The following is a 70,643-nucleotide window of genomic DNA, read 5'->3' as shown; positions in this document are numbered from 1 at the left end:
AAAAAGAACAAGAAAAATAAGAAGAAAAATATGAATAAAATGAATAAGGTGAAATAAAAGAAAGAGAATAAAAAGAAGAGGAAGAAGAGGAAGAAGGGAAGAGGAAAAAATTCTACTAGTAGTAAATAATAAGTCTAGGAAGAAGAAGAAGAACTAGAAAATATAAAGAAGAAAATGAAATAATAGTATAATGAATAAATAAAATAGTTATAATGATAATAATATTAATAGTAATATCAAATTAATATACACATCCACACATCATCTAGAATCATGGAATGCTTTGGCTTAGGAAAGGCCTTAAAGACCACCTGGTTCTTTGCCTGATAAGCTTCTGCTCTCCTGCTCTCTCTCTGAGACCTTTTTCCTATTTCTTTCTACCTCTACACCTCACATTGCTTTACACATGATACAAAGAGATGCAACAGATCCAGAGTCTGTTGCAGGAGACTGTCAAACTTGGCCCCTGCCATGGGAGGTACTTGGGCATTCCCGCCTGGCCCAAATGTGTATTAGTCCACTGAACTGCAGGTTTTTGGGGCACCCTCAGCACCAAGAAGACCCGATGGACAGCATCAAGGGGACTCTACTGGCATGCACAGAGCAGTGAGGGTTTCTACTTAATCTGTCTCTGTTACTCTTTTTCTCTTTCTCTCTCTCTCTGTCTTTCTCTCTCATTTAGTGTTCATTAAAACCCATCCTACTGGCTTGGGAGTGTGATGTGGTTTGCACCTTAATTTGGGCAGAGGCATTTTGGATCATTTTAATAAGCAGATGATAACAAGGGGCTAGAAGCCCACAAGCCCAGGGGCTGCTCCATGACACCTGCAGCGGCTTTGACCGTTGAAGGGCTGCGGGTGTGGCCCTTGGCAACACAGGCGTGATGTGTCAGGGCCCTTGGCGATGTGGAACCTTGCGGTGCCCAGAGAGCCTTGTGACACGGCGGAGCCACGCCCTGCAGGGGTGTACAGGGGCTGTAGAACCTTGCAGTGGCCAGTCCCGTGAGAGCCACCGTGTCGCAAGGCAGCAACTCTCGGGATCTCGCGCTACAGAAAGTCCGAGACACAGCAAGATAAGGTGAGCCCCAACTCCGAGGCACCCAGCCCCTTGCCCAGCTGGCTGAAAAGCAGGCCCTCAGTGGGCACTGGTTGGGAGCAGGGGGTAGCTCAGTCCTGCCGCTCTTGGAGACTGAGAAGGAGGAGGGGCCCTTGACCAACATGGACAAAGAGAGGCAACACGAGGTGGAGCAACAGCTTTCCCAGTGCGGAGCTCTTAGTGGCCAAGAGCTCTGCCTGTGGGAAGAAGTAACAGCTCAGGAGTTTTACCAATGGCAAGAAGCGGTGGTGCAGGAATTTTCCACACAGCAAGCTGTGAAACCCCAAGAGTTCCACCAGGGGGGAGATGGCACACAGCAAGAGCTATACCAGTGGGAAGAAAGTGTGCTAGTTCAGGAGATGCAGGAGAAGGAAGATGATGAGACATACCAAGAGTTGTCCTGCTGGGAAGGAGATGTGACAGGCCAGGAGCTGTCCCTGTGGGAAGCTGAAGGATACCAGAAAGACTCACCTTTGGAAGAAGACGTGCAAGGCCATCCACACGTGTTCCAAAGAGAAGAAGATGAGATAGACGCAGAGGTCTCCCAGGAGCAAGACAAGAATGGCCACACTGGTACTCAGCTGGAGCCCAGCTCTCCCAGCAGTGTGGGAACCCAGGAGATGGGAGAGGCAGCACATGACCTGCCCAGCGCTTCTCCTGCCCCAAGGAGTCGCTTGGACACTGAGACAACAGCTGCTGCTGCCTCAGCTGCTACTGCTGGGGAGGAGGAAGCCACCAAGCCTCTGCCTCCTGCAGTGGAAAAGGCACCAGCATCTCCTGGCATGGGAGAGAACATTCCAACAGCACAGACAGACAGGTCTGTCCGTGCAACATACAGCCCCATAGCAAGCAACCAAACTCAGCTGGACTCAGCCCAGCACCTGAGCTCTGAGACCATGAGCCAGGTGAGCCTGGACATGCAGGAATGGGCCCAGCAGACACCGGAGCAAAGGAACCTGGAGCAGAGCATGGCTGCAGAAGAAGATGCAGCAGCTCCAGGAGGAGAAAGGGAATTGGTCCCGATCTCGTCCCCTGCTTCCAGCCCAAGCTGCAGCCAGGCTCAGCTGGACTCAGCCCAGCACCTGAGCTCTGAGACCATGAGCCAGGTGAGCCTGGACATGCAGGAATGTGGCCAGCAGACACCGGAGCAGAGGGACCTGGAGCAAAGCATGGCTGCAGAAGAAGATGCAGCAGCTCCAGGAGGAGAAAGGGAATTGGTCCCGATCTCGTCCCCTGCTTCCAGCCCAAGCTGCAGCCAGGCTCAGCTGGACTCAGCCCAGCACCTGAGCTCTGAGACCATGAGCCAGGTTAGCCTGGACATGCAGGAATGGGCCAAGCAGACACCGGAGCAGAGGGACCTGGAGCAGAGCACGGCTGCAGAAGAAGATGCAGCAGCTCCAGGAGGAGAAAGGGAATTGGTCCCGATCTCGTCCCCTGCTTTCAGCCCAAGCTGCAGCCAGGCTCAGCTGGACTCAGCCCAGCACCTGAGCTCTGAGACCATGAGCCAGGTTAGCCTGGACATGCAGGAATGTGGCCAGCAGACACCGGAGCAGAGGGACCTGGAGCAAAGCATGGCTGCAGAAGAAGATGCAGCAGCTCCAGGAGGAGAAAGGGAATTGGTCCCGATCTCGTCCCCTGCTTCCAGCCCAAGCTGCAGCCAGGCTCAGCTGGACTCAGCCCAGCACCTGAGCTCGGAGACCATGAGCCAGGTGAGCCTGGACATGCAGGAATGTGGCCAGCAGACACCGGAGCAGAGGGACCTGGAGCAAAGCATGGCTGCAGAAGAAGATGCAGCAGCTCCAGGAGGAGAAAGGGAATTGGTCCCGATCTCGTCCCCTGCTTCCAGCCCAAGCTGCAGCCAGGCTCAGCTGGACTCAGCCCAGCACCTGAGCTCTGAGACCATGAGCCAGGTGAGCCTGGACATGCAGGAATGTGGCCAGCAGACACCGGAGCAGAGGGACCTGGAGCAAAGCATGGCTGCAGAAGAAGATGCAGCAGCTCCAGGAGGAGAAAGGGAATTGGTCCCGATCTCGTCCCCTGCTTCCAGCCCAAGCTGCAGCCAGGCTCAGCTGGACTCAGCCCAGCACCTGAGTTCTGAGACCATGAGCCAGGTGAGCCTGGACATGCAGGAATGTGGCCAGCAGACACCGGAGCAAAGGGACCTGGAGCAAAGCATGGCTGCAGAAGAAAATGCAGCAGCTCCAGGAGGAGAAAGGGAATTGGTCCTGATCTCGTCCCCTGCTTCCAGCCCAAGCTGCAGCCAGGCTCAGCTGGACTCAGCCCAGCACCTGAGCTCTGAGACCATGAGCCAGGTTAGCCTTGAGTTGCAGGAATGGGCCCAGCAGACACCGGAACAGAGTGACCTGGAGCAGAGCATGGATGCAGAAGAAGATGCAGCAGATCCAGGAGAAAGGGAATTGGTCTTAATCCCTGCTCCATACAGTCCAAGCTGCTCCTCCATCCCATTATCCAGCCTACTTTCTAACTGGGAAGAATACAGAGCGGAAGAGTTTACTCAAGAAGAATTCGCTAGTTGCCAAGAAGCGTCGGACTGGGAGGAGTCCATTGACCAACAATTTGCCAGAGAGGAAGACTTCAGCAGCCTGGAGGTGCCCGAAGGGAACGGTAATCTACCCTCCACACAGTCAAGCTTTGAAGATTACCGTGACAGAGAGCTCAAGCAGGGCAACTGGCACAGTCCGAGCGCACACAGCATCACGGTCAAGCCCCTCCTGCCCGAGGACGACAACGGGGATGGAGTGAGCCTCCTGGAGCTCCATGAACAAGCCAGCGAGCGAACACAAGGAGGCTTTGCAGGAGAAGAGCTCCCAGTGCCCAAGCCTCGGGAGGCCTGGGGTGAGTGCCAGCCAGGCCCCCATAGGAAACGACCCTCACGCGTGAGGCGGGCACTGCGGGCTCTGCGCAGACTGTGCTGCTGTCCCTGCCTCGCACCACAGCTCGAGGACTAGTGCCCGCTGCTGGCACCAGCACAGGCCCTGCAGATGGCAGCTGGCCTGCAGCCCACCCACCATCGTGAGGCTTTAAGACAGCAAAAACCATCCAAAGAAGGTGAAGAAATGGTAGTGGCAGTAAGAAGAACTAAGAAAAATAAGAAGGTTAAGAAGAGTATGACGAGGAACATGAGTAAGATGAGTAAGAAGAGGAAGAAATTGGTATAGTAGTATTTAATAAGTCTAGGAATAAGAAGAATAAGAAGGATAAGGAAGATAAGATAAATAAGAAGAATAAGAAGAGTTAGAAGATTAAGTAGAAGAAATTGTAGCAGTAGTAAATAAGAATAAGAAGTCAAGGAATAAGAAAGATAAGATACAAAGAAAAAAGAGAATAAGAAGAATAAGACTAATTAGAAGAGTAAGTAGAGTAAGAATAAGAAGAGTAAGAAAAATAAGAAGATTTAGAAGAGTAAGTAGAGTAAGAAGAATAAGAAGAGTAAGAAAAATAAGAAGATTTAGAAGAGTAAGTAGAGTAAGAAGAATAAGAAGAGTAAGAAGAATAAGAAGAATTAGAAGAGTAAGAAGAGTAAGAAAAAGAAACTGTAGTTGTAGTAGTAGTAGTAAATAGTAATAATAAGTCTAGGAATAAGAAGAAGATTAAATAATAGTCTAGTGAATAAATAAAATAATTATAATGATAATAATATTACTAGTATTATCAAGTTAATATACACATCCACACATCACCTAGAATCATGGGATGGTTTGGCTGGGGAAGGGCTTTAAAGCTCGTCTAGTTCTTTTCCTGATAACCTCCTGCTGTCTTGCTCTCTCTGTTTCTCTACATCACATTTCTTTGCAGCTGTCCTGTGGGAACTTAATCAGCTGGGATAGGTCATACCTTGGACTGGGTTCCTGACATGGAGGGAGTAAACCTGGGGCCTTGGAAGGCGGGGTGCTGGGGGGATGCTAATGGAGTCATCCCAAAATAGGCAGAACCTTAGACTTTTAAGGTCAAAACCCCTGTCCTGCGGTCACAATCAGACACCTGCCCCCAGGGAACCCTGTCTATTGTGAAGTTCACCGCATCCCCTGGTCTTTGGATGCAGCCCCTCAGACCACAATTACCCTGTGGTAATTCAAATATATCTTTGGGCACTCCATCGTACCCATCCCCATTATTCCTCCATGCTCAACCAGGCCATACCACACAAGAGGTCTCAGAACCCCACTGCCACACTGTCCCAAAGGGCAGAGGGCATCACTATCAGGTATCACAAGATGCATCAAGGGCTTTGACCACTCTGTCAGGATCTGCAAGGTGGGATTCTTGATGTGGTTCTTTTAGTCGGTCTTAGAGTACAAAAGATTATCAGCAAACCAGGGACTTCAACAGCAAAACACACAGTTTATTGAGTGCTCATCAGCACTAATATGCGATAGAGGGAAAAGAGGAGAAAGCAAAGCATAAGGAAAAGAGAGTAAGGGGATTATAGCTGCCAACGTCAAAGTCCACTCAGCCGTCCACCGATGCAGGGTCTTCTGTCCGTTGGGGAGATCTCAAATGCAAGGAAGTTTTGGGGTGTATTTTACAGTCTTTTACAAAGCGAGGGCCACAAGGCAAAAACCAGAGGAGATTGATGAGCATGGTGAAGAGGCCCATTGCTAAGGGGGGCAGGTGTGGGGTACAAGTCTGTACTCGCCAGCCAGAGCGAGGGCAGTGTACCGTGGTAGCACAGCAAGCACGGTACCTGCAAACAATCACTTGGCAAACATCCACCTCAACCAGGCCAGAGCCCCTGTACCGAGTCCTTTGTGATATTCAGGGTCTGTCTCTGTCCTTCAATTGGTTGAGAGACAGATGAGAGAATCTTGGGACCGTCTCTTACACACTCACTCAGGGCAAAAGTGTTTCTGGTCTTGAATCAGAACTTCCCCTGGTGGAAACTAAGGCCATTTCCTCTAACCCGGAAAGGACTGCATGCTGATCCTTTGGGATTTCGTCCATGAGGAATAGGAACAGGCAGGAGGTATTGCTCCCCAGGCACACTGCACGACTCTTTGACACACACAGCTCTTCCAAAACAAATGAAAGTTGGCTTTAAGACAGATGAAGATGAAGAAATGGCAGTAGGAAAGAAGAAGAAGAAATAAGAACAAAAATTGGAAAAAGAAGAAGAGGATAAAGAAGAAGAGGAAATAGTAGCAGCAGTAAGAAAGATGAAGAGTAAGAAGAGTAAGAGGAAGAAATTGTAGCAGTAAATAATAAGAAGAAGAAGTCTAGGAATAAGAAGGATATGAAAAATAAGAATAAAAAGAACAAGAAAAATAAGAAGAAAAATATGAATAAAATGAATAAGGTGAAATAAAAGAAAGAGAATAAAAAGAAGAGGAAGAAGAGGAAGAAGGGAAGAGGAAAAAATTCTACTAGTAGTAAATAATAAGTCTAGGAAGAAGAAGAAGAACTAGAAAATATAAAGAAGAAAATGAAATAATAGTATAATGAATAAATAAAATAGTTATAATGATAATAATATTAATAGTAATATCAAATTAATATACACATCCACACATCATCTAGAATCATGGAATGCTTTGGCTTAGGAAAGGCCTTAAAGACCACCTGGTTCTTTGCCTGATAAGCTTCTGCTCTCCTGCTCTCTCTCTGAGACCTTTTTCCTATTTCTTTCTACCTCTACACCTCACATTGCTTTACACATGATACAAAGAGATGCAACAGATCCAGAGTCTGTTGCAGGAGACTGTCAAACTTGGCCCCTGCCATGGGAGGTACTTGGGCATTCCCGCCTGGCCCAAATGTGTATTAGTCCACTGAACTGCAGGTTTTTGGGGCACCCTCAGCACCAAGAAGACCCGATGGACAGCATCAAGGGGACTCTACTGGCATGCACAGAGCAGTGAGGGTTTCTACTTAATCTGTCTCTGTTACTCTTTTTCTCTTTCTCTCTCTCTCTGTCTTTCTCTCTCATTTAGTGTTCATTAAAACCCATCCTACTGGCTTGGGAGTGTGATGTGGTTTGCACCTTAATTTGGGCAGAGGCATTTTGGATCATTTTAATAAGCAGATGATAACAAGGGGCTAGAAGCCCACAAGCCCAGGGGCTGCTCCATGACACCTGCAGCGGCTTTGACCGTTGAAGGGCTGCGGGTGTGGCCCTTGGCAACACAGGCGTGATGTGTCAGGGCCCTTGGCGATGTGGAACCTTGCGGTGCCCAGAGAGCCTTGTGACACGGCGGAGCCACGCCCTGCAGGGGTGTACAGGGGCTGTAGAACCTTGCAGTGGCCAGTCCCGTGAGAGCCACCGTGTCGCAAGGCAGCAACTCTCGGGATCTCGCGCTACAGAAAGTCCGAGACACAGCAAGATAAGGTGAGCCCCAACTCCGAGGCACCCAGCCCCTTGCCCAGCTGGCTGAAAAGCAGGCCCTCAGTGGGCACTGGTTGGGAGCAGGGGGTAGCTCAGTCCTGCCGCTCTTGGAGACTGAGAAGGAGGAGGGGCCCTTGACCAACATGGACAAAGAGAGGCAACACGAGGTGGAGCAACAGCTTTCCCAGTGCGGAGCTCTTAGTGGCCAAGAGCTCTGCCTGTGGGAAGAAGTAACAGCTCAGGAGTTTTACCAATGGCAAGAAGCGGTGGTGCAGGAATTTTCCACACAGCAAGCTGTGAAACCCCAAGAGTTCCACCAGGGGGGAGATGGCACACAGCAAGAGCTATACCAGTGGGAAGAAAGTGTGCCAGTTCAGGAGATGCAGGAGAAGGAAGATGATGAGACATACCAAGAGTTGTCCTGCTGGGAAGGAGATGTGACAGGCCAGGAGCTGTCCCTGTGGGAAGCTGAAGGATACCAGAAAGACTCACCTTTGGAAGAAGACGTGCAAGGCCATCCACACGTGTTCCAAAGAGAAGAAGATGAGATAGACGCAGAGGTCTCCCAGGAGCAAGACAAGAATGGCCACACTGGTACTCAGCTGGAGCCCAGCTCTCCCAGCAGTGTGGGAACCCAGGAGATGGGAGAGGCAGCACATGACCTGCCCAGCGCTTCTCCTGCCCCAAGGAGTCGCTTGGACACTGAGACAACAGCTGCTGCTGCCTCAGCTGCTACTGCTGGGGAGGAGGAAGCCACCAAGCCTCTGCCTCCTGCAGTGGAAAAGGCACCAGCATCTCCTGGCCTAGGCGAGAACATTCCAACAGCACAGACAGACAGGTCTGTCCGTGCAACATACAGCCCCATAGCAAGCAACCAAGCTCAGCTGGACTCAGCCCAGCACCTGAGCTCTGAGACCATGAGCCAGGTGAGCCTGGACATGCAGGAATGGGCCCAGCAGACACCGGAGCAAAGGGACCTGGAGCAGAGCATGGCTGCAGAAGAAGATGCAGCAGCTCCAGGAGGAGAAAGGGAATTGGTCCCGATCTCGTCCCCTGCTTCCAGCCCAAGCTGCAGCCAGGCTCAGCTGGACTCAGCCCAGCACCTGAGCTCTGAGACCATGAGCCAGGTTAGCCTGGACATGCAGGAATGTGGCCAGCAGACACCGGAGCAGAGGGACCTGGAGCAAAGCATGGCTGCAGAAGAAGATGCAGCAGCTCCAGGAGGAGAAAGGGAATTGGTCCCGATCTCGTCCCCTGCTTCCAGCCCAAGCTGCAGCCAGGCTCAGCTGGACTCAGCCCAGCACCTGAGCTCTGAGACCATGAGCCAGGTGAGCCTGGACATGCAGGAATGTGGCCAGCAGACACCGGAGCAGAGGGACCTGGAGCAAAGCATGGATGCAGAAGAAGATGCAGCAGCTCCAGGAGGAGAAAGGGAATTGGTCCCGATCTCGTCCCCTGCTTCCAGCCCAAGCTGCAGCCAGGCTCAGCTGGACTCAGCCCAGCACCTGAGCTCTGAGACCATGAGCCAGGTTAGCCTGGACATGCAGGAATGTGGCCAGCAGACACCGGAGCAAAGGGACCTGGAGCAGAGCATGGCTGCAGAAGAAGATGCAGCAGCTCCAGGAGGAGAAAGGGAATTGGTCCCGATCTCGTCCCCTGCTTCCAGCCCAAGCTGCAGCCAGGCTCAGCTGGACTCAGCCCAGCACCTGAGCTCTGAGACCATGAGCCAGGTGAGCCTGGACATGCAGGAATGTGGCCAGCAGACACCGGAGCAGAGGGACCTGGAGCAAAGCATGGATGCAGAAGAAGATGCAGCCGCTCCAGGAGGAGAAAGGGAATTGGTCCCGATCTCGTCCCCTGCTTCCAGCCCAAGCTGCAGCCAGGCTCAGCTGGACTCAGCCCAGCACCTGAGCTCTGAGACCATGAGCCAGGTGAGCCTGGACATGCAGGAATGTGGCCAGCAGACACCGGAGCAGAGGGACCTGGAGCAAAGCATGGATGCAGAAGAAGATGCAGCAGCTCCAGGAGGAGAAAGGGAATTGGTCCCGATCTCGTCCCCTGCTTCCAGCCCAAGCTGCAGCCAGGCTCAGCTGGACTCAGCCCAGCACCTGAGCTCTGAGACCATGAGCCAGGTTAGCCTGGACATGCAGGAATGTGGCCAGCAGACACCGGAGCAGAGGGACCTGGAGCAGAGCATGGCTGCAGAAGAAGATGCAGCAGCTCCAGGAGGAGAAAGGGAATTGGTCCCGATCTCGTCCCCTGCTTCCAGCCCAAGCTGCAGCCAGGCTCAGCTGGACTCAGCCCAGCACCTGAGCTCTGAGACCATGAGCCAGGTGAGCCTGGACATGCAGGAATGTGGCCAGCAGACACCGGAGCAGAGGGACCTGGAGCAAAGCATGGCTGCAGAAGAAGATGCAGCAGCTCCAGGAGGAGAAAGGGAATTGGTCCCGATCTCGTCCCCTGCTTCCAGCCCAAGCTGCAGCCAGGCTCAGCTGGACTCAGCCCAGCACCTGAGCTCTGAGACCATGAGCCAGGTGAGCCTGGACATGCAGGAATGTGGCCAGCAGACACCGGAGCAGAGGGACCTGGAGCAAAGCATGGATGCAGAAGAAGATGCAGCAGCTCCAGGAGGAGAAAGGGAATTGGTCCCGATCTCGTCCCCTGCTTCCAGCCCAAGCTGCAGCCAGGCTCAGCTGGACTCAGCCCAGCACCTGAGCTCTGAGACCATGAGCCAGGTGAGCCTGGACATGCAGGAATGTGGCCAGCAGACACCGGAGCAGAGGGACCTGGAGCAAAGCATGGCTGCAGAAGAAGATGCAGCAGCTCCAGGAGGAGAAAGGGAATTGGTCCCGATCTCGTCCCCTGCTTCCAGCCCAAGCTGCAGCCAGGCTCAGCTGGACTCAGCCCAGCACCTGAGCTCTGAGACCATGAGCCAGGTGAGCCTGGACATGCAGGAATGTGGCCAGCAGACACCGGAGCAAAGGGACCTGGAGCAAAGCATGGCTGCAGAAGAAGATGCAGCCGCTCCAGGAGGAGAAAGGGAATTGGTCCCGATCTCGTCCCCTGCTTCCAGCCCAAGCTGCAGCCAGGCTCAGCTGGACTCAGCCCAGCACCTGAGTTCTGAGACCATGAGCCAGGTGAGCCTGGACATGCAGGAATGTGGCCAGCAGACACCGGAGCAAAGGGACCTGGAGCAAAGCATGGCTGCAGAAGAAAATGCAGCAGCTCCAGGAGGAGAAAGGGAATTGGTCCTGATCTCGTCCCCTGCTTCCAGCCCAAGCTGCAGCCAGGCTCAGCTGGACTCAGCCCAGCACCTGAGCTCTGAGACCATGAGCCAGGTTAGCCTTGAGTTGCAGGAATGGGCCCAGCAGACACCGGAACAGAGTGACCTGGAGCAGAGCATGGATGCAGAAGAAGATGCAGCAGATCCAGGAGAAAGGGAATTGGTCTTAATCCCTGCTCCATACAGTCCAAGCTGCTCCTCCATCCCATTATCCAGCCTACTTTCTAACTGGGAAGAATACAGAGCAGAAGAGTTTACTCAAGAAGAATTCGCTAGTTGCCAAGAAGCGTCGGACTGGGAGGAGTCCATTGACCAACAATTTGCCAGAGAGGAAGACTTCAGCAGCCTGGAGGTGCCCGAAGGGAACGGTAATCTACCCTCCACACAGTCAAGCTTTGAAGATTACCGTGACAGAGAGCTCAAGCAGGGCAACTGGCACAGTACGAGCGCACACAGCATCACGGTCAAGCCCCTCCTGCCCGAGGACGACAACGGGGATGGAGTGAGCCTCCTGGAGCTCCATGAACAAGCCAGCGAGCGAACACAAGGAGGCTTTGCAGGAGAAGAGCTCCCAGTGCCCAAGCCTCGGGAGGCCTGGGGTGAGTGCCAGCCAGGCCCCCATAGGAAACGACCCTCACGCGTGAGGCGGGCACTGCGGGCTCTGCGCAGACTGTGCTGCTGTCCCTGCCTCGCACCACAGCTCGAGGACTAGTGCCCGCTGCTGGCACCAGCACAGGCCCTGCAGATGGCAGCTGGCCTGCAGCCCACCCACCATCGTGAGGCTTTAAGACAGCAAAAACCATCCAAAGAAGGTGAAGAAATGGTAGTGGCAGTAAGAAGAACTAAGAAAAATAAGAAGGTTAAGAAGAGTATGACGAGGAACATGAGTAAGATGAGTAAGAAGAGGAAGAAATTGGTATAGTAGTATTTAATAAGTCTAGGAATAAGAAGAATAAGAAGGATAAGGAAGATAAGATAAATAAGAAGAATAAGAAGAGTTAGAAGATTAAGTAGAAGAAATTGTAGCAGTAGTAAATAAGAATAAGAAGTCAAGGAATAAGAAAGATAAGATACAAAGAAAAAAGAGAATAAGAAGAATAAGACTAATTAGAAGAGTAAGTAGAGTAAGAATAAGAAGAGTAAGAAAAATAAGAAGATTTAGAAGAGTAAGTAGAGTAAGAAGAATAAGAAGAGTAAGAAAAATAAGAAGATTTAGAAGAGTAAGTAGAGTAAGAAGAATAAGAAGAGTAAGAAGAATAAGAAGAATTAGAAGAGTAAGAAGAGTAAGAAAAAGAAACTGTAGTTGTAGTAGTAGTAGTAAATAGTAATAATAAGTCTAGGAATAAGAAGAAGATTAAATAATAGTCTAGTGAATAAATAAAATAATTATAATGATAATAATATTACTAGTATTATCAAGTTAATATACACATCCACACATCACCTAGAATCATGGGATGGTTTGGCTGGGGAAGGGCTTTAAAGCTCGTCTAGTTCTTTTCCTGATAACCTCCTGCTGTCTTGCTCTCTCTGTTTCTCTATATCACATTTCTTTGCAGCTGTCCTGTGGGAACTTAATCAGCTGGGATAGGTCATACCTTGGACTGGGTTCCTGACATGGAGGGAGTAAACCTGGGGCCTTGGAAGGCGGGGTGCTGGGGGGATGCTAATGGAGTCATCCCAAAATAGGCAGAACCTTAGACTTTTAAGGTCAAAACCCCTGTCCTGCGGTCACAATCAGACACCTGCCCCCAGGGAACCCTGTCTATTGTGAAGTTCACCGCATCCCCTGGTCTTTGGATGCAGCCCCTCAGACCACAATTACCCTGTGGTAATTCAAATATATCTTTGGGCACTCCATCGTACCCATCCCCATTATTCCTCCATGCTCAACCAGGCCATACCACACAAGAGGTCTCAGAACCCCACTGCCACACTGTCCCAAAGGGCAGAGGGCATCACTATCAGGTATCACAAGATGCATCAAGGGCTTTGACCACTCTGTCAGGATCTGCAAGGTGGGATTCTTGATGTGGTTCTTTTAGTCGGTCTTAGAGTACAAAAGATTATCAGCAAACCAGGGACTTCAACAGCAAAACACACAGTTTATTGAGTGCTCATCAGCACTAATATGGATAGAGGGAAAAGAGGAGAAAGCAAAGCATAAGGAAAAGAGAGTAAGGGGATTATAGCTGCCAACGTCAAAGTCCACTCAGCCGTCCACCGATGCAGGGTCTTCTGTCCGTTGGGGAGATCTCAAATGCAAGGAAGTTTTGGGGTGTATTTTACAGTCTTTTACAAAGCGAGGGCCACAAGGCAAAAACCAGAGGAGATTGATGAGCATGGTGAAGAGGCCCATTGCTAAGGGGGGCAGGTGTGGGGTACAAGTCTGTACTCGCCAGCCAGAGCGAGGGCAGTGTACCGTGGTAGCACAGCAAGCACGGTACCTGCAAACAATCACTTGGCAAACATCCACCTCAACCAGGCCAGAGCCCCTGTACCGAGTCCTTTGTGATATTCAGGGTCTGTCTCTGTCCTTCAATTGGTTGAGAGACAGATGAGAGAATCTTGGGACCGTCTCTTACACACTCACTCAGGGCAAAAGTGTTTCTGGTCTTGAATCAGAACTTCCCCTGGTGGAAACTAAGGCCATTTCCTCTAACCCGGAAAGGACTGCATGCTGATCCTTTGGGATTTCGTCCATGAGGAATAGGAACAGGCAGGAGGTATTGCTCCCCAGGCACACTGCACGACTCTTTGACACACACAGCTCTTCCAAAACAAATGAAAGTTGGCTTTAAGACAGATGAAGATGAAGAAATGGCAGTAGGAAAGAAGAAGAAGAAATAAGAACAAAAATTGGAAAAAGAAGAAGAGGATAAAGAAGAAGAGGAAATAGTAGCAGCAGTAAGAAAGATGAAGAGTAAGAAGAGTAAGAGGAAGAAATTGTAGCAGTAAATAATAAGAAGAAGAAGTCTAGGAATAAGAAGGATATGAAAAATAAGAATAAAAAGAACAAGAAAAATAAGAAGAAAAATATGAATAAAATGAATAAGGTGAAATAAAAGAAAGAGAATAAAAAGAAGAGGAAGAAGAGGAAGAAGGGAAGAGGAAAAAATTCTACTAGTAGTAAATAATAAGTCTAGGAAGAAGAAGAAGAACTAGAAAATATAAAGAAGAAAATGAAATAATAGTATAATGAATAAATAAAATAGTTATAATGATAATAATATTAATAGTAATATCAAATTAATATACACATCCACACATCATCTAGAATCATGGAATGCTTTGGCTTAGGAAAGGCCTTAAAGACCACCTGGTTCTTTGCCTGATAAGCTTCTGCTCTCCTGCTCTCTCTCTGAGACCTTTTTCCTATTTCTTTCTACCTCTACACCTCACATTGCTTTACACATGATACAAAGAGATGCAACAGATCCAGAGTCTGTTGCAGGAGACTGTCAAACTTGGCCCCTGCCATGGGAGGTACTTGGGCATTCCCGCCTGGCCCAAATGTGTATTAGTCCACTGAACTGCAGGTTTTTGGGGCACCCTCAGCACCAAGAAGACCCGATGGACAGCATCAAGGGGACTCTACTGGCATGCACAGAGCAGTGAGGGTTTCTACTTAATCTGTCTCTGTTACTCTTTTTCTCTTTCTCTCTCTCTCTGTCTTTCTCTCTCATTTAGTGTTCATTAAAACCCATCCTACTGGCTTGGGAGTGTGATGTGGTTTGCACCTTAATTTGGGCAGAGGCATTTTGGATCATTTTAATAAGCAGATGATAACAAGGGGCTAGAAGCCCACAAGCCCAGGGGCTGCTCCATGACACCTGCAGCGGCTTTGACCGTTGAAGGGCTGCGGGTGTGGCCCTTGGCAACACAGGCGTGATGTGTCAGGGCCCTTGGCGATGTGGAACCTTGCGGTGCCCAGAGAGCCTTGTGACACGGCGGAGCCACGCCCTGCAGGGGTGTACAGGGGCTGTAGAACCTTGCAGTGGCCAGTCCCGTGAGAGCCACCGTGTCGCAAGGCAGCAACTCTCGGGATCTCGCGCTACAGAAAGTCCGAGACACAGCAAGATAAGGTGAGCCCCAACTCCGAGGCACCCAGCCCCTTGCCCAGCTGGCTGAAAAGCAGGCCCTCAGTGGGCACTGGTTGGGAGCAGGGGGTAGCTCAGTCCTGCCGCTCTTGGAGACTGAGAAGGAGGAGGGGCCCTTGACCAACATGGACAAAGAGAGGCAACACGAGGTGGAGCAACAGCTTTCCCAGTGCGGAGCTCTTAGTGGCCAAGAGCTCTGCCTGTGGGAAGAAGTAACAGCTCAGGAGTTTTACCAATGGCAAGAAGCGGTGGTGCAGGAATTTTCCACACAGCAAGCTGTGAAACCCCAAGAGTTCCACCAGGGGGGAGATGGCACACAGCAAGAGCTATACCAGTGGGAAGAAAGTGTGCTAGTTCAGGAGATGCAGGAGAAGGAAGATGATGAGACATACCAAGAGTTGTCCTGCTGGGAAGGAGATGTGACAGGCCAGGAGCTGTCCCTGTGGGAAGCTGAAGGATACCAGAAAGACTCACCTTTGGAAGAAGACGTGCAAGGCCATCCACACGTGTTCCAAAGAGAAGAAGATGAGATAGACGCAGAGGTCTCCCAGGAGCAAGACAAGAATGGCCACACTGGTACTCAGCTGGAGCCCAGCTCTCCCAGCAGTGTGGGAACCCAGGAGATGGGAGAGGCAGCACATGACCTGCCCAGCGCTTCTCCTGCCCCAAGGAGTCGCTTGGACACTGAGACAACAGCTGCTGCTGCCTCAGCTGCTACTGCTGGGGAGGAGGAAGCCACCAAGCCTCTGCCTCCTGCAGTGGAAAAGGCACCAGCATCTCCTGGCATGGGAGAGAACATTCCAACAGCACAGACAGACAGGTCTGTCCGTGCAACATACAGACCCATAGCAAGCAACCAAATTCAGCTGGACTCAGCCCAGCACCTGAGCTCTGAGACCATGAGCCAGGTGAGCCTGGACATGCAGGAATGGGCCCAGCAGACACCGGAGCAAAGGGACCTGGAGCAGAGCATGGCTGCAGAAGAAGATGCAGCAGCTCCAGGAGGAGAAAGGGAATTGGTCCCGATCTCGTCCCCTGCTTCCAGCCCAAGCTGCAGCCAGGCTCAGCTGGACTCAGCCCAGCACCTGAGCTCTGAGACCATGAGCCAGGTTAGCCTGGACATGCAGGAATGTGGCCAGCAGACACCGGAGCAAAGGAACCTGGAGCAAAGCATGGCTGCAGAAGAAGATGCAGCAGCTCCAGGAGGAGAAAGGGAATTGGTCCCGATCTCGTCCCCTGCTTCCAGCCCAAGCTGCAGCCAGGCTCAGCTGGACTCAGCCCAGCACCTGAGCTCTGAGACCATGAGCCAGGTGAGCCTGGACATGCAGGAATGTGGCCAGCAGACACCGGAGCAGAGGGACCTGGAGCAAAGCATGGCTGCAGAAGAAGATGCAGCAGCTCCAGGAGGAGAAAGGGAATTGGTCCCGATCTCGTCCCCTGCTTCCAGCCCAAGCTGCAGCCAGGCTCAGCTGGACTCAGCCCAGCACCTGAGCTCTGAGACCATGAGCCAGGTTAGCCTGGACATGCAGGAATGTGGCCAGCAGACACCGGAGCAGAGGGACCTGGAGCAAAGCATGGCTGCAGAAGAAAATGCAGCAGCTCCAGGAGGAGAAAGGGAATTGGTCCCGATCTCGTCCCCTGCTTCCAGCCCAAGCTGCAGCCAGGCTCAGCTGGACTCAGCCCAGCACCTGAGCTCTGAGACCATGAGCCAGGTTAGCCTGGACATGCAGGAATGGGCCAAGCAGACACCGGAGCAGAGGGACCTGGAGCAGAGCACGGCTGCAGAAGAAGATGCAGCAGCTCCAGGAGGAGAAAGGGAATTGGTCCCGATCTCGTCCCCTGCTTTCAGCCCAAGCTGCAGCCAGGCTCAGCTGGACTCAGCCCAGCACCTGAGCTCTGACACCATGAGCCAGGTTAGCCTGGACATGCAGGAATGTGGCCAGCAGACACCGGAGCAGAGGGACCTGGAGCAAAGCATGGCTGCAGAAGAAGATGCAGCAGCTCCAGGAGGAGAAAGGGAATTGGTCCCGATCTCGTCCCCTGCTTCCAGCCCAAGCTGCAGCCAGGCTCAGCTGGACTCAGCCCAGCACCTGAGCTCTGAGACCATGAGCCAGGTGAGCCTGGACATGCAGGAATGTGGCCAGCAGACACCGGAGCAGAGGGACCTGGAGCAAAGCATGGCTGCAGAAGAAGATGCAGCAGCTCCAGGAGGAGAAAGGGAATTGGTCCCGATCTCGTCCCCTGCTTCCAGCCCAAGCTGCAGCCAGGCTCAGCTGGACTCAGCCCAGCACCTGAGCTCTGAGACCATGAGCCAGGTGAGCCTGGACATGCAGGAATGTGGCCAGCAGACACCGGAGCAGAGGGACCTGGAGCAAAGCATGGCTGCAGAAGAAGATGCAGCAGCTCCAGGAGGAGAAAGGGAATTGGTCCCGATCTCGTCCCCTGCTTCCAGCCCAAGCTGCAGCCAGGCTCAGCTGGACTCAGCCCAGCACCTGAGCTCTGAGACCATGAGCCAGGTTAGCCTGGACATGCAGGAATGTGGCCAGCAGACACCGGAGCAAAGGGACCTGGAGCAGAGCATGGCTGCAGAAGAAGATGCAGCAGCTCCAGGAGGAGAAAGGGAATTGGTCCCGATCTCGTCCCCTGCTTCCAGCCCAAGCTGCAGCCAGGCTCAGCTGGACTCAGCCCAGCACCTGAGCTCTGAGACCATGAGCCAGGTGAGCCTGGACATGCAGGAATGTGGCCAGCAGACACCGGAGCAGAGGGACCTGGAGCAAAGCATGGCTGCAGAAGAAGATGCAGCAGCTCCAGGAGGAGAAAGGGAATTGGTCCCGATCTCGTCCCCTGCTTCCAGCCCAAGCTGCAGCCAGGCTCAGCTGGACTCAGCCCAGCACCTGAGCTCTGAGACCATGAGCCAGGTTAGCCTGGACATGCAGGAATGTGGCCAGCAGACACCGGAGCAGAGGGACCTGGAGCAAAGCATGGCTGCAGAAGAAAATGCAGCAGCTCCAGGAGAAAGGGAATTGGTCTTAATCCCTGCTCCATACAGTCCAAGCTGCTCCTCCATCCCATTATCCAGCCTACTTTCTAACTGGGAAGAATACAGAGTGGAAGAGTTTACTCAAGAAGAATTCGCTAGTTGCCAAGAAGCGTCGGACTGGGAGGAGTCCTTTGACCAAAGATTTGCCAGAGAGGAAGACTTCAGCAGCCTGGAGGTGCCCGAAGAGAACGGTAATCTACCCTCCACACAGTCAAGCTTTGAAGATTACCGTGACAGAGAGCTCAAGCAGGGCAACTGGCACAGTCCGAGCGCACACAGCATCACGGTCAAGCCCCTCCTGCCCGAGGACGACAACGGGGATGGAGTGAGCCTCCTGGAGCTCCATGAACAAGCCAGCGAGCGAACACAAGGAGGCTTTGCAGGAGAAGAGCTCCCAGTGCCCAAGCCTCGGGAGGCCTGGGGTGAGTGCCAGCCAGGCCCCCATAGGAAACGACCCTCACGCGTGAGGCGGGCACTGCGGGCTCTGCGCAGACTGTGCTGCTGTCCCTGCCTCGCACCACAGCTCGAGGACTAGTGCCCGCTGCTGGCACCAGCACAGGCCCTGCAGATGGCAGCTGGCCTGCAGCCCACCCACCATCGTGAGGCTTTAAGACAGCAAAAACCATCCAAAGAAGGTGAAGAAATGGTAGTGGCAGTAAGAAGAACTAAGAAAAATAAGAAGGTTAAGAAGAGTATGACGAGGAACATGAGTAAGATGAGTAAGAAGAGGAAGAAATTGGTATAGTAGTATTTAATAAGTCTAGGAATAAGAAGAATAAGAAGGATAAGGAAGATAAGATAAATAAGAAGAATAAGAAGAGTTAGAAGATTAAGTAGAAGAAATTGTAGCAGTAGTAAATAAGAATAAGAAGTCAAGGAATAAGAAAGATAAGATACAAAGAAAAAAGAGAATAAGAAGAATAAGACTAATTAGAAGAGTAAGTAGAGTAAGAATAAGAAGAGTAAGAAAAATAAGAAGATTTAGAAGAGTAAGTAGAGTAAGAAGAATAAGAAGAGTAAGAAAAATAAGAAGATTTAGAAGAGTAAGTAGAGTAAGAAGAATAAGAAGAGTAAGAAGAATAAGAAGAATTAGAAGAGTAAGAAGAGTAAGAAAAAGAAACTGTAGTTGTAGTAGTAGTAGTAAATAGTAATAATAAGTCTAGGAATAAGAAGAAGATTAAATAATAGTCTAGTGAATAAATAAAATAATTATAATGATAATAATATTACTAGTATTATCAAGTTAATATACACATCCACACATCACCTAGAATCATGGGATGGTTTGGCTGGGGAAGGGCTTTAAAGCTCGTCTAGTTCTTTTCCTGATAACCTCCTGCTGTCTTGCTCTCTCTGTTTCTCTACATCACATTTCTTTGCAGCTGTCCTGTGGGAACTTAATCAGCTGGGATAGGTCATACCTTGGACTGGGTTCCTGACATGGAGGGAGTAAACCTGGGGCCTTGGAAGGCGGGGTGCTGGGGGGATGCTAATGGAGTCATCCCAAAATAGGCAGAACCTTAGACTTTTAAGGTCAAAACCCCTGTCCTGCGGTCACAATCAGACACCTGCCCCCAGGGAACCCTGTCTATTGTGAAGTTCACCGCATCCCCTGGTCTTTGGATGCAGCCCCTCAGACCACAATTACCCTGTGGTAATTCAAATATATCTTTGGGCACTCCATCGTACCCATCCCCATTATTCCTCCATGCTCAACCAGGCCATACCACACAAGAGGTCTCAGAACCCCACTGCCACACTGTCCCAAAGGGCAGAGGGCATCACTATCAGGTATCACAAGATGCATCAAGGGCTTTGACCACTCTGTCAGGATCTGCAAGGTGGGATTCTTGATGTGGTTCTTTTAGTCGGTCTTAGAGTACAAAAGATTATCAGCAAACCAGGGACTTCAACAGCAAAACACACAGTTTATTGAGTGCTCATCAGCACTAATATGCGATAGAGGGAAAAGAGGAGAAAGCAAAGCATAAGGAAAAGAGACTAAGGGGATTATAGCTGCCAACGTCGAAGTCCACTCAGCCGTCCACCGATGCAGGGTCTTCTGTCCGTTGGGGAGATCTCAAATGCAAGGAAGTTTTGGGGTGTATTTTACAGTCTTTTACAAAGCGAGGGCCACAAGGCAAAAACCAGAGGAGATTGATGAGCATGGTGAAGAGGCCCATTGCTAAGGGGGGCAGGTGTGGGGTACAAGTCTGTACTCGCCAGCCAGAGCGAGGGCAGTGTACCGTGGTAGCACAGCAAGCACGGTACCTGCAAACAATCACTTGGCAAACATCCACCTCAACCAGGCCAGAGCCCCTGTACCGAGTCCTTTGTGATATTCAGGGTCTGTCTCTGTCCTTCAATTGGTTGAGAGACAGATGAGAGAATCTTGGGACCGTCTCTTACACACTCACTCAGGGCAAAAGTGTTTCTGGTCTTGAATCAGAACTTCCCCTGGTGGAAACTAAGGCCATTTCCTCTAACCCGGAAAGGACTGCATGCTGATCCTTTGGGATTTCGTCCATGAGGAATAGGAACAGGCAGGAGGTATTGCTCCCCAGGCACACTGCACGACTCTTTGACACACACAGCTCTTCCAAAACAAATGAAAGTTGGCTTTAAGACAGATGAAGATGAAGAAATGGCAGTAGGAAAGAAGAAGAAGAAATAAGAACAAAAATTGGAAAAAGAAGAAGAGGATAAAGAAGAAGAGGAAATAGTAGCAGCAGTAAGAAAGATGAAGAGTAAGAAGAGTAAGAGGAAGAAATTGTAGCAGTAAATAATAAGAAGAAGAAGTCTAGGAATAAGAAGGATATGAAAAATAAGAATAAAAAGAACAAGAAAAATAAGAAGAAAAATATGAATAAAATGAATAAGGTGAAATAAAAGAAAGAGAATAAAAAGAAGAGGAAGAAGAGGAAGAAGGGAAGAGGAAAAAATTCTACTAGTAGTAAATAATAAGTCTAGGAAGAAGAAGAAGAACTAGAAAATATAAAGAAGAAAATGAAATAATAGTATAATGAATAAATAAAATAGTTATAATGATAATAATATTAATAGTAATATCAAATTAATATACACATCCACACATCATCTAGAATCATGGAATGCTTTGGCTTAGGAAAGGCCTTAAAGACCACCTGGTTCTTTGCCTGATAAGCTTCTGCTCTCCTGCTCTCTCTCTGAGACCTTTTTCCTATTTCTTTCTACCTCTACACCTCACATTGCTTTACACATGATACAAAGAGATGCAACAGATCCAGAGTCTGTTGCAGGAGACTGTCAAACTTGGCCCCTGCCATGGGAGGTACTTGGGCATTCCCGCCTGGCCCAAATGTGTATTAGTCCACTGAACTGCAGGTTTTTGGGGCACCCTCAGCACCAAGAAGACCCGATGGACAGCATCAAGGGGACTCTACTGGCATGCACAGAGCAGTGAGGGTTTCTACTTAATCTGTCTCTGTTACTCTTTTTCTCTTTCTCTCTCTCTCTGTCTTTCTCTCTCATTTAGTGTTCATTAAAACCCATCCTACTGGCTTGGGAGTGTGATGTGGTTTGCACCTTAATTTGGGCAGAGGCATTTTGGATCATTTTAATAAGCAGATGATAACAAGGGGCTAGAAGCCCACAAGCCCAGGGGCTGCTCCATGACACCTGCAGCGGCTTTGACCGTTGAAGGGCTGCGGGTGTGGCCCTTGGCAACACAGGCGTGATGTGTCAGGGCCCTTGGCGATGTGGAACCTTGCGGTGCCCAGAGAGCCTTGTGACACGGCGGAGCCACGCCCTGCAGGGGTGTACAGGGGCTGTAGAACCTTGCAGTGGCCAGTCCCGTGAGAGCCACCGTGTCGCAAGGCAGCAACTCTCGGGATCTCGCGCTACAGAAAGTCCGAGACACAGCAAGATAAGGTGAGCCCCAACTCCGAGGCACCCAGCCCCTTGCCCAGCTGGCTGAAAAGCAGGCCCTCAGTGGGCACTGGTTGGGAGCAGGGGGTAGCTCAGTCCTGCCGCTCTTGGAGACTGAGAAGGAGGAGGGGCCCTTGACCAACATGGACAAAGAGAGGCAACACGAGGTGGAGCAACAGCTTTCCCAGTGTGGAGCTCTTAGTGGCCAAGAGCTCTGCCTGTGGGAAGAAGTAACAGCTCAGGAGTTTTACCAATGGCAAGAAGCGGTGGTGCAGGAATTTTCCACACAGCAAGCTGTGAAACCCCAAGAGTTCCACCAGGGGGGAGATGGCACACAGCAAGAGCTATACCAGTGGGAAGAAAGTGTGCCAGTTCAGGAGATGCAGGAGAAGGAAGATGATGAGACATACCAAGAGTTGTCCTGCTGGGAAGGAGATGTGACAGGCCAGGAGCTGTCCCTGTGGGAAGCTGAAGGATACCAGAAAGACTCACCTTTGGAAGAAGACGTGCAAGGCCATCCACACGTGTTCCAAAGAGAAGAAGATGAGATAGACGCAGAGGTCTCCCAGGAGCAAGACAAGAATGGCCACACTGGTACTCAGCTGGAGCCCAGCTCTCCCAGCAGTGTGGGAACCCAGGAGATGGGAGAGGCAGCACATGACCTGCCCAGCGCTTCTCCTGCCCCAAGGAGTCGCTTGGACACTGAGACAACAGCTGCTGCTGCCTCAGCTGCTACTGCTGGGGAGGAGGAAGCCACCAAGCCTCTGCCTCCTGCAGTGGAAAAGGCACCAGCATCTCCTGGCATGGGAGAGAACATTCCAACAGCACAGACAGACAGGTCTGTCCGTGCAACATACAGACCCATAGCAAGCAACCAAATTCAGCTGGACTCAGCCCAGCACCTGAGCTCTGAGACCATGAGCCAGGTGAGCCTGGACATGCAGGAATGGGCCCAGCAGACACCGGAGCAAAGGAACCTGGAGCAGAGCATGGCTGCAGAAGAAGATGCAGCAGCTCCAGGAGGAGAAAGGGAATTGGTCCCGATCTCGTCCCCTGCTTCCAGCCCAAGCTGCAGCCAAGCTCAGCTGGACTCAGCCCAGCACCTGAGCTCTGAGACCATGAGCCAGGTTAGCCTGGACATGCAGGAATGTGGCCAGCAGACACCGGAGCAGAGGGACCTGGAGCAAAGCATGGCTGCAGAAGAAGATGCAGCAGCTCCAGGAGGAGAAAGGGAATTGGTCCCGATCTCATCCCCTGCTTCCAGCCCAAGCTGCAGCCAGGCTCAGCTGGACTCAGCCCAGCACCTGAGCTCGGACACCATGAGCCAGGTTAGCCTGGACATGCAGGAATGTGGCCAGCAGACACCGGAGCAGAGGGACCTGGAGCAAAGCATGGCTGCAGAAGAAGATGCAGCAGCTCCAGGAGGAGAAAGGGAATTGGTCCCGATCTCGTCCCCTGCTTCCAGCCCAAGCTGCAGCCAGGCTCAGCTGGACTCAGCCCAGCACCTGAGCTCGGAGACCATGAGCCAGGTGAGCCTGGACATGCAGGAATGTGGCCAGCAGACACCGGAGCAGAGGGACCTGGAGCAAAGCATGGCTGCAGAAGAAGATGCAGCAGCTCCAGGAGGAGAAAGGGAATTGGTCCCGATCTCGTCCCCTGCTTCCAGCCCAAGCTGCAGCCAGGCTCAGCTGGACTCAGCCCAGCACCTGAGCTCTGAGACCATGAGCCAGGTGAGCCTGGACATGCAGGAATGTGGCCAGCAGACACCGGAGCAGAGGGACCTGGAGCAAAGCATGGCTGCAGAAGAAGATGCAGCAGCTCCAGGAGGAGAAAGGGAATTGGTCCCGATCTCGTCCCCTGCTTCCAGCCCAAGCTGCAGCCAGGCTCAGCTGGACTCAGCCCAGCACCTGAGCTCTGAGACCATGAGCCAGGTTAGCCAGGACATGCAGGAATGTGGCCAGCAGACACCGGAGCAGAGGGACCTGGAGCAAAGCATGGCTGCAGAAGAAGATGCAGCCGCTCCAGGAGGAGAAAGGGAATTGGTCCCGATCTCGTCCCCTGCTTCCAGCCCAAGCTGCAGCCAGGCTCAGCTGGACTCAGCCCAGCACCTGAGCTCTGAGACCATGAGCCAGGTTAGCCTGGACATGCAGGAATGTGGCCAGCAGACACCGGAGCAGAGGGACCTGGAGCAAAGCATGGCTGCAGAAGAAGATGCAGCAGCTCCAGGAGGAGAAAGGGAATTGGTCCCGATCTCGTCCCCTGCTTCCAGCCCAAGCTGCAGCCAGGCTCAGTTGGACTCAGCCCAGCACCTGAGCTCTGACACCATGAGCCAGGTTAGCCTGGACATGCAGGAATGTGGCCAGCAGACACCGGAGCAGAGGGACCTGGAGCAAAGCATGGCTGCAGAAGAAGATGCAGCAGCTCCAGGAGGAGAAAGGGAATTGGTCCCGATCTCGTCCCCTGCTTCCAGCCCAAGCTGCAGCCAGGCTCAGCTGGACTCAGCCCAGCACCTGAGCTCTGAGACCATGAGCCAGGTTAGCCTGGACATGCAGGAATGTGGCCAGCAGACACTGGAGCAGAGGGACCTGGAGCAGAGCATGGCTGCAGAAGAAGATGCAGCAGATCCAGGAGAAAGGGAATTGGTCTTAATCCCTGCTCCATACAGTCCAAGCTGCTCCTCCATCCCATTATCCAGCCTACTTTCTAACTGGGAAGAATACAGAGTGGAAGAGTTTACTCAAGAAGAATTCGCTAGTTGCCAAGAAGCGTTGGACTGGGAGGAGTCCTTTGACCAAAGATTTGCCAGAGAGGAAGACTTCAGCAGCCTGGAGGTGCCCGAAGAGAACGGTAATCTACCCTCCACACAGTCAAGCTTTGAAGATTACCGTGACAGAGAGCTCAAGCAGGGCAACTGGCACAGTACGAGCGCACACAGCATCACGGTCAAGCCCCTCCTGCCCGAGGACGACAACGGGGATGGAGTGAGCCTCCTGGAGCTCCATGAACAAGCCAGCGAGCGAACACAAGGAGGCTTTGCAGGAGAAGAGCTCCCAGTGCCCAAGCCTCGGGAGGCCTGGGGTGAGTGCCAGCCAGGCCCCCATAGGAAACGACCCTCACGCGTGAGGCGGGCACTGCGGGCTCTGCGCAGACTGTGCTGCTGTCCCTGCCTCGCACCACAGCTCGAGGACTAGTGCCCGCTGCTGGCGCCAGCACAGGCCCTGCAGATGGCAGCTGGCCTGCAGCCCACCCACCATCGTGAGGCTTTAAGACAGCAAAAACCATCCAAAGAAGGTGAAGAAATGGTAGTAGCAGTAAGAAGAACTAAGAAAAATAAGAAGGTTAAGAAGAGTATGACGAGTAAGATGAGTAAGATGAGTAAGAAGAGGAAGAAATTGTTATAGTAGTACTTAATAAGTCTAGGAATAAGAAGAATAAGAAGGATAAGGAAGATAAGATAAATAAGAAGAATAAGAAGAGTTAGAAGATTAAGTAGAAGAAATTGTAGCAGTAGTAAATAGGAATAAGAAGTCAAGGAATAAGAAAGATAAGATATGAAGAAAAAAGAGAATAAGAAGAATAAGACTAATTAGAAGAGTAAGTAGAGTAAGAATAAGAAGAGTAAGAAAAATAAGAAGATTTAGAAGAGTAAGTAGAGTAAGATGAGTAAGAAAAATAAGAAGATTTAGAAGAGTAAGTAGAGTAAGAAGAATAAGAAGAGTAAGAAGAATAAGAAGAATTAGAAGATTAAGTAGAAGAAATTGTAGCAGTAGTAAATAGGAATAAGAAGTCAAGGAATAAGAAAGATAAGATATGAAGAAAAAAGAGAATAAGAAGAATAAGACTAATTAGAAGAGTAAGTAGAGTAAGAATAAGAAGAGTAAGAAAAATAAGAAGATTTAGAAGAGTAAGTAGAGTAAGAAGAGTAAGAAAAATAAGAAGATTTAGAAGAGTAAGTAGAGTAAGAAGAATAAGAAGAGTAAGAAGAATAAGAAGAATTAGAAGAATTAGAAGAGTAAGAAGAGTAAGAAAAAGAAACTGTAGTAGTAGTAGTAGTAAATAGTAATAATAAGTCTAGGAATAAGAAGAAGATTAAATAATAGTCTAGTGAATAAATAAAATAATTATAATGATATTAATATTACTAGTATTATCAAGTTAATATACACATCCACACATCACCTAGAATCATGGGATGGTTTGGCTGGGGAAGGGCTTTAAAGCTCGTCTAGTTCTTTTCCTGATAACCTCCTGCTGTCTTGCTCTCTCTGTTTCTCTACATCCCATTTCTTTGCAGCTGTCCTGTGGGAACTTAATCAGCTGGGATAGGTCATACCTTGGACTGGGTTCCTGACATGGAGGGAGTAAACCTGGGGCCTTGGAAGGCAGGGTGCTGGGGGGATGCTAATGGAGTCATCCCAAAATAGGCAGGACCTTAGACTTTTAAGGTCAAAACCCCTGTCCTGCGGTCACAATCAGACACCTGCCCCCAGGGAACCCTGTCTATTGTGAAGTTCACCGCATCCCCTGGTCTTTGGATGCAGCCCCTCAGACCACAATTACCCTGTGGTAATTCAAATATATCTTTGGGCACTCCATCGTACCCATCCCCATTATTCCTCCATGCTCAACCAGGCCATACCACACAAGAGGTCTCAGAACCCCACTGCCACACTGTCCCAAAGGGCAGAGGGCATCACTATCAGGTATCACAAGATGCATCAAGGGCTTTGACCACTCTGTCAGGATCTGCAAGGTGGGATTCTTGATGTGGTTCTTTTAGTCGGTCTTAGAGTACAAAAGATTATCAGCAAACCAGGGACTTCAACAGCAAAACACACAGTTTATTGAGTGCTCATCAGCACTAATATGCGATAGAGGGAAAAGAGGAGAAAGCAAAGCATAAGGAAAAGAGACTAAGGGGATTATAGCTGCCAACGTCAAAGTCCACTCAGCCGTCCACCGATGCAGGGTCTTCTGTCCGTTGGGGAGATCTCAAATGCAAGGAAGTTTTGGGGTGTATTTTACAGTCTTTTACAAAGCGAGGGCCACAAGGCAAAAACCAGAGGAGATTGATGAGCATGGTGAAGAGGCCCATTGCTAAGGGGGGCAGGTGTGGGGTACAAGTCTGTACTCGCCAGCCAGAGCGAGGGCAGTGTACCGTGGTAGCACAGCAAGCACGGTACCTGCAAACAATCACTTGGCAAACATCCACCTCAACCAGGCCAGAGCCCCTGTACCGAGTCCTTTGTGATATTCAGGGTCTGTCTCTGTCCTTCAATTGGTTGAGAGACAGATGAGAGAATCTTGGGACCGTCTCTTACACACTCACTCAGGGCAAAAGTGTTTCTGGTCTTGAATCAGAACTTCCCCTGGTGGAAACTAAGGCCATTTCCTCTAACCCGGAAAGGACTGCATGCTGATCCTTTGGGATTTCGTCCATGAGGAATAGGAACAGGCAGGAGGTATTGCTCCCCAGGCACACTGCACGACTCTTTGACACACACAGCTCTTCCAAAACAAATGAAAGTTGGCTTTAAGACAGATGAAGATGAAGAAATGGCAGTAGGAAAGAAGAAGAAGAAATAAGAACAAAAATTGGAAAAAGAAGAAGAGGATAAAGAAGAAGAGGAAATAGTAGCAGCAGTAAGAAAGATGAAGAGTAAGAAGAGTAAGAGGAAGAAATTGTAGCAGTAAATAATAAGAAGAAGAAGTCTAGGAATAAGAAGGATATGAAAAATAAGAATAAAAAGAACAAGAAAAATAAGAAGAAAAATATGAATAAAATGAATAAGGTGAAATAAAAGAAAGAGAATAAAAAGAAGAGGAAGAAGAGGAAGAAGGGAAGAGGAAAAAATTCTACTAGTAGTAAATAATAAGTCTAGGAAGAAGAAGAAGAACTAGAAAATCTAAAGAAGAAAATGAAATAATAGTATAATGAATAAATAAAATAGTTATAATGATAATAATATTAATAGTAATATCAAATTAATATACACATCCACACATCATCTAGAATCATGGAATGCTTTGGCTTAGGAAAGGCCTTAAAGACCACCTGGTTCTTTGCCTGATAAGCTTCTGCTCTCCTGCTCTCTCTCTGAGACCTTTTTCCTATTTCTTTCTACCTCTACACCTCACATTGCTTTACACATGATACAAAGAGATGCAACAGATCCAGAGTCTGTTGCAGGAGACTGTCAAACTTGGCCCCTGCCATGGGAGGTACTTGGGCATTCCCGCCTGGCCCAAATGTGTATTAGTCCACTGAACTGCAGGTTTTTGGGGCACCCTCAGCACCAAGAAGACCCGATGGACAGCATCAAGGGGACTCTACTGGCATGCACAGAGCAGTGAGGGTTTCTACTTAATCTGTCTCTGTTACTCTTTTTCTCTTTCTCTCTCTCTCTGTCTTTCTCTCTCATTTAGTGTTCATTAAAACCCATCCTACTGGCTTGGGAGTGTGATGTGGTTTGCACCTTAATTTGGGCAGAGGCATTTTGGATCATTTTAATAAGCAGATGATAACAAGGGGCTAGAAGCCCACAAGCCCAGGGGCTGCTCCATGACACCTGCAGCGGCTTTGACCGTTGAAGGGCTGCGGGTGTGGCCCTTGGCAACACAGGCGTGATGTGTCAGGGCCCTTGGCGATGTGGAACCTTGCGGTGCCCAGAGAGCCTTGTGACACGGCGGAGCCACGCCCTGCAGGGGTGTACAGGGGCTGTAGAACCTTGCAGTGGCCAGTCCCGTGAGAGCCACCGTGTCGCAAGGCAGCAACTCTCGGGATCTCGCGCTACAGAAAGTCCGAGACACAGCAAGATAAGGTGAGCCCCAACTCCGAGGCACCCAGCCCCTTGCCCAGCTGGCTGAAAAGCAGGCCCTCAGTGGGCACTGGTTGGGAGCAGGGGGTAGCTCAGTCCTGCCGCTCTTGGAGACTGAGAAGGAGGAGGGGCCCTTGACCAACATGGACAAAGAGAGGCAACACGAGGTGGAGCAACAGCTTTCCCAGTGCGGAGCTCTTAGTGGCCAAGAGCTCTGCCTGTGGGAAGAAGTAACAGCTCAGGAGTTTTACCAATGGCAAGAAGCGGTGGTGCAGGAATTTTCCACACAGCAAGCTGTGAAACCCCAAGAGTTCCACCAGGGGGGAGATGGCACACAGCAAGAGCTATACCAGTGGGAAGAAAGTGTGCTAGTTCAGGAGATGCAGGAGAAGGAAGATGATGAGACATACCAAGAGTTGTCCTGCTGGGAAGGAGATGTGACAGGCCAGGAGCTGTCCCTGTGGGAAGCTGAAGGATACCAGAAAGACTCACCTTTGGAAGAAGACGTGCAAGGCCATCCACACGTGTTCCAAAGAGAAGAAGATGAGATAGACGCAGAGGTCTCCCAGGAGCAAGACAAGAATGGCCACACTGGTACTCAGCTGGAGCCCAGCTCTCCCAGCAGTGTGGGAACCCAGGAGATGGGAGAGGCAGCACATGACCTGCCCAGCGCTTCTCCTGCCCCAAGGAGTCGCTTGGACACTGAGACAACAGCTGCTGCTGCCTCAGCTGCTACTGCTGGGGAGGAGGAAGCCACCAAGCCTCTGCCTCCTGCAGTGGAAAAGGCACCAGCATCTCCTGGCATGGGAGAGAACATTCCAACAGCACAGACAGACAGGTCTGTCCGTGCAACATACAGCCCCATAGCAAGCAACCAAACTCAGCTGGACTCAGCCCAGCACCTGAGCTCTGAGACCATGAGCCAGGTGAGCCTGGACATGCAGGAATGGGCCCAGCAGACACCGGAGCAAAGGAACCTGGAGCAGAGCATGGCTGCAGAAGAAGATGCAGCAGCTCCAGGAGGAGAAAGGGAATTGGTCCCGATCTCGTCCCCTGCTTCCAGCCCAAGCTGCAGCCAGGCTCAGCTGGACTCAGCCCAGCACCTGAGCTCTGAGACCATGAGCCAGGTGAGCCTGGACATGCAGGAATGTGGCCAGCAGACACCGGAGCAGAGGGACCTGGAGCAAAGCATGGCTGCAGAAGAAGATGCAGCAGCTCCAGGAGGAGAAAGGGAATTGGTCCCGATCTCGTCCCCTGCTTCCAGCCCAAGCTGCAGCCAGGCTCAGCTGGACTCAGCCCAGCACCTGAGCTCTGAGACCATGAGCCAGGTTAGCCTGGACATGCAGGAATGGGCTAAGCAGACACCGGAGCAGAGGGACCTGGAGCAGAGCACGGCTGCAGAAGAAGATGCAGCAGCTCCAGGAGGAGAAAGGGAATTGGTCCCGATCTCGTCCCCTGCTTTCAGCCCAAGCTGCAGCCAGGCTCAGCTGGACTCAGCCCAGCACCTGAGCTCTGAGACCATGAGCCAGGTTAGCCTGGACATGCAGGAATGTGGCCAGCAGACACCGGAGCAGAGGGACCTGGAGCAAAGCATGGCTGCAGAAGAAGATGCAGCAGCTCCAGGAGGAGAAAGGGAATTGGTCCCGATCTCGTCCCCTGCTTCCAGCCCAAGCTGCAGCCAGGCTCAGCTGGACTCAGCCCAGCACCTGAGCTCGGAGACCATGAGCCAGGTGAGCCTGGACATGCAGGAATGTGGCCAGCAGACACCGGAGCAGAGGGACCTGGAGCAAAGCATGGCTGCAGAAGAAGATGCAGCAGCTCCAGGAGGAGAAAGGGAATTGGTCCCGATCTCGTCCCCTGCTTCCAGCCCAAGCTGCAGCCAGGCTCAGCTGGACTCAGCCCAGCACCTGAGCTCTGAGACCATGAGCCAGGTGAGCCTGGACATGCAGGAATGTGGCCAGCAGACACCGGAGCAGAGGGACCTGGAGCAAAGCATGGCTGCAGAAGAAGATGCAGCAGCTCCAGGAGGAGAAAGGGAATTGGTCCCGATCTCGTCCCCTGCTTCCAGCCCAAGCTGCAGCCAGGCTCAGCTGGACTCAGCCCAGCACCTGAGCTCTGAGACCATGAGCCAGGTTAGCCTGGACATGCAGGAATGTGGCCAGCAGACACCGGAGCAGAGGGACCTGGAGCAAAGCATGGCTGCAGAAGAAGATGCAGCAGCTCCAGGAGGAGAAAGGGAATTGGTCCCGATCTCGTCCCCTGCTTCCAGCCCAAGCTGCAGCCAGGCTCAGCTGGACTCAGCCCAGCACCTGAGCTCTGAGACCATGAGCCAGGTTAGCCTGGACATGCAGGAATGTGGCCAGCAGACACTGGAGCAGAGGGACCTGGAGCAGAGCATGGCTGCAGAAGAAAATGCAGCAGATCCAGGAGAAAGGGAATTGGTCTTAATCCCTGCTCCATACAGTCCAAGCTGCTCCTCCATCCCATTATCCAGCCTACTTTCTACCTGGGAAGAATACAGAGTGGAAGAGTTTACTCAAGAAGAATTCGCTAGTTGCCAAGAAGCGTCGGACTGGGAGGAGTCCTTTGACCAAAGATTTGCCAGAGAGGAAGACTTCAGCAGCCTGGAGGTGCCCGAAGAGAACGGTAATCTACCCTCCACACAGTCAAGCTTTGAAGATTACCGTGACAGAGAGCTCAAGCAGGGCAACTGGCACAGTACGAGCGCACACAGCATCACGGTCAAGCCCCTCCTGCCCGAGGACGACAACGGGGATGGAGTGAGCCTCCTGGAGCTCCATGAACAAGCCAGCGAGCGAACACAAGGAGGCTTTGCAGGAGAAGAGCTCCCAGTGCCCAAGCCTCGGGAGGCCTGGGGTGAGTGCCAGCCAGGCCCCCATAGGAAACGACCCTCACGCGTGAGGCGGGCACTGCGGGCTCTGCGCAGACTGTGCTGCTGTCCCTGCCTCGCACCACAGCTCGAGGACTAGTGCCCGCTGCTGGCGCCAGCACAGGCCCTGCAGATGGCAGCTGGCCTGCAGCCCACCCACCATCGTGAGGCTTTAAGACAGCAAAAACCATCCAAAGAAGGTGAAGAAATGGTAGTAGCAGTAAGAAGAACTAAGAAAAATAAGAAGGTTAAGAAGAGTATGACGAGTAAGATGAGTAAGATGAGTAAGAAGAGGAAGAAATTGTTATAGTAGTACTTAATAAGTCTAGGAATAAGAAGAATAAGAAGGATAAGGAAGATAAGATAAATAAGAAGAATAAGAAGAGTTAGAAGATTAAGTAGAAGAAATTGTAGCAGTAGTAAATAGGAATAAGAAGTCAAGGAATAAGAAAGATAAGATATGAAGAAAAAAGAGAATAAGAAGAATAAGACTAATTAGAAGAGTAAGTAGAGTAAGAATAAGAAGAGTAAGAAAAATAAGAAGATTTAGAAGAGTAAGTAGAGTAAGATGAGTAAGAAAAATAAGAAGATTTAGAAGAGTAAGTAGAGTAAGAAGAATAAGAAGAGTAAGAAGAATAAGAAGAATTAGAAGATTAAGTAGAAGAAATTGTAGCAGTAGTAAATAGGAATAAGAAGTCAAGGAATAAGAAAGATAAGATATGAAGAAAAAAGAGAATAAGAAGAATAAGACTAATTAGAAGAGTAAGTAGAGTAAGAATAAGAAGAGTAAGAAAAATAAGAAGATTTAGAAGAGTAAGTAGAGTAAGAAGAGTAAGAAAAATAAGAAGATTTAGAAGAGTAAGTAGAGTAAGAAGAATAAGAAGAGTAAGAAGAATAAGAAGAATTAGAAGAATTAGAAGAGTAAGAAGAGTAAGAAAAAGAAACTGTAGTAGTAGTAGTAGTAAATAGTAATAATAAGTCTAGGAATAAGAAGAAGATTAAATAATAGTCTAGTGAATAAATAAAATAATTATAATGATATTAATATTACTAGTATTATCAAGTTAATATACACATCCACACATCACCTAGAATCATGGGATGGTTTGGCTGGGGAAGGGCTTTAAAGCTCGTCTAGTTCTTTTCCTGATAACCTCCTGCTGTCTTGCTCTCTCTGTTTCTCTACATCCCATTTCTTTGCAGCTGTCCTGTGGGAACTTAATCAGCTGGGATAGGTCATACCTTGGACTGGGTTCCTGACATGGAGGGAGTAAACCTGGGGCCTTGGAAGGCAGGGTGCTGGGGGGATGCTAATGGAGTCATCCCAAAATAGGCAGGACCTTAGACTTTTAAGGTCAAAACCCCTGTCCTGCGGTCACAATCAGACACCTGCCCCCAGGGAACCCTGTCTATTGTGAAGTTCACCGCATCCCCTGGTCTTTGGATGCAGCCCCTCAGACCACAATTACCCTGTGGTAATTCAAATATATCTTTGGGCACTCCATCGTACCCATCCCCATTATTCCTCCATGCTCAACCAGGCCATACCACACAAGAGGTCTCAGAACCCCACTGCCACACTGTCCCAAAGGGCAGAGGGCATCACTATCAGGTATCACAAGATGCATCAAGGGCTTTGACCACTCTGTCAGGATCTGCAAGGTGGGATTCTTGATGTGGTTCTTTTAGTCGGTCTTAGAGTACAAAAGATTATCAGCAAACCAGGGACTTCAACAGCAAAACACACAGTTTATTGAGTGCTCATCAGCACTAATATGCGATAGAGGGAAAAGAGGAGAAAGCAAAGCATAAGGAAAAGAGAGTAAGGGGATTATAGCTGCCAACGTCAAAGTCCACTCAGCCGTCCACCGATGCAGGGTCTTCTGTCCGTTGGGGAGATCTCAAATGCAAGGAAGTTTTGGGGTGTATTTTACAGTCTTTTACAAAGCGAGGGCCACAAGGCAAAAACCAGAGGAGATTGATGAGCATGGTGAAGAGGCCCATTGCTAAGGGGGGCAGGTGTGGGGTACAAGTCTGTACTCGCCAGCCAGAGCGAGGGCAGTGTACCGTGGTAGCACAGCAAGCACGGTACCTGCAAACAATCACTTGGCAAACATCCACCTCAACCAGGCCAGAGCCCCTGTACCGAGTCCTTTGTGATATTCAGGGTCTGTCTCTGTCCTTCAATTGGTTGAGAGACAGATGAGAGAATCTTGGGACCGTCTCTTACACACTCACTCAGGGCAAAAGTGTTTCTGGTCTTGAATCAGAACTTCCCCTGGTGGAAACTAAGGCCATTTCCTCTAACCCGGAAAGGACTGCATGCTGATCCTTTGGGATTTCGTCCATGAGGAATAGGAACAGGCAGGAGGTATTGCTCCCCAGGCACACTGCACGACTCTTTGACACACACAGCTCTTCCAAAACAAATGAAAGTTGGCTTTAAGACAGATGAAGATGAAGAAATGGCAGTAGGAAAGAAGAAGAAGAAATAAGAACAAAAATTGGAAAAAGAAGAAGAGGATAAAGAAGAAGAGGAAATAGTAGCAGCAGTAAGAAAGATGAAGAGTAAGAAGAGTAAGAGGAAGAAATTGTAGCAGTAAATAATAAGAAGAAGAAGTCTAGGAATAAGAAGGATATGAAAAATAAGAATAAAAAGAACAAGAAAAATAAGAAGAAAAATATGAATAAAATGAATAAGGTGAAATAAAAGAAAGAGAATAAAAAGAAGAGGAAGAAGAGGAAGAAGGGAAGAGGAAAAAATTCTACTAGTAGTAAATAATAAGTCTAGGAAGAAGAAGAAGAACTAGAAAATCTAAAGAAGAAAATGAAATAATAGTATAATGAATAAATAAAATAGTTATAATGATAATAATATTAATAGTAATATCAAATTAATATACACATCCACACATCATCTAGAATCATGGAATGCTTTGGCTTAGGAAAGGCCTTAAAGACCACCTGGTTCTTTGCCTGATAAGCTTCTGCTCTCCTGCTCTCTCTCTGAGACCTTTTTCCTATTTCTTTCTACCTCTACACCTCACATTGCTTTACACATGATACAAAGAGATGCAACAGATCCAGAGTCTGTTGCAGGAGACTGTCAAACTTGGCCCCTGCCATGGGAGGTACTTGGGCATTCCCGCCTGGCCCAAATGTGTATTAGTCCACTGAACTGCAGGTTTTTGGGGCACCCTCAGCACCAAGAAGACCCGATGGACAGCATCAAGGGGACTCTACTGGCATGCACAGAGCAGTGAGGGTTTCTACTTAATCTGTCTCTGTTACTCTTTTTCTCTTTCTCTCTCTCTCTGTCTTTCTCTCTCATTTAGTGTTCATTAAAACCCATCCTACTGGCTTGGGAGTGTGATGTGGTTTGCACCTTAATTTGGGCAGAGGCATTTTGGATCATTTTAATAAGCAGATGATAACAAGGGGCTAGAAGCCCACAAGCCCAGGGGCTGCTCCATGACACCTGCAGCGGCTTTGACCGTTGAAGGGCTGCGGGTGTGGCCCTTGGCAACACAGGCGTGATGTGTCAGGGCCCTTGGCGATGTGGAACCTTGCGGTGCCCAGAGAGCCTTGTGACACGGCGGAGCCACGCCCTGCAGGGGTGTACAGGGGCTGTAGAACCTTGCAGTGGCCAGTCCCGTGAGAGCCACCGTGTCGCAAGGCAGCAACTCTCGGGATCTCGCGCTACAGAAAGTCCGAGACACAGCAAGATAAGGTGAGCCCCAACTCCGAGGCACCCAGCCCCTTGCCCAGCTGGCTGAAAAGCAGGCCCTCAGTGGGCACTGGTTGGGAGCAGGGGGTAGCTCAGTCCTGCCGCTCTTGGAGACTGAGAAGGAGGAGGGGCCCTTGACCAACATGGACAAAGAGAGGCAACACGAGGTGGAGCAACAGCTTTCCCAGTGCGGAGCTCTTAGTGGCCAAGAGCTCTGCCTGTGGGAAGAAGTAACAGCTCAGGAGTTTTACCAATGGCAAGAAGCGGTGGTGCAGGAATTTTCCACACAGCAAGCTGTGAAACCCCAAGAGTTCCACCAGGGGGGAGATGGCACACAGCAAGAGCTATACCAGTGGGAAGAAAGTGTGCCAGTTCAGGAGATGCAGGAGAAGGAAGATGATGAGACATACCAAGAGTTGTCCTGCTGGGAAGGAGATGTGACAGGCCAGGAGCTGTCCCTGTGGGAAGCTGAAGGATACCAGAAAGACTCACCTTTGGAAGAAGACGTGCAAGGCCATCCACACGTGTTCCAAAGAGAAGAAGATGAGATAGACGCAGAGGTCTCCCAGGAGCAAGACAAGAATGGCCACACTGGTACTCAGCTGGAGCCCAGCTCTCCCAGCAGTGTGGGAACCCAGGAGATGGGAGAGGCAGCACATGACCTGCCCAGCGCTTCTCCTGCCCCAAGGAGTCGCTTGGACACTGAGACAACAGCTGCTGCTGCCTCAGCTGCTACTGCTGGGGAGGAGGAAGCCACCAAGCCTCTGCCTCCTGCAGTGGAAAAGGCACCAGCATCTCCTGGCCTAGGCGAGAACATTCCAACAGCACAGACAGACAGGTCTGTCCGTGCAACATACAGACCCATAGCAAGCAACCAAACTCAGCTGGACTCAGCCCAGCACCTGAGCTCTGAGACCATGAGCCAGGTTAGCCTGGACATGCAGGAATGTGGCCAGCAGACACCGGAGCAAAGGGACCTGGAGCAGAGCATGGCTGCAGAAGAAGATGCAGCAGCTCCAGGAGGAGAAAGGGAATTGGTCCCGATCTCGTCCCCTGCTTCCAGCCCAAGCTGCAGCCAGGCTCAGCTGGACTCAGCCCAGCACCTGAGCTCTGAGACCATGAGCCAGGTTAGCCTGGACATGCAGGAATGTGGCCAGCAGACACCGGAGCAAAGGGACCTGGAGCAGAGCATGGCTGCAGAAGAAGATGCAGCAGCTCCAGGAGGAGAAAGGGAATTGGTCCCGATCTCGTCCCCTGCTTCCAGCCCAAGCTGCAGCCAGGCTCAGCTGGACTCAGCCCAGCACCTGAGCTCTGAGACCATGAGCCAGGTGAGCCTGGACATGCAGGAATGTGGCCAGCAGACACCGGAGCAGAGGGACCTGGAGCAAAGCATGGCTGCAGAAGAAGATGCAGCAGCTCCAGGAGGAGAAAGGGAATTGGTCCCGATCTCGTCCCCTGCTTCCAGCCCAAGCTGCAGCCAGGCTCAGCTGGACTCAGCCCAGCACCTGAGCTCTGAGACCATGAGCCAGGTGAGCCTGGACATGCAGGAATGTGGCCAGCAGACACCGGAGCAAAGGGACCTGGAGCAAAGCATGGCTGCAGAAGAAGATGCAGCCGCTCCAGGAGGAGAAAGGGAATTGGTCCCGATCTCGTCCCCTGCTTCCAGCCCAAGCTGCAGCCAGGCTCAGCTGGACTCAGCCCAGCACCTGAGCTCTGAGACCATGAGCCAGGTTAGCCTGGACATGCAGGAATGTGGCCAGCAGACACCGGAGCAGAGGGACCTGGAGCAAAGCATGGCTGCAGAAGAAGATGCAGCAGCTCCAGGAGGAGAAAGGGAATTGGTCCCGATCTCGTCCCCTGCTTCCAGCCCAAGCTGCAGCCAGGCTCAGCTGGACTCAGCCCAGCACCTGAGCTCTGAGACCATGAGCCAGGTGAGCCTGGACATGCAGGAATGTGGCCAGCAGACACCGGAGCAGAGGGACCTGGAGCAAAGCATGGATGCAGAAGATGCAGCAGCTCCAGGAGGAGAAAGGGAATTGGTCCCGATCTCGTCCCCTGCTTCCAGCCCAAGCTGCAGCCAGGCTCAGCTGGACTCAGCCCAGCACCTGAGCTCTGAGACCATGAGCCAGGTTAGCCTGGACATGCAGGAATGTGGCCAGCAGACACCGGAGCAGAGGGACCTGGAGCAAAGCATGGCTGCAGAAGAAGATGCAGCAGCTCCAGGAGGAGAAAGGGAATTGGTCCCGATCTCGTCCCCTGCTTCCAGCCCAAGCTGCAGCCAGGCTCAGCTGGACTCAGCCCAGCACCTGAGCTCTGAGACCATGAGCCAGGTGAGCCTGGACATGCAGGAATGTGGCCAGCAGACACCGGAGCAAAGGGACCTGGAGCAAAGCATGGCTGCAGAAGAAGATGCAGCAGCTCCAGGAGGAGAAAGAGAATTGGTCCCGATCTCGTCCCCTGCTTCCAGCCCAAGCTGCAGCCAGGCTCAGCTGGACTCAGCCCAGCACCTGAGCTCTGAGACCATGAGCCAGGTTAGCCTGGACATGCAGGAATGTGGCCAGCAGACACCGGAGCAGAGGGACCTGGAGCAAAGCATGGCTGCAGAAGAAGATGCAGCAGCTCCAGGAGGAGAAAGGGAATTGGTCCCGATCTCGTCCCCTGCTTCCAGCCCAAGCTGCAGCCAGGCTCAGCTGGACTCAGCCCAGCACCTGAGCTCGGAGACCATGAGCCAGGTGAGCCTGGACATGCAGGAATGTGGCCAGCAGACACCGGAGCAGAGGGACCTGGAGCAAAGCATGGCTGCAGAAGAAGATGCAGCCGCTCCAGGAGGAGAAAGGGAATTGGTCCCGATCTCGTCCCCTGCTTCCAGCCCAAGCTGCAGCCAGGCTCAGCTGGGCTCAGCCCAGCACCTGAGCTCTGAGACCATGAGCCAGGTTAGCCTGGACATGCAGGAATGTGGCCAGCAGACACCGGAGCAGAGGGACCTGGAGCAAAGCATGGCTGCAGAAGAAGATGCAGCAGCTCCAGGAGGAGAAAGGGAATTGGTCCCGATCTCGTCCCCTGCTTCCAGCCCAAGCTGCAGCCAGGCTCAGCTGGACTCAGCCCAGCACCTGAGCTCTGAGACCATGAGCCAGGTGAGCCTGGACATGCAGGAATGTGGCCAGCAGACACCGGAGCAAAGGGACCTGGAGCAAAGCATGGCTGCAGAAGAAAATGCAGCAGCTCCAGGAGGAGAAAGGGAATTGGTCCTGATCTCGTCCCCTGCTTCCAGCCCAAGCTGCAGCCAGGCTCAGCTGGACTCAGCCCAGCACCTGAGCTCTGAGACCATGAGCCAGGTTAGCCTTGAGTTGCAGGAATGGGCCCAGCAGACACCGGAACAGAGTGACCTGGAGCAGAGCATGGATGCAGAAGAAGATGCAGCAGATCCAGGAGAAAGGGAATTGGTCTTAATCCCTGCTCCATACAGTCCAAGCTGCTCCTCCATCCCATTATCCAGCCTACTTTCTAACTGGGAAGAATACAGAGCGGAAGAGTTTACTCAAGAAGAATTCGCTAGTTGCCAAGAAGCGTCGGACTGGGAGGAGTCCATTGACCAACAATTTGCCAGAGAGGAAGACTTCAGCAGCCTGGAGGTGCCCGAAGGGAACGGTAATCTACCCTCCACACAGTCAAGCTTTGAAGATTACCGTGACAGAGAGCTCAAGCAGGGCAACTGGCACAGTCCGAGCGCACACAGCATCACGGTCAAGCCCCTCCTGCCCGAGGACGACAACGGGGATGGAGTGAGCCTCCTGGAGCTCCATGAACAAGCCAGCGAGCGAACACAAGGAGGCTTTGCAGGAGAAGAGCTCCCAGTGCCCAAGCCTCGGGAGGCCTGGGGTGAGTGCCAGCCAGGCCCCCATAGGAAACGACCCTCACGCGTGAGGCGGGCACTGCGGGCTCTGCGCAGACTGTGCTGCTGTCCCTGCCTCGCACTACAGCTCGAGGACTAGTGCCCGCTGCTGGCACCAGCACAGGCCCTGCAGATGGCAGCTGGCCTGCAGCCCACCCACCATCGTGAGGCTTTAAGACAGCAAAAACCATCCAAAGAAGGTGAAGAAATGGTAGTAGCAGTAAGAAGAACTAAGAAAAATAAGAAGGTTAAGAAGAGTATGACGAGGAACATGAGTAAGATGAGTAAGAAGAGGAAGAAATTGTTATAGTAGTACTTAATAAGTCTAGGAATAAGAAGAATAAGAAGGATAAGGAAGATAAGATAAATAAGAAGAATAAGAAGAGTTAGAAGATTAAGTAGAAGAAATTGTAGCAGTAGTAAATAAGAATAAGAAGTCAAGGAATAAGAAAGATAAGATACAAAGAAAAAAGAGAATAAGAAGAATAAGACTAATTAGAAGAGTAAGTAGAGTAAGAATAAGAAGAGTAAGAAAAATAAGAAGATTTAGAAGAGTAAGTAGAGTAAGAAGAATAAGAAGAGTAAGAAAAATAAGAAGATTTAGAAGAGTAAGTAGAGTAAGAAGAATAAGAAGAGTAAGAAGAATAAGAAGAATTAGAAGAGTAAGAAGAGTAAGAAAAAGAAACTGTAGTTGTAGTAGTAGTAGTAAATAGTAATAATAAGTCTAGGAATAAGAAGAAGATTAAATAATAGTCTAGTGAATAAATAAAATAATTATAATGATAATAATATTACTAGTATTATCAAGTTAATATACACATCCACACATCACCTAGAATCATGGGATGGTTTGGCTGGGGAAGGGCTTTAAAGCTCGTCTAGTTCTTTTCCTGATAACCTCCTGCTGTCTTGCTCTCTCTGTTTCTCTACATCACATTTCTTTGCAGCTGTCCTGTGGGAACTTAATCAGCTGGGATAGGTCATACCTTGGACTGGGTTCCTGACATGGAGGGAGTAAACCTGGGGCCTTGGAAGGCGGGGTGCTGGGGGGATGCTAATGGAGTCATCCCAAAATAGGCAGAACCTTAGACTTTTAAGGTCAAAACCCCTGTCCTGCGGTCACAATCAGACACCTGCCCCCAGGGAACCCTGTCTATTGTGAAGTTCACCGCATCCCCTGGTCTTTGGATGCAGCCCCTCAGACCACAATTACCCTGTGGTAATTCAAATATATCTTTGGGCACTCCATCGTACCCATCCCCATTATTCCTCCATGCTCAACCAGGCCATACCACACAAGAGGTCTCAGAACCCCACTGCCACACTGTCCCAAAGGGCAGAGGGCATCACTATCAGGTATCACAAGATGCATCAAGGGCTTTGACCACTCTGTCAGGATCTGCAAGGTGGGATTCTTGATGTGGTTCTTTTAGTCGGTCTTAGAGTACAAAAGATTATCAGCAAACCAGGGACTTCAACAGCAAAACACACAGTTTATTGAGTGCTCATCAGCACTAATATGCGATAGAGGGAAAAGAGGAGAAAGCAAAGCATAAGGAAAAGAGAGTAAGGGGATTATAGCTGCCAACGTCAAAGTCCACTCAGCCGTCCACCGATGCAGGGTCTTCTGTCCGTTGGGGAGATCTCAAATGCAAGGAAGTTTTGGGGTGTATTTTACAGTCTTTTACAAAGCGAGGGCCACAAGGCAAAAACCAGAGGAGATTGATGAGCATGGTGAAGAGGCCCATTGCTAAGGGGGGCAGGTGTGGGGTACAAGTCTGTACTCGCCAGCCAGAGCGAGGGCAGTGTACCGTGGTAGCACAGCAAGCACGGTACCTGCAAACAATCACTTGGCAAACATCCACCTCAACCAGGCCAGAGCCCCTGTACCGAGTCCTTTGTGATATTCAGGGTCTGTCTCTGTCCTTCAATTGGTTGAGAGACAGATGAGAGAATCTTGGGACCGTCTCTTACACACTCACTCAGGGCAAAAGTGTTTCTGGTCTTGAATCAGAACTTCCCCTGGTGGAAACTAAGGCCATTTCCTCTAACCCGGAAAGGACTGCATGCTGATCCTTTGGGATTTCGTCCATGAGGAATAGGAACAGGCAGGAGGTATTGCTCCCCAGGCACACTGCACGATTCTTTGACACACACAGCTCTTCCAAAACAAATGAAAGTTGGCTTTAAGACAGATGAAGATGAAGAAATGGCAGTAGGAAAGAAGAAGAAGAAATAAGAACAAAAATTGGAAAAAGAAGAAGAGGATAAAGAAGAAGAGGAAATAGTAGCAGCAGTAAGAAAGATGAAGAGTAAGAAGAGTAAGAGGAAGAAATTGTAGCAGTAAATAATAAGAAGAAGAAGTCTAGGAATAAGAAGGATATGAAAAATAAGAATAAAAAGAACAAGAAAAATAAGAAGAAAAATATGAATAAAATGAATAAGGTGAAATAAAAGAAAGAGAATAAAAAGAAGAGGAAGAAGAGGAAGAAGGGAAGAGGAAAAAATTCTACTAGTAGTAAATAATAAGTCTAGGAAGAAGAAGAAAAACTAGAAAATATAAAGAAGAAAATGAAATAATAGTATAATGAATAAATAAAATAGTTATAATGATAATAATATTAATAGTAATATCAAATTAATATACACATCCACACATCATCTAGAATCATGGAATGCTTTGGCTTAGGAAAGGCCTTAAAGACCACCTGGTTCTTTGCCTGATAAGCTTCTGCTCTCCTGCTCTCTCTCTGAGACCTTTTTCCTATTTCTTTCTACCTCTACACCTCACATTGCTTTACACATGATACAAAGAGATGCAACAGATCCAGAGTCTGTTGCAGGAGACTGTCAAACTTGGCCCCTGCCATGGGAGGTACTTGGGCATTCCCGCCTGGCCCAAATGTGTATTAGTCCACTGAACTGCAGGTTTTTGGGGCACCCTCAGCACCAAGAAGACCCGATGGACAGCATCAAGGGGACTCTACTGGCATGCACAGAGCAGTGAGGGTTTCTACTTAATCTGTCTCTGTTACTCTTTTTCTCTTTCTCTCTCTCTCTGTCTTTCTCTCTCATTTAGTGTTCATTAAAACCCATCCTACTGGCTTGGGAGTGTGATGTGGTTTGCACCTTAATTTGGGCAGAGGCATTTTGGATCATTTTAATAAGCAGATGATAACAAGGGGCTAGAAGCCCACAAGCCCAGGGGCTGCTCCATGACACCTGCAGCGGCTTTGACCGTTGAAGGGCTGCGGGTGTGGCCCTTGGCAACACAGGCGTGATGTGTCAGGGCCCTTGGCGATGTGGAACCTTGCGGTGCCCAGAGAGCCTTGTGACACGGCGGAGCCACGCCCTGCAGGGGTGTACAGGGGCTGTAGAACCTTGCAGTGGCCAGTCCCGTGAGAGCCACCGTGTCGCAAGGCAGCAACTCTCGGGATCTCGCGCTACAGAAAGTCCGAGACACAGCAAGATAAGGTGGACCGCAACTCCGAGGCAAAGGAGGAAAAGGCACCAGCATCTCCTGGCCTAGGCGAGAATATTCCGACAGCACAGACAGACAGGTCAGTCCGTGCCACATACAGCCCCATAGCAAGCAACCAAGCTCAGCTGGACTCAGCAGAGAACATCAGCTCTGAGACCATGAGCCACGTTTGCCTCGAGACCCAGCAATCTGACCAGCACACACAGGAACAGAGGGACCTGGAGCAGAGCATGGCTGCACAAGAACATGCAGCAGCTCCAGGAGAAAGGGAATTGGTCCCGATCTCCTCCCCTGCTTCCAGCCCAAGCCGCAGCCAGGCTCAGCTGGACTCAGCAGAGAACATCAGCTCTGAGACCATGAGCCAGGTTTGCCTCGAGACCCAGCAATCTGACCAGCACACACAGGAGCAGAGGGACCTGGAGCAGAGCATGGCTGCACAAGAACATGCAGCAGCTGCAGGAGAAAGGGAATTGGTCCCGATCTCCTCCCCTGCTTCCAGCCCAAGCCGCAGCCAGGCTCAGCTGGACTCAGAAGAGAACATCAGCTCTGAGACCATGAGCCAGGTTTGCCTCGAGACCCAGCAATCTGACCAGCACACACAGGAACAGAGGGACCTGGAGCAAAGCATGGCTGCACAAGAACATGCAGCAGCTGCAGGAGAAAGGGAATTGGTCCCGATCTCCTCCCCTGCTTCCAGCCCAAGCCGCAGCCAGGCTCAGCTGGACTCAGAAGAGAACATCAACTCTGAGACCATGAGCCAGGTTTGCCTCGAGACCCAGCAATCTGACCAGCACACACAGGAACAGAGGGACCTGGAGCAGAGCATGGCAGCACAAGAACATGCAGCAGCTGCAGGAGAAAGGGAATTGGTCCCGATCTCCTCCCCTGCTTCCAGCCCAAGCCGCAGCCAGGCTCAGCTGGACTCAGAAGAAAACATCAGCTCTGAGACCATGAGCCAGGTTTGCCTCGAGACCCAGCAATCTGACCAGCACACACAGGAACAGAGGGACCTGGAGCAGAGCATGGCTGCACAAGAACATGCAGCAGCTGCAGGAGAAAGGGAATTGGTCCCGATCTCGTCCCCTGCTTCCAGCCCAAGCCGCAGCCATGCTCAGCTGGACTCAGAAGAGAACATCAGCTCTGAGACCATGAGCCAGGTTTGCCTCGAGACCCAGCAATCTGACCAGCACACACAGGAACAGAGGGACCTGGAGCAGAGCATGGCTGCACAAGAACATGCAGCAGCTCCAGGAGAAAGGGAATTGGTCCCGATCTCCTCCCCTGCTTCCAGCCCAAGCTGCAGCCAGGCTCAGCTGGACTCAGCAGAGAACATCAGCTCTGAGACCATGAGCCAGGTTTGCCTCGAGACCCAGCAATCTGGCCAGCACACACAGGAACAGAGGGACCTGGAGCAGAGCATGGCTGCAGAAGAAGATGCAGCAGCTCCAGGAGGAGGAAGGGAATTGGTCCAGATCTCTGCTCCACACAGTCCAAGCTGCTCCCCCAGCCCGGTATCCAGCCCACTGCAATCCCTTACCCTCAGCAAGCTTCTAGAGGAGGAGGAGGAGGCAGAGAGGGGCTCAGTCCGATCAGAGCAAGAGGGTGAGGAGGCTGTATTGGCTGGGGAGCTTGAGCTTTCCCAGTGTAAAGATAAGAAAGTGACAGAGCTGCTCCGAGGAGATGCAGGCAGCTACAAGGACATGTCCCAGGGGGAAGCCTGTGGTGAGCAAGACCTGTCCCAAGTAGAAACCAGCAGCAATCATGAGCTCTCAGACTGGGATGATTACAACGAGCAAGAGCTGTCCAAAGGAGAAGCCAGGAGCACCGACGAATTTTCTGACTGGGAAGAATGCCTGGAGCAAGAGCTGTCCCTCCGAGAAGTTGTTGGGTCGCCAGCACTCTCTGAATGGGAAGCGTACAGAGAGCAAGAGCTATCACAAGAAGATCTAGGTAGTTACCAAGAACCATCGGACTGGGAGGAGTCCATTGACCAACAATTTGCCAGAGAGGAAGACTTCAGCAGCCTGGAGGTGCCCGAAGAGAACGGTAATCTACCCTCCACACAGTCAAGCTTTGAAGATTACCGTGACAGAGAGCTCAAGCAGGGCAACTGGCACAGTCCGAGCGCACACAGCATCACGGTCAAGCCCCTCCTGCCCGAGGACGACGACGGGGATGGAGTGAGCCTCCTGGAGCTCCATGAACAAGCCAGCGAGCAAACACAAGGAGGCTTTGCAGGAGAAGAGCTCCCAGTGCCCAAGCCTCGGGAGGCCTGGGGTGAGTGCCAGCCAGGCCCCCATAGGAAACGACCCTCATGCGTGAGGCGGGCACTGCGGGCTCTGCGCAGACTGTGCTGCTGTCCCTGCCTCGCACCACAGCTCGAGGACTAGTGCCCGCTGCTGGCACCAGCACAGGCCCCACAGATGACACCTGGCCTGCAGCCTACCCACCATCCTGAGGCTTTAAGATAGCAATAACTATCCAAAGAAGATGAAGAAATGGCAGTCGTAAAGAAGAAATAAGACTAAAAACTGGAAGAAGAAGAAGACAATAAAGAAGAAGAAGAAATAGCAGTAGCAGTAAGAAAAACTAAGAAAATTAAGAGGATTAAGAAGAGTAAGATTAGTAAGAGGAAGAAATTGTTCTAGTAGTACATAGTAAGTCTAGGAATAAGAAGAATAAGATAGATAAGAAAGATAAGATAAATAAGAAGAGTAAGAAGAGTAAGTAGAAGAAATTGTAGTAAAATAGTAAATAATAAGAATAAGTCAAGGAATATAAGGATAAGAAAGATATGAAGATAAAAGAGAATAAGAAGAATAAGACAAATAAGAAGAGTAAGATAAGTAAGAGGAAGAAATTGTAGTAGTAGTAGTAAGTAAGAATAATATGTCAAGAAATAAGAAAGATAAGATACAAAGAAGAAGAGAATAAGAAGAATAAGACGAATTAGAAGAGTAAGTAGCGTAAGTAGAGTAAGAAGAATAAGAAGAATAAAAAGAATAAGAAGAATAAGAAGAGTAAGAAGAATAAGAATAAGAAGAATAAGAAGAATAAGAAGAATTAGAAGAATTAGAAGAATTAGAAGAGTAAGAAGTGTAAGAAGTGTAAGAAGAAACCAGTAGTAGTAGTACTAAATAGTAATAATAAGTCTCGTAATAATAATAAATAGTAGTATAGTGAATAAATAAAATAATTATAATGATAATAATACTACTAGTAATATCAAGTTAATATACACATCCACACATCACCTAGAATCATGGAATGGTTTTACTTGGGAAGGGCTTTAAAGATCGTCTAGTTCTTTTCCTGATAACCTCCTGCTGTCTTGCTCTCTCTATTTCTCTACATCACATTTCTTTGCAGCTGTCCTGTGGGAACTTAATCAGCTGGGATAGGTGATACCTTGAACTAATCCAGGCTCTGGGATTTAGTGCTGTTTATGCCACTTGTTCAGATCTAATCAGATCTGTTCTTTTCAAGCAGTGCATTTCAACCCAAAACTTCAAAATTATAAAACTAAAAAGCTTTTCACTATTTTTTCCTGCTGCAATTTGTATGAACTTGATCCACACAAACTTCAAAATATGTTTCAAATGAGTCTGAATATCCAGCATATGTGATATCCACGGAAATAACCCTAAAAGCCCTATTTAGCTCTAAAGACGTCACTGTGTTTTCAAATTTAAAGACTATTTACTTATACCAACAAAGTAATTTTTTGCACTGCTTCCTTTTCTGAGTTACAGAAACTCTGAAAGAACCCTGGAGCTGCTGACAGTGTGTGTCATCCATCAGCCAGGTGCAACTGCCACCTGAAGGATCAGCTTCAAAGCTCCCATATTTCATATTTTAATAGTTGGCTCTGGTTCTGCTAGAGTGCCAGAGACTCAACATTCACCCTCAGACTCTCACTGCAGACCAGCCACTGAGGTTTCCTTCAGAGCTCTGGTCACCTCCAGCACACAGATCTCTGCAATGTGCCCATCTCTCTCCTCCTGGAAAACTCCCCTGGCCTTTCGGCAAAGTCCCAGTGCCCAACGCAAGCGCTGACAAAAGTTATAAAGAGCTGCTCTCAACTTTGATGGTTTTCTCTGAACTTCAAGGCACATTCAGTGAAAGGGACACAGTTCCTTCTGTGAAAATAAGTTTTGCACACTCACAAAGCAGTAGGATCATCAAGTATTTTCCCTTCATCTGCAAAGTGATAAATAGTTTTTTAGCCTTTAGCTGTTTAGAGTAAAATAAAACAACAGGACCACAATACTACTATGTTCTGTTCTTTAAGTAATTCTGTTTTTCATTATTTTAAATCATATTATATTGTATTTTATGCCCCTTTCTGGGAAGAAAAAAAAAAAAAAAAGATAACTAAATAAGATTTCAAAACCATTTAAATATATCGAAGTACTTTACAAATAAGACTTACATGTTCACTTTCTATGACATGATTAGGAATCTTTCTATAAAAGCCCTAAGTTCTGGAACTGTAATTGTATCATGCCTTTCAAACCAGGTACTTAATCTGACACATTAGAATCCATATTTTATAGTTCTACATTGCCCCAGAAAGGGGCACGGAGGGATAGAAATCAAAAACCCAAACTTACAGCTTCATGGTTATTTTAAGTCAAAAATGTACCACGTTCTAAAAGTAACCAGAGAGGCTACAGCAGGAACAAAAGAAAAAAAAAAAATAAAATTCAGGTACAGAACTTGAATTAGCTTTTATGAAATTTTTTCATAGTCTTTTCAGGCTTTTTCAGGTCTCTTCCAACCTAGTCATTGATTCTGTGATTCTATTAAAGCCATCTTGGATGAGAACCCATAGGGTTTATACCAGCTCATTTTATGAAACCCAAGCATACTATTTAACCAGCATCTTACAAACCTATTCAAAATGGAGTTCTCTGAATTACTTAAGCAATTCAACCACTGATATAATTAATTTTGATGTAAATCTCTCTCAGGGGCTTTAATGAGCCGAGTCAGGAAAATCCAAATTAAATTAAAGAAACATACACTAGACCTCAGAAGCTCGTAAGTTATGATGTTAACAGTATTTCCCCAACACTACCTAGAAATAGCATATTAATAATAAAGTTTAAAATGCAGTTAGTTAGTTCTTTAAGAAACATAGAAATTATTCAAGAAGTCCTAAAAATATTTTTGAAATATTTAGTTAAAATTAAGATTCAAGGACAATTAGACACAATTGTTTTGCTTCTACATTATGCACCTACCTCCCCTACTGTTCTGGAATCAGCACACAACAAAATTGAGTCCTAAAGTTCTAGAGGGAGAAATGAGAACACTCATTTCCAGACCTCCTTGACTCCACAGATGAAGTTCAACACTTCTTGTATAGGGCCAGCATGCTGATGGCTATCCCAGCCTCCTCCACTGCAGGCTTCTTGGAGCAGGAAAGAGGGCCAGCTTAAGAACCTAGCAAAGCAGCACCTAGCCCAAAAAAAGTTGTGACTACAAACAGTGTTACTGCATGAAAGCAAACTGAAGGAAAGCAGAGTAAAAGGCAGAACTGAGTGCAAAGACACTATAATCAGTTTCCACAACCAGTTACAATTGCTTCTTTTTCCCCCCAAACCTTACGCATGATAAATAAAAAAGCAAGATAAGTAAGGCATCACTGGTCCAGTCTATAATCAGGGTGACCTAATGTCATGGTTTTAAAGCATTAGCTAAAAAAAAATCACTAGAAAACCTACTAATTTCTTCCTGTGAGATATGGATTAGAAAAAGGGCAAAACAGGCTTAAAACTTAAAAGAAACAAAGAAAGTTTATTAACAAAAACTACAAGAATAAGAAACCAGAATAAAAGCTTCCAGGAACTGTTGTCATGTGCCTCAGGGAGACAAAGAGTTACTTTTCAGATAAGCATTGTCCCACCCCAAACCCCTTGTGAAAGGCGGCCCAGGAGTTCTGATTGGGTTTGAGTCCCTGGGGGGTTTCTCCCTTGTTGTGTTTCTAGTGGTCCCTGACCCTGAACTCCACCCTCAAAGGTGGAGACCCTCAAGAGTTCTGTCCCTCAAAAACCCCTGCTCAGCCTCTGTTTGGGGCTCTCTGTTCTGGATCTGAGTTTGTTCCCATGCTGAATAAATGGTTTCATGAACAAAGGCCTGTCTCGTTGGTGTTCCATGCTGGTCCCCAGAACCTTGCAGCTTCCTTGGACAAGATCCTGAGGTTGTGGACTACAACAAATGGTGAGAGAATGCGGGCATCCAGTGAAGCACCAGGAGAACAGCAGGATCCAGCTCCATGGACACTCCGTAAGTACCCGGCTGATGGCTTGAGAGCCGGCGAGACCCCCACCTAAGAAAGGAGGACTCAAGAGTACCTGGCAGGAAGGCTGGGTTGAGAGTGCCTCGGGCATGGGGGAAAAAGGGCTTACGGAGGTGGGGGAGCAGAGAGACCAGACACTGGGACAAACATCTAATATCACCCAACAAGACATGTTATGGATGATATTAACATAATGGACGGTATGGCTCTTATGGTGGACCGTTTTTCATCTTCTGTGAAGTTCCTAATTTTTTTTGGTGTATATCTCCCTGTATCTTCCCCTCTCCTATGTTCCTAAGGGCAAGACAAAGGGTGAAAAATGCCAAGATAGCTCAGGATTGCTGCCGACTCCCCATCACCCTGTGTCCTTCTGCCATCCCATCCCCTGTTTTCCTGAAGGCAAGCAAGGGATGGAGAACATCCAGAGTGATGCAGGTCTGCTGCCGTCTGCCCGCCGTTCCGTGTCCTCCTTCACCCCCTGTCTTTCCATATTCCCCGTTCCCGGTCCAGGAAAGTCCGTCCCGGACCGGCCCCCCCCATCCCAAGATGACGCCAGCCACACGGTCTGGGATCTCTTGTTTCCCACCTTGCTCCTTCTTTTCCGGCCCTGAACCTTCCCTTCCCCCAGTGACTCCTGCTTCGCTCCCACCCCTTTGTTCGGCTGCTCCACCCCTGGGGGCTCTGCCTTTTCCACTGTGGGCAACACCCCCTCCGCGGAAATCGAAACTGTAACTGAGCTCCGAAAGCCAGCATTTCACCAAAAACATCTAAAGTGGCGATGCCTGCACCCACGGGACTAGAGCCGAAGCTGGAGATCTAAGAACTCTGCTCCTCATGAGAGGACATCTAAGAGCTGCACCCTTTCTAAAAGAAAATCCAGAACTGGAAGGGACTGAATTAAAAAACCGTTATGTTTGTGTTAAGTACTGTCACTGTTTAATTTGCCCAGCTGTTGTCCGAGATTTAAGTGTTTGTTTTTAATTTTGATTTTTTGTTTGTTAATGTGTTTTGTTATTGAGTTTTTAGTGTCCCTGACCCTGAACTCCACCCTCAAAGGTGGAGACCCTCAAGAGTTCTGTCCCTCAAAAACCCCTGCTCAGCCTCTGTTTGGGGCTCTCTGTTCTGGATCTGAGTTTGTTCCCATGCTGAATAAATGGTTTCATGAACAAAGGCCTGTCTCGTTGGTGTTCCATGCTGGTCCCCAGAACCCTGCGGCTTCCCTGGACAAGATCCTGAGGTTGCGGACTGCAACAAGAAACCCTTTTTCCCCCATTACCCAACCATTCTCTTGTTCACATGACAACATAGAGACAAAAAAACCTGGTGGTTAAAACAGTCTTAATTTTGTTATAGTCTCTTTATCAGTCTTTGTACAGAAAAATAAGTTTAGTTCTGCTAATTTATGGAGTTTTTCACAAGAAAACCATTTTCTTCATGGCTTTCTATTTCTCTGATGTCAGCTGCCCAGAAATTCTGTCATCAGTCCTCTCCTCCCATTTCACACTACTCTGAGGTAGGTTTTTGGGCCATGAAGTCAAGGGGTGTCATTTTAAGGATGAGTTATTCAAAGGCAAAAGTTCCCTTTATCTGTCTCTGTGAGCATCTCTGGAAACACAAATTTTCTTTTTGCTTCTTAAGGGCTATAAATCTTCAACAATCACTTTTCTTTTTCTGTTCCAGCATCCATAAGATCACAACTACTGCACTATTTGCTTAAATCCACATTTTGAAATATTTCATTCCCCCCAATATACTCTGTCATGAATTAAAGGAGTTTTTTCAGAACACTATTGTTCACCTCCATAGCTTTAACAGAAAAATATTTCAACTTATTAAAGCATCTCCTTATTTCTCTCTCTATCTTAAGTTTAATTGCTTTCTTCACTGTTTTTGATAGTTTATGTTGTCTCTTTACCTTGATCACTCTCTCTTGCCTTCTTCCTGGAAAAAGGATTAAATCTGCAAGTCTCATCTGGGTAGCAAAAGAGTTGAAGTCTTGCTCAAGCCGCAGGTGTTCATGGTGCCGGGTTCCAGCTCAGCGGCGCTTAGAGCCAGGGACCCTCTGGAAGCTTCCCAGGAGGCTGCAGCCGAGCCCGGCCTGGGCCCGGGAGGAGCCGCGCAGGCCCCATCTCCTGGCTCGGGAACTGCAGCAGGCCCAGCCCAGCCCAGCCCGGGCCGCACGGCCTGGCCAGGAGCCAGGGGGCCAGCTGGAGTTCTGCTACCTTTTACAGCCAGAAACAAAGAGACAAAGAAATTCTCGGGCTTTGGTCTTAAGGTGATGTTCACGGGTTCATCCCACTTTTCAATGCTCAAAATTACCGTCAATTCTCAGAAGTGGCCAGTTATTGGCCAGGAGAAAAACTCCTGTCAGCCTCCAGCAGCCTAAACTTCCTTAAGTGTATTTTTCTTTGTTACTTAAATGCTAATCTATCACACCTAACATATACAAATGCAGAATTAATAAACAAAATGGTTTCAAATCTATCTCATATTTATAAAGAATGCTTATTCCACCCAAACAGAGTCTCCACATGACCAAGAACAAGGTCTATAAAACTATACCATGTTTCAGAAGACAGGCCAGACCCAGGAACATTAAAAATTTGGTTAATTCTATTTTATCAGAGCCGCATGATAGATGGCACTTTTATGCTGTAACCTAATAAAATATCCTCTTTTGTCTCTCCCACTAGAAGAATATTATACTTTAAACTAGATCTAATTAAAAATAGCAGGGAACGAGGTTTGTATCAAAGAGTAGTCTCTGCGCAGATGGTGTTCCCCACACAACACCAGACTGTACCTACAGCTGAGAAGAGGTCCCCATGCCTGGCAGCTTCCCACTCATGCCCTCAGGACGGAGGTGATTAATGGACTCTGTCTAATGGTAAAGTAAATGAATAAGCAACGCTAAGTTCCTCATCTGAAACACCAGAAAGTTTGGTTTCAAACAGGTGTCCAGGCTTCAGAAAGCTCTGCACAGAACAATGCCACTAGCATTTCTCAAAAGCCCTCAGCCCTTTGGCAGGCCAGCGGGAAGAGCACCCTGCGCATCGCGTCCTTCCAGGCTCTGTCTGCGAGACCACAGTGAAGACCCTGCCTAGAGAGGGTTGGGAATGCCAGCCTGCATCAATGTGGAGCACACACCGTGCCAGCCTACACAGCTCCCATGGGGGCACAGAGGCTGCAGGAGACTTGCAGCTAGTTCAGAGCAAGATCAGCATGGCACTGACAAGAAGAAACAAGATTTGCAGGGAAGGAACTGGCAGCATTGTACACTCCTTGCAGCAACAACTCCCTTCTGCAGCTCCCAGGATGAGGGGATTCAAAAGGCACGTGGCACAGGAGACCCCGGGGCAAGGCCCTTCTTCACCAGTCACCTGGAGGACACAAACATGTATGATTCCCCTGTGTGGAAGCAAAGGCTGCCTGAGCTGAAAGTTTGATTTTCTGAGTAACATGTCTCTTATGTAGTCCTTCCTTTCTGAAACACTAAGGAAAATACTCCACAGCAAAATAAAAGCCAGAGAGCTGAATAGCATATACTTACCCTTTCAGGAAATACCTAACTTGTTAAGACAGGTTGTTAGAGGTTGTTAAGATAGGTTGTTAGAGGGTTAAACAGATGGAAAACCAGACTATGAAAGTCCACATATTAAGCAGTTTTGAAAATTTGAACTTAAAAGGACCCTTGAAATCTTCAAAAATGAAGATTCAGTAGTAAAGTAATCCTGCTAGCTTTGCTGTAAAATATTCCCCATAAAAACAACAGTCACACTGAAAGCCATGTAGCAAGTGGAAATCTATGTCTATTGAGGGCAAATACTACTACAGGTCTGAACAGAAAGACCTAAATAAATATCTTACATTTACAGGATGGGATTTTTAATACAGGTGAATAACATGAGGGTAAATCTTAACAGTAGTCTATTTCTACCCTGCAATTCCGCAAAATAATTTCATTAAAGTAGTAGCCTGGAAAAAAACATTGTGTTTTCTTTCCTTGCTTCCTGTCTCTCTGTACTGGCACAAGGGACATGGATGTGGTACACAGTGACATTCAGGGCTTTCAATACTTTCCTTATCACTGATTATCTTCCAGGTATGAGGAACGAGCACAGGTCTTCAACTTCACCATCCCCCAAAATTTCCTTGCTATTTTTATCTCCAAGCTGAGATCCAAGTAGTCTTAGTCCCTACGATCTACTTATTTCCAACCCTGCAATTAGCAACGTGTACCTTGCTGCAGATTTTGCCAATGCTAGTAGAAGCTGTGACACTGAGCGGGAACGACAATCAAAGCAAAAAAAAACAGTCATTCTAATTTTTTTCCACATTTCTGTGACACTGAAAAAATACTTTTGCATGTATCATTATATCATTAGTTTCCATCACATGCATAAGCCAGTATGTGAGGTTACTTCTTTATTACAGGAAACACTTTCATATAAGAAAGGATAGAAAACAGCAAAACAGAAATAATAAAATATAAAAATATAGTTATAAATTACAACAAAGTCTGCTCAATTTGTAGCAAATAATTCTTCAGATAAGCAAAAAATAATCCTGAGGACAAACACACTGTGTATTTCATACACTGAAATCTCTTGATTTGGAGCATGCAATTTCTGCCCTCCCTCTCCCCAACGGAACAATTTGATATTTCAGTCCTAAAGTAATAATACACACAAACAGCTTCATTTACTTGGAGAAAACTGATGAGCCTTCATCTATAGTCAAGCTCTTTAGTGCTCAGATCTGACACAGGAGTCTACTTAAAGCTCAACAGGAGTTTGTGAATAGCTCTTCGTGTGACATTCTAGCTCTAAAAAAATAATTTGCTTTTGGTTTTATACTGTTTCCACCTCACAGATGAAGTTAGCAAGAATCTAAGCAGCCATCCTGTTCCAGAACAAACATGTTTAAAGGTAAGCAAGAACCAGGAATACCTGCATGTGTGGAGAAGCCCCCTGCACTTTTTACAAGGGAAATGTCAAAAAAAATTCAGCTACTTCTAAATTTCTGAAAGTATAATACCTAAAGAAAACCCATCTTTCACTGAATTGGGCATTTTAACACAGTCCACACCTTTTCACAAGTTTTTGTTTTTCTTTTGCTTTAAAATGCGTAAGACTACTAAAATACAAGGAAGTTTTTCAAATCTTGTATTGTTCTAGGTATACTATCCTATTGTGACAGTTAAGCAGTCAGGAATCTCAAAACAAATGTTGGGAGTTTTCAGTATGGCACTTCAAGCAAGCCAAATGGAAATCCCATTGATGAAGAGTAGGCAAACAGTCCATCTGCATATATCCATCCTTCTTAGTAGAATTATTTCAGCTGTCAGATAAAATGGCATGAATAAAAAGTCTGGAAATAGAAATCCGATGTATTCATTGTGATAAACAATCAAAGATAGCAATGTTTCTGTGAGACAACTTTGTAAATTATTAATACATATTGCCTCCCCTTTTTATTACTCCCTCTTCCTAGAAATAATAAGTCCAGTTATTTTGTTAAAAAGAAAGTATTTCATTTCATAATTCAGATACTTCTTTATCTGCTGAAATGTTATTTGCCAATTACTAACACCCCTACCCACCACTGATTCTGGTATTAACAGGCATTTTTAATATAGTAAGCAGCAACTATTTTTTCATCTTAAAATATGGGCTGCACTAAAATACAAAACATGTGCCACCTAAATATATCTTTCAGATAAAGAATAGATTTTAATCTCAGTGTAGTGATTTAATAACAGAAAATTGCCAAGAAATCCAGGGTGAAAGCAGTATTTTATACAAAAGGCAAATGAAAAGTAGATGAGTGCAAGATAACCATGAAATGTTTGCAAGTCCAAAGGAAAAAAAATACCTTTTTTTCAAGGACTGTTGCCCTTAATTTAGATATAATTTGACACATTGAACTCTGTGTGTCTCTAAAAGAACAAAACAGGAAACAACCACATCCCACTCGATACACTTGAATGAGTCTTATTAAGTTGAATGATGTTTGCTTCAGGCCATAAACAGCAATACAATATTCATCAAAGCTCACCAAATTAAACTTTTCTCCTACTTGCTTAACTCTAGCCCAGCTGATTTCCCCTAAAAGTAAATCGATTTTGCACTGACAAACATAAGAGCTGATAAAAGGGTTTGCTGACGAACCAAACCAAAGAAACCAGCAAAAGCCACTCCATAGCATCAGAGTATTCAGTTCATGTAAATTTATAGAAACGACATTTATAGAGAAAAGTAAACTACTTCATAAGCCAGTACAAATATTCTTAGAAAAGAAGGACACATCTGGACACATCAATCCTTCCCACATCAGTCTCCCACTAACATAAATGTGTATTCTAATTTTAATGAGTTGCATGAATACTAGACCTTTGGAGGTGATGCATTAGCACAGGGTCTTATCTATCTGTTCTCTCTGCTCAACAAAACAACTACGATGTCTCTTGCAGCTACTGGATTAGCCAGGACTCCCTCATCTCAGGGTCTACCGGGATGACACCTGAAGCAGCAAACTGCAAAACATGGGCAGGTGGTTTCAGCACACCGTGACAGGAGGGAAAATGGTCCACACACCTTCCAATGTTGGTGTAAAACCATGGCCTCCAGAATTCAGTAATGTCTGGAGGCCTTACATGAGCAACAACTTCAGCCACCCACAGAAAAGGTTTTTCTCTCAAGTTTGTAAGTCTGTTGGTCTACATTTATGGAAAACATGTAACTAAGGCAATTTCAAAGCAAGATTTTTAGTGTTCAAATGCTTGGCAGAAGCCAACTGTCTTTGCATGTACCATTGCCTGGTTATTGCTTGATGCTCTTAATGGAGTGAGAAGTGACAGAAATAATGCAGCAATAAAAACCCCACAGGTTAATGTTTTATTTTGGGTTAGCACAAGGGGGAGAAGTACAGGATTACTGCTCATTATATAGTACCAGTACAGCGTTGCTATGAAAGAACAGGGTTCAACAAAGGAATGATACATTCTCCAAAAATAGTTCATGGGTACTTTTTACTGTAAGGATATGCTTCCTACAGCACCTAACAGAAGAACTGCACTATAATTTAGATTATTATTCTATACTTTAATAGACTCTCTTACCCATCTGCCAAAATATGCAGATAAATGATTTTTTTTAAAAATTGCTTCCAGAACAGCAGTAAGATTTGACCCTTCTCACACAGAAACTAAAAGTACAACACATGAACAACAAAAAAGCACTTCTGAAGTAAGTGTTGCTAGCAGAAAAACACAACAGATGCAGATACCATTTAGAAATGGTCCATATGATCCACAATGTGATTTTCTATATTAAAGTACAGTTTTATACCAATTCTGCAGAGAAGTATGATTTGTAATAGCAGTTAATTTTTTTCAGTTTGCTCATATTTCAAAATGTTCCACTAAAAATCACAGCTCCTAAGTTTATAGTTGACTGGGGATGAAAAATTCAGTGGGAGTTATGTGTCATTAATATCACAATAAAAAGGACATGCATTAATATGTCTAATTATTGAAAATGTTTATATTAAACCAATGTTTTTTTGGTTTCTCTACAAAGAAAATTATATGCTGAGAGCTGTAAAACAAAGGCTGAAATCCACAATTACTCAACAATAAATACCCCATCAGGTGCAAGGGTGGTGAAAAGCATCCAGAACCTTCACATCCGTAGAAAAATAGCAAGAAATTATCCTTAGCTTGTGCAAGATGATAGAATGCAATTCCCATTATACTTCCCCAGACACAGGTTGCATCAATCCACTGTTCAAGAGCCCTTCAAAAGTTCTTCCGAGCTTAGATGAAATTAAAACTGAAACCAACAAGGCGAGCCAAACACGATGAGGTCCACAGAGCCTGGTAACCACTCGGAGAGTTTGCTTACTAGCCAGTTAAAGCTGGCAAACACTGACCTGAGGGGCATTCAAGAAAACAAATAGTTTAGATTATGTTATATGTAAAGCACTAAATATGATACCTTGACTTGCTCTTCCATTATCATTCTCCCTACTGGCCATTTATTACACCCTGTTCATTTTCCTGGAATAAATGTTGAAATAAAAAGCCTTTAGTTACTCTATTTCTGATATCACTTTTATGTAAAACATGCACCTTTTTAAGGTGCCAAAAAGAAAACAAATAGGACTTGGATTCCAATATTTTACTAAATAAATTCAATCCTAATGCCAGACTTATTCTTTTTTAGTCAAAATTTGAAGGAAAACAAACATCAAACACTGGCATACATTCATGAAAAATGCTATAGTGAATTTTTGTTTTTAGTTTATCAATCAATAAATTCCATTCTATGTTCTCTGTCAATAATGTACAAAAGTCAAAAGAATACATCATCTTTGAGAACAGGACTTTGTGTGTGTGGAATAAGACTAGCTTCCTCCTGTACTTCTCTAAGTCCTCGTGTATTTGGCTTCATCCCGTAAGTAATCTCTCAGAGTTCATTTTAAGTCCACCTTATCTAATAATAAATCCAGTACTTGGAAATCTGCAGCAATACATTTTGGCATGAGTACATGATTAGCTACATTTTTGCACACTGCTGTATTATGACCTTTTCAATGCTATAGTTATCAAACACTTTTTAAAAACCTTGGACTTGACATACATGCCAAGTATGCTGATCACCTCATGAAAACATACTAAGATGGAACCTTATTTTTCTCCTTTCATATACTCCAGTCTTCCAAAAGCAAAATTTCAGTCATTCTTGGATTTAGCAAAACCATAGAAACACTGAAGCACCCAAGATGAAAAACATTAGAACAACAGACTTTCACCTCCAGGTCTGGAACACCTGGTGGTCTGTGAACTACTCTTTAGCCTGCAAAAACAAATTATGAAAATCAGAAAGTGTTAATGTGCCAGGAAGTGTTCACTGACAGGAAGTCTGTATTTTCACTAGCACACTCCAAAGGTCTCTGCAAATCAAAGAAAGTGAAAAAATATTGTAAAAGGCTATGACAAAATGTTTGTATAGAAAGGCATTGCAACTTTGTGTTTACATCATGTTTAAAAAAAAATGGTCTAGTTTTCTACTTTCTAATGAATAAGCTAACCTGGAAAATCATGGCAGAACCCATTGCAGCTCAGCTTAGAAATGAAGATACCAGAAGCACAGTTATATTTGCTCCTCAATAACTGGAACTGCTGTCACACCAGTGTAACTCTAACTTCACCTCAGCACTAATGGGGTACAGACACGGATTGCTGAGGACAGAACCCTAGGGCAGAGCCTGTGAAACTACTAAGGTATCTGTTTCACCTACTGACTCTCTTGGACAAGTAAGCTTTAATATAAAATTACTTGATAGCATGTTTGCATCTCCACATAAATGTCCAAATTATATTAGTTAGCATTCCAAGGCAAGCCAATTTTTCACAGCGTCTGTAACAGATTATTAAGAGACTAAATGTCCATGCAAGTGACTTCAGAAATCTGTAAAACACAGAACAGAAACCTACATTCTTCAATTCCAGTTCTACATTTTATTCAGCAGGGACATCACTTTTTACATTCCTAAAACCACAATTTGAAAAGCACCACCTGCCCCAATATGTCAGAAATTTGGTCCCTGTATTTCTTATCTGCCCAACCATTTCCATCTTCAGGCTGGTCACAATGCTTGCAGAATTCAAATTGTGTAAGATAAATACAAAAGGCATCCCGAAAAAAGTACAGAGGAATTTCAGTCATTATTTCCAAACCAATATCTTTTATTCCCTGCTGATTTCAAGTAATGAACCCTTTAAGAAAATTTGTAAGATCTCTTTTAAGATCTGTGAGGAAAATTGAGGAAATATTAACCAGAAAAAAGCAAAACATGTCTCCAAGACAGTTCTTCAGAGTCCACTTCCAGCAGAGATTGTGTAAAGAGATGAAAAAATGCCTAAGAGTATGAACATCATATGAACAGGAGAAACAAAAACCCAAGATTTTTTTCAGAAGTTGCAGTAATATAGTTGAATAGAGTATTTACCATCAGGGCTGATATGAGCATAAAATTAAATTCAACTGATGAGAAACTTTAAAGAAGAGTCTGCTGAAAATGAATACAGAATGTTTTTTATTTATAAGGTTATAATTAGCTGTTCAAAAGTAATTCTTCACAAGATGCTGCTTCATACTTGGCATTATAGTGAAGCCCACAGTCTACATAAATGATGTCATAGGCACAAACAAGCCCAAAGAAACTCTAATTTGGGCCTCAAGAAGACTTCCTAGGTCAGCAAGCAGCAGTAACAGCTAAGCTGTTGTTCAGAAATAAACTGTTCTCTTGGCCATATGTATGCAAAGATGTTTTATACATAAAATACAGTTAATACATGTTCTAGGTAACAAAGAGCCCAGCACCAGCTCCAGTCTGCACACGTGGCACTTCCAGGACACTCTCAGTACAAGTCTGAATAGTACTTTGGAAACAGACTCATTCAAAATGTAGTTTTTGTGAGCTGGAATGTCTTGCTCAGGTTTCTCTTCAGAGTAGTAAGACACAAGTAAATCAGGCATTTGTCTGGACAAGAACAGTACCACAGAGAGGAAGACTGACTGAAGGACAGAGTTATCCCAAATTGTAGCACTCTGCCTGAAAAATAAAAACCACTTTTTCTAGTAATACACCCTCACATAACTACAAAATGAATACCAGACAAAAAGTAAGGGGACAAGTTTACCAAAGACCGTAACTGATTTGGAAACACAGTACATAATTTTTCAGCAAAATCACCAGTGAATGGCAGCTAAAACAACTGCCTTCCTGTTGCTGTCAGACATAAGACTTGGCTCATCTCTAGTTTGCCCTAACAAGCACCCCATGTTTTACTTGAACTGGCTGGTTTTCACATTTGAAGGCAAACAAAACAATGACCAAACATCTCCCAGATAAATCCCATGTGAAGCCAAGACAAGAATATTTATGGAGAGGAGATAATGCCAACATCAGGACATATGTCCCAACAGCTCATGGACTGAGACCAATTTTTTATTTTAATTCATAGAATCATTAATGTTGGAAAAGACTTCCAAGACCATTGAGTCCAAACTTTGACTGAACACTGTCTTGTCAACTAAACTAGCTCTAAATGCCACATCCAGTCATTTCTTGAACATTTCCAGGGATGGTGACTCCACCATCCCCCAGGGAAACTCATTCCAATTCTTTCAGTGAAAGAATTCACCCTAAGGTCCAACCTGAACATTTCCTATTGCAGCTTGAAGCCATTTCCTCTTGTCCTGTTGCTGGTTGCCTGGGAGAAGAGGCCAACCCCTACCTGGCTCCAACCTCCCTTCGGGGAACTACAGAGTGTGATAAGGTCACCACTGAGCTTCCTTTTCTCCAGGCTAAACACTTCCAGCTCCCTCAGCTGTTCCTATATGACTTACTCTCCAGACCCTTCACCAGCTTCATTGACCTTCTCTGGATATGCTCCAGCACCCCAATGTCCTTCTTGTAGTGAAGGGCCCAAAGCTGGACACAGGACTCGAGGTGTGGCCTCACTGGTGCTGAGTACAGAGGGACAATCACTGGCCTGCTCCTGCTGATCACACTATATTTTATACAATCCAGAATGCCACTGGCCTTTTTGGCCACCAGGCCACAGGTGCTGGCTCACGTTCAGCCGACTGCTGACAAGCACCCCCAGGCCCTTTTCCACCAGGCAGCTTTCCAGCCACTCTTCCTCAAGCCTGCAGTGATGCATGGGGGAGGGTTTGTGTGACCCAAGTGCAGGACTCAGCATTTACATTGCCACGGTCCACACAGAACGCTGAAGGGCTGAACACTCTTTCCACTTTAAAGCTGAATTTTCTTCAATAGCTATGTCTGAATCGTGTGTCTCAAACTCCTTATAACTGATTATGGTCTAATAAATTTTGAGACAGGACATTAACCTCCATATATCAACAGCCGTGTGAGTTTCAGCATTACTAGTTCTTTACTCTCAGAATCTCCCTAGACAGCAAATGTCATTAAGACTAAAAGTAAACCACTGTAATTTAAAGAGGCAACAAACTTCGTGATATTTCAAGAAATACCAGTCCAGCATTCTCAGTAATGTTTAGGAGAAATAAAAATATAGATAAGAAAAAATAAATTGAAGAAAAATACAGCAGGCAGAATTCCTGCTGTTTCTCCTGACTCCTTCCTGCTCCCTGTTTGCAGCTCAGAACTTCTCCCTTTTCACACCAACCGAGACAAATATGAACCCACAGCCTCCACAGGCTGTCTTTGCCTTGCTCCCTGTAACCAGGCAGGCCAGGCACCACCCTTCTACCACCTAGATGGCAATAGCTGGACTCCTCATGGCACTAACTTGTCAGAGATACGGGCAGGAAGGGTCTGCAAAGGTAACTACAAAAAAACAGGAAGTGTTTGTTGGGAAAATGCAGCAATACTATTTCTTGCCTTCAGTTAGCAAGGCAAAGTGTTAAAAGAGCTTTTAGACAGCAAAGCCCACCACTGCTGCAAGCAGAAACAAGACACACAAGACAAGTCTTTCATACTTCAATTCTGGTGGGAATATTAGCTTTGCAGAAGCCAAGGTTCAGCTCAAGATCTGTAATAACTCCCTCTTGAGAAGACTCAGCCATACGAATTGTGACTAACACAAGAGAGTAGGCACAAACTTCCAATGTATGTGGGCACACAGAATTTCACGTGCCCAGAAAATTCACCGAAGTTCAATAGGACACCTGGCAGAGTTAGCTCCTGGCATGCAAAAAAGGTCAACAGAGCTGGGGCCTGGGCTTCATGTGGGACAGCAACACATCGATCAGATTAAAAGGTTACTTTTCCTACATGTCTTTCATGTAACATCTGTGTGGAAGTATTTCCTCCACAGAGCTACGTTATCAGTGCAAAGTGCATGTGGAGGAGCAAGACATCAGTGGGAATCTTGCTTAGGAGGGGATGTTCTGTTAACCAGAAGACAGCAAAGCAGATTGCAAATCACAAAGCTGTCAGAGCATAAGAGACCTAGTTCATTCAGAGTTGCTCATGTTATATGGAAAACACAGGCTCTTATAATGTCAGTATTAATGGCACTGGTCAAAAGGTACTGATGGTCAAAAGAAAAAAAAAATATCTTGGTTATAAATTAAATTGGCATATTTCTCTTTTTTTTTTTGTGAATATGGGAACTGTATGTGCTTAAAGGACAATAGGTTACATTTATTATGCAAAATACTTAAAATAGATCTTAATCTCATTTTTAAGACAGAAAGGACATATCTTTCTAGCCTAGGTTAAGCAAGGGGTAAAAATTTAGGTGCATTTTTTTGAAGAATGATCATACAACAGCAAACAAGTGGAACTATATTCCTTTCTGCATTGATTTTTTGGGACCCTCAAGTTAGGGGGGAAAAAAAAAGAAACTCAGGAAATATCACAAAATGTTCAAAAATTCCAGGGCCTCAGTTAATCTTTCTGAAATAAGACAGTCTTGCTGGTTCCTCCTTTTAACCTGCTTGGAAATGCTAATTTGTTTCTACATAGAATAGAACATAACTTCTTGAAAGATCTCAAGTAACTTCATGAAGTAAGGCATGGTGGCTTTTGTTTGATTTTTTAATCTTTTCCCAAAACAAAAGGTTTACAGTCAGATTTCCTGATCACTCAACAAGCTTCCCTCAGCCAGCAGTTTTTACTAACCCAGGTGAACAAAAACCTTCCAAGTCTGAGCTACGTCAGATCTGCACCAAAGCCAAAAGAGAAACAAAAGCATCAGCATTTGGCAGCCACGGTGTGCACACGTATGCTCTCAATCAAGTACTACTAGAATGAAGGGAAATGCCACCAAACTTTAGAAGGAGAAGCCTTTGGTGTTTGTTCTTCTCCCCAGCCTCTGCATTATTTTAGGAAAGAAACAGGACTACAGATATCCTCACTGTGTGTTCAAGTCACATCCTGCAAAACAACACAGAAGCTCTGAGATACCAGGACAGCCTCTTTCTTATCCTTCAAACAAAAACTGTCATATTTTTATCTTGATTGCTCATCTAGAGTTGAGAAGTTGCTTTCTTCTGCTAACTTCAAAGAGATTCAAATTTTTCATATTCTACATTTAAAAATAGTTCAGAGAATCTACATTAAAATAGGAAAAAACAAGTGGAATACAAAACCTCTAGTGTGTAAGATGCAGGCTATTTATTTCTGTCATACTGACACACTGTACTGGGAGGGCACCAGTAGAGATAGATAGATAGATAGATAGATAGATAGATAGATAGATAGATAGATAGACAGACAGATGATTGATAGATAGATAGATCACCATACTCTTATCCAATCTGAAAACATTTCTCAAAGTAGTTGTGAATTGTCCCTACGGTACTTTTAGCATGAATCACTGTCCTGATCAGTTTTTAAAACTCAGAACTGTCCTTGTTATTTAACAGAAGCAGAAACATGCACTCTAAAAATATATTATTCTTCCTGAATGATCAAAATATTTCAAGCTATAGAGAAACATGTCTGCATTGCACTGATACAGTTAATTTCACTGCACATGGCACTGGCAGCACTAGTGCCCACTTGGGGATGAGGAAAGGGAGAAAGAGCTGGAAGCTAAAGACCTTGCAGACAGCATTTCAGAGCTTTTAACTTGTATAAATCAACAAGGTTAATGAGATCCTATTGCCATTCATTTCATTTTTATTTGCAATGGCTTTAGATCAATATAGAAACTGCAACCCACCTAACTAAATCTATACAGTGCTTCCCAAACAGGCCATGGATGTATCACTACCCACTGAAACTGATTCCCTACACACACTCACATGCCCACACAGCACAAAATCAGGATACTCAAAATAAGAAGTGTATACATAGAACACAGACCCTGCCTGCATTACACACTGCCAGCTTCTCACCTACTTTAAAGAGTGTATTTAATTCCTTTAAATGACTAAGCTGTCTCTGCCATTGATGACACTTCTCCTTCAGCATTTTTCTCTACCTTTAAGTGGAATTTTCTGACAAGGCTTCTGGGAGAGGCCTGCAGACTGACCTCCCATGGAGCACCTACTCCAACTCAGTAATTAAAAATTTAAATAGCATGCTCTAACATCCACTTCCAACCTACTCTAATTTACACTTTACAGTAGTTATCAAATGGACAAACATCATGATCCAATTACACATCAACAGAAAAAGAAAAGGCTGAACAATTTTTTCTATTCCCAGCAGCCTCATCTGGGCAGTAACCTCACAGTATTTAACAGATAAGCATTGGTACAATATACTTGACATTTACATTTTCAAATGTATATTCTATCCAGCTGCCCTCAAAATATTGGTTTAATTAAGATATAGGACATTACTGTTCAGAATCACTTCACTAAAAAAGCATATGTTAAATAGTCCAATAACCAGTATAATATAATTGAACTCTGCCACATGGAAAACCATTGCTTAACTAGAAGAAAAATCAATATTCCCTTTTCTCACGATGTTTTCCATTTCGCTCTGAAATCAAAGCTGCACCAGAAATGCATACTGAACACAGTCAGCAGTTCCAGAGGAACATAAAGAATACACTCAGATTTACACATGATTTTAAAGCAGGGGGTTTATGAATAATAATTCAACATCTAACATGGCATTTAATCAAGATTTAAACTATTTATCTCTCCCAGTGAACAAAGACAGAAGTTACTGAAAGCTATTATCAATATGAAGAAAAAGCAACACCGATACCCATTAAGCACAAAGAAAGGCAAACATGACAAAAATGAAGAGAAACTAAAGGTCAACATTATAGGATGGAAATCAAAATGCAAAACATGCATTCCAATAATTCCTGGTGCTTTAGGTGCTGAAACAACGTTCTGCAGAAAGTGGCTCAATTCACAGGGTCATATTACAATCATAAATCTTTCTTATAATGAAAAATGCATATGGGGAAAATGTGCGAGTTGTTATTCCTTTTTGTATGTCATAGAAATTTGCAGCAAATTTTACAGGTTTAGCCCTGTCCAAAAGAAGTAGGATAAAAAAAAAAAATCACTCTAACTTTGAAAAAAACAGCAACAATGCATTGTTTTAGAAAAACAATTGGTTTTCCTCAAAGAAAAAAAGTAAAATGTCACAAAACACAAAATGAATTAAGTAATTCTTGGGCAATAAAGGATGTATTTGTTTTGCATAGAGGCAGAGGCCTTTATTTTCATAAAAGCTCCCAAATATCAGCAAAACACAAGTCACTTTCAATTGGTATATTGACTGATAATGACACCAAATTTCTCATTTGAACAAGCTCCATTTGTGAACTAACTTGTGCATTAGAGAAAATGAAAAAAAGATAGTCTTACAGTGCCAGTGATAATGGGAGGTTCTGTAGCACACATACAAAACTTGGGGGCTCAAGACAACAACTACCTCTGCCTAACAAAGTAAAGCCACTTTGATTTAAACATTATAATGCTGCCTTCTAGCTTTAAAATTTATTTAGCATCTTAAAATCTTTCCACCTTAAATATGTATTCCCTTGATTTCTACCCTTCAGCAAGAGAGAAAGAAAAAGTTTCTGTACACCCATTTCCTACTGCAGTGTGTTTGAGCTCTCACCACTGGATCCTTCTCATTCCTGAAACAGACACAGAACTCTCTCCCATGTACCATCTACAACTCATCTTCCAGAGGCGCTCACAGAAATGATGACTCCAAAAATTCCTACACTCTGATTTTAGCAGAAGGAAAAGCCCCCAAATTATCATTACTAAACATGTTGAGAAGGCAGCATTAAATTTTACCTTTGTTATATATATATGATCATTGTAGCCATGAGAAGCTACAAACATAGCCCAGTCAAGAAATCTATCTTTCTTGGAAAAATACAAGTTTTCTTCTTTTGAGGAAAAATCAAAATTACTTCTCCATGTAACAAAAATAATTCTGAAGGAAAAACCAAAATCTACCTAAATTGTTAAAAAAAAAAAAATCTGAGATGTTTATTTCACTATTGATGTAGAGTATAAATTAAGGCTTCAGAAGAAGAGGGAAAGTGCATCTTTCAATTCGGCAGCCTTGGCATCAGAAGAAAGTGCTATATTGTTCTTCACACAAACCGTCCCCATTAGAGCTCAAGATGTTCTTTTCCTTTTAATCCTCATTTGTACCCCTTAGCCATTTGTTTGGAATTAAATTAGCTGCAATTTGGAAAATGTGGATGAAAGGTAGTGCATTGAGTAGATATCACATGTTTCCTGAATAGTGCCTGTTCTGCCTCTTTCACAGCCATTCATTGTGCCTGAAAGGGTGTAGTGTGTGAATTGTTGGACTGTCACTCTGCAGTGAAGTCTAGTAGCCAGTATTGCCATGGAAACAGCAGGAAAAAGACAATTAACAAAATGGTTCTGATTTTCCTTATTTCTTGGGGGAAGGGGTGTTCATTAGTGATTATTTTGTTTTCTTTTGTTATTTTCCCAAAAGAAACACAGAGGTAAGGGAGGAATATTCTTGTTAAATTAGACATTGTCATCACTGCAGGCCTAGTAATGCAACAGAAATGCGTGTTTGTGCAATAAAATGTGAGCTCTTAAGTGTTGTCTGGTCTTATTCCTCCCTTTCCCATCACAGAAAAGAGGTCTCAAAATATTCTTAGGTGAGCGACTGTTAATGAGCAGAGCCTGTGAGTTTAACCCTCACACATTCATTGGACTTTTAATTAGTCCCTCTCAGAATCACTCCTATGACAGAAACACAATATATGCCTGAGAGGGGTTTAAACCAAAAGGGGGCTCTCTTTAGATTTTTAGCAATAGTTTAAAATCAAATAAGTTGGAGGGAAGGGCTGTGGGCTGCTGTAAAAGGCAAATTTTTCTGCCTGAAGGACATTCCAGTGCAGGGGTCCAGCTATAATTTCAAGTCAGTCAAGTTCACATTCTGCATCCAGAAGTGCATCAAATAAAGGTGAGAAACTCAGAGTCTTAAATACACCTCTACTTATAAAATTATTTTCCCCTAACAGTGTTACTTGCCTTCACAAACTGTAATTAAAGGGAAAAAAACGGAAGCAAATTCTGTGCTTTTTATGTCAAACATTCCCAAAAGACTGAACTCCAGGTCGTGCTCATGTCACACGGATGCAGGGGCTTCAGAAACAAAAAGAACTCTCCTTCCTGCTTACACTAGATGCAGTCAAGATCAGTACAAGCCTCATTTTCATTTATTGATCCTTTCCAGGATAGGAGCAATAAACACAGCTGAAAAATTGATGGAGAGCATTGTGATTAGACATACCCTGCTTCTTTATGCTTAGTAGTAAAATTTTGTGTGCTACTGGTAGGTTTCTCTACTAATATACTAAAAAAAAGATACTCAGTTTTCTACAGTATTTGGTAAACACACCCTGGTAAATTTATTTTGTAATATGTCATGCCTGTTGTTGTAACAGATCTGTCCTGTGTTGTGCATTTGAATAGCATCTCTGCCTTTGGGAACAAGGACTACTGGATCTCTAGACTGCATCGAGCAGTTTTTAAACTGTAACAATAGTTGGCTTGTTTTTTTTTTTTAAAGAAGAGGTTGCTTTGAAGTCATACATTTTCTCTCTGAAGAGCAATATGGAAAAGAAATATACCTGCTTTGTTGTCCACTAAAGTGAATTATTTACGGGGGTGTGTTGTATTTAAAGAAAGGTGAACAATGCAGGAATAAAATGACAGAACACATACTAAAGACATAGTGTAGAGATTTGGGATGAGTTAAAAGCAGAAAGGAGAATAACAAATGGAAAGAAATTAGATGGAAAGTCCTGGGCTCTGTTTGTCTGTCTGGTAAATACAATGGACCTCTGAAACAAACACTAGAACAGTGAAGGGCAAGCCTGGGGAACAGAGGCTGAAGGCATGCCCTGACTCAAAGGATATACTCAAGGAGCATTCAAGTAGATGTCTAATAGGGGAAAATCAGGAAAAGAAATTTGTAATAAGAAAAGTTGAATCAGCCATCAGGTTATCTGATTAAAATAACACTGTATAGCCTTAGAGTTAAATCTGTGATGTAGAAAGATGAAGGGAAGCCATGGACATTTCTTTAAGGCATAGCAGTGAACTTATGTGATGTTTTGCACTATTAGCTTGCAGGAGAATCAACACCCATGTAACTGTCAGTGGACTTCAGCAGTGAAGAAATACTTGTTTCTGGTTTTGTTTCTTTGGTGTCTGATTAAGGAATTTTCTGTACTCCTTGAGCTCTAACCTAGAAGTCTTATAGCAATGTTATTAATACTAGTCATGAAATAGGCTGCTGTTGATGAAATCAGTGAGGAATCTTAGGTTTAGGTTGTAACACAGATGTCAGCAGAAACTCAAGAAATGCAGAGAAGCTCAAACTCTTTACTTAAGAGATAAACCATCCTACGATAGGCTTTTTTTCCCACTTCCCTTCACTGTCATTATGATTCCAACAATGCTCCATTCACTTGCACAAACTGTTTTACTTTAATTATTGGTTGAGGTAATTGGTGTTTTCATTGGGCTCAGCATGTTCTGTGCTTTACTTAGTCCTTAGCATTAACACTAATGCAATTGGAATCCAATACTTTGTAAGTTTTCCTGGGGCTTAACTTCTTCAGGAGCAAAGCATAAGCTTTGCCATCTTACTTTAAGATCACACAATCCAAATGATAAAAAAGGAGAGAAACGGCGCCAGGTAAAAATCTGAAGAGTTGTCTTCAGCTTGCTTTAACTCCAGTCAAACAAACCATGTTGATTTGTTTTCTAAGTATGCAGGGTAATTAGGGGAAATGTAATTAATGAACTTCTCTGGGGCAAGTTATGCCAAAGTACATCCACATTTTGTGCCTACTTGAATTGTGGACTCAAATATCCAGAGCATTAACAGACAACTTTTATTTGGGCATGTGTGAAAACATATATTCAATCTGGTAGGAATGTATATAGCTATTCTCATAATTAGATGTGGAAATTTATATGAGATTGATTAAGGTTGCCTTTGTAAAAAGATAATTCTACATTGGCGTATGTAAACTTTTCTTTACATCATGGTCTTGATAGCCTTGATTTTTATTTTTTTAAACATTATTTTGGACTCCAGTGAGCTCTCAAATCTCATCAGCAACACACTGTCTGAAAGAAATGTTTAGGTAGTTTAGATATCTCAGAATTATTATTGTAAAAAAGTCCTGAAAACAGAAAGATATCTATATTAGTAACTTGAACTATTGTCAAGAAGACTAAAGCAGCAAGAACCTTCAGTCTGCTATAATGGCCTCCCATGCATGTGCTGGAGGTAAAAATTGTGGCAGTTTTGACAACACTTTTATCAACACTTCAGGAAGTGTTATCAAGCTTCAGGAAACTCCTACCCTTCAGGTAAGTATCCTCTGCAGGAGGAAGACCTCAACTAGTTTGTTGGTTCCTGTCAATAGAAGATTAACTTGTGGCAGACAAGTTAAGTTAGGTTTTCAAAGGAAACTGTAAAGTTAAATGTAACTTAAAAGAATTATATTCTCCTTTTGTTTTCTCTTTTTTTAGTCTCAAGAACACCACACATAAAACACTTTCTGACATACTCTTCCCTGTTGGAAAAGAACTTTCCATGGAAATCTGTGCAGTGGAACCAGTCACATAATAGATGATCTCTTACAATTCTAATTTGTTCATTTTTATCGAGAGTGGAGTAGCCCATCTGCTTCCGCTGAGGAGGCACAGTGTGACTGCTACAGCCCTGGCAAGTTGGTCATGAAGGAACATGTTCCTTCCAGTCTGCATGTTGTAGAGCAGACACTTCCCAGGCCTAGCCATGGATGTGTGGGAAAAGTTCTCAGTATTTAAAATAAAGTTCTCATGGGCACTAAGGCCATTTTTCACTACACAGACATAAGAAAGTGTCACGATGAGTGATATTTTAAAGCTCCTTTATAGTGTTAGAGGTAGCCATGATGTGAATGAGAGGTGTTCCCCAAGGGTATGGATGAAACATCAAACACAGAGATCTGGCCTGGATCCAGGAGAGGAGATGATTGTAGAAGGATCACAAAGGTAGTTTTTATGTGTCAGTAGGACATATGTAGGATTCTATGCCAGCAGAAATCCAAAGACTCACTGTCACAATCCTATGCCTGGGAATGAAAAAAAAAGAAAAAGAAAAAAAAAAGAGAACTAATTGGAATATTTTCTAAAAATAGATCATATCGTTTATTTTTATGGAGGCATTCTACTAACAGAAAGCAATACCTGTCAAATGTGCTTCCACCATCCTGCAGATTTTTATTCTTTTCTCAAAGAGCAATGCCACTCCGAAACAAAATTCCTCTGTAATTATATATTCAATTAAAGTAAAGCTGCCTTAACAACAGCTGAGTTCCCCATAATTGTTTGATGTCATGAAAAACAAATTCCCCAAAGAATAATGAGCCAGCATCTGTTCTTTCCCCTTCTTCCTCTCCTGGTTCTTCTAGTAGCTGAGGGACTCTTCATTTGGGGTGCTCAAACAACTTTGGTCCAACTTTATCCTTGGAGTAATTTCAGTGGAGTGAGTGCTGCAGCACAGGGCTTTAATCTGGTCTCATTATTTTAAAACAATTTTTAACTTTGCCACAAACACCAATGTAAAAAAAAAAAAGTCTGTAAAACGTTTATGGATCCATTCTTCAACCTCTGTCTAGTCAAAATCACACTTTAAACAGCCATGAAAAAATCCACAAGCAATTTAGACCTTATATAACACTGTATTTAAGGAGTTTGTATTTTACATGTAGAATGTAGATG

At 46.3% G+C, this 70,643-nt stretch overlaps 2 protein-coding genes and 2 long non-coding RNA genes across 6 annotated transcripts; 3 read left to right on the top strand and 1 right to left on the bottom strand.

The window, feature by feature from the left end:
• Positions 1 to 14,691: 14,691 nt before the first annotated feature.
• LOC147655969 (uncharacterized) lies at positions 14,692 to 18,717 on the top strand. Of its 2 annotated transcripts, none has more exons than XM_086864239.1 (2): positions 14,692 to 17,535; positions 17,737 to 18,717. In XM_086864239.1, exons 1-2 carry the CDS (start codon positions 14,944 to 14,946, stop codon positions 18,391 to 18,393), a joined length of 3,249 nt encoding a protein of 1,082 aa, XP_086720365.1. In that variant the 5' UTR covers positions 14,692 to 14,943; the 3' UTR covers positions 18,394 to 18,717. The 2 variants fall into 2 exon arrangements, with proteins under 2 accessions (XP_086720365.1, XP_086720368.1); XM_086864242.1 differs by having other exon boundaries at positions 14,722 to 17,334.
• Positions 18,718 to 28,502: 9,785 nt separating this feature from the next.
• LOC147655967 (uncharacterized) lies at positions 28,503 to 45,161 on the top strand. Of its 2 annotated transcripts, none has more exons than XM_086864213.1 (5): positions 28,503 to 28,610; positions 29,360 to 29,508; positions 30,112 to 31,054; positions 36,067 to 38,673; positions 42,681 to 45,161. In XM_086864213.1, coding segments are annotated over exons 1-5 (5,982 nt in total). In that variant the 5' UTR covers positions 28,503 to 28,609; the 3' UTR covers positions 44,963 to 45,161. The 2 variants fall into 2 exon arrangements, with proteins under 2 accessions (XP_086720339.1, XP_086720347.1); XM_086864221.1 differs by having other exon boundaries at positions 28,504 to 28,610; positions 30,313 to 31,054.
• Positions 35,121 to 39,564, bottom strand: LOC147655968 (uncharacterized). The gene is made up of 2 exons (XR_015279476.1): positions 38,586 to 39,564; positions 35,121 to 37,982 (listed from the first exon to the last, which is right to left on the bottom strand). It is a non-coding gene; the product is annotated as an uncharacterized LOC147655968 (long non-coding RNA).
• Positions 45,162 to 50,959: 5,798 nt separating the features above from the next.
• Positions 50,960 to 56,486, top strand: LOC147655966 (uncharacterized). The gene is made up of 2 exons (XR_015279478.1): positions 50,960 to 53,804; positions 55,349 to 56,486. It is a non-coding gene; the product is annotated as an uncharacterized LOC147655966 (long non-coding RNA).
• Positions 56,487 to 70,643: the final 14,157 nt, after the last annotated feature.

This window comes from Cyanistes caeruleus, chromosome 1 (genome assembly GCF_971803275.1).
Source record: "Cyanistes caeruleus chromosome 1, bCyaCae1.hap1.1, whole genome shotgun sequence".
In the NCBI taxonomy this organism is placed as follows: Eukaryota; Metazoa; Chordata; class Aves; order Passeriformes; family Paridae; genus Cyanistes; species Cyanistes caeruleus.
Note: the sequence above shows the minus strand (reverse complement) of the source record. Positions and strands in the feature narration are given on the sequence as shown.

Coding starts and splice junctions, on each gene's coding strand:
- LOC147655969 (XM_086864239.1), top strand. CDS start 14,944: ATGGACAAAGAGAGGCAACACGAGGTGGAGCAACAGCTTTCCCAGTGC. Junction 17,536..17,736: donor GCTCTGAGACCATGAGCCAG/GTGAGCCTGGAC, acceptor ACCATGAGCCAG/GTTAGCCTGGACATGCAGGA.
- LOC147655967 (XM_086864213.1), top strand. Junction 31,055..36,066: donor TGCTCCATACAGTCCAAGCT/GCTCCTCCATCC, acceptor ACAGACCCATAG/CAAGCAACCAAACTCAGCTG. Junction 38,674..42,680: donor TGCTCCATACAGTCCAAGCT/GCTCCTCCATCC, acceptor ACAGCCCCATAG/CAAGCAACCAAGCTCAGCTG.